The sequence below is a fragment of the Salarias fasciatus genome, chromosome 14 (assembly GCF_902148845.1).
Source record: "Salarias fasciatus chromosome 14, fSalaFa1.1, whole genome shotgun sequence".
NCBI classification, from domain to species: Eukaryota; Metazoa; Chordata; class Actinopteri; order Blenniiformes; family Blenniidae; genus Salarias; species Salarias fasciatus.
This window is the reverse complement of record NC_043758.1, coordinates 37,622,646-37,688,755: the sequence shown is the minus strand read 5'-3', so window position 1 is coordinate 37,688,755 and position 66,110 is coordinate 37,622,646. Positions and strand designations below refer to the sequence as shown.

The 66,110-nt window shown below is 45.4% G+C and overlaps 5 protein-coding genes and 1 long non-coding RNA gene across 6 annotated transcripts; 4 read left to right on the top strand and 2 right to left on the bottom strand.

The window, feature by feature from the left end:
* Positions 1–3,835: 3,835 nt before the first annotated feature.
* On the top strand, positions 3,836–9,559 carry LOC115400078 (poly(A) polymerase type 3-like). Its single transcript, XM_030107729.1, has 18 exons — positions 3,836–4,026; positions 4,138–4,204; positions 4,357–4,363; positions 4,457–4,566; positions 4,673–4,726; positions 4,815–4,926; positions 5,050–5,139; positions 5,304–5,442; positions 5,576–5,639; positions 5,769–5,889; positions 6,051–6,135; positions 6,556–6,653; positions 6,776–6,877; positions 6,965–7,122; positions 7,275–7,400; positions 7,491–7,576; positions 8,542–8,546; positions 9,375–9,559. Exons 1-18 carry the CDS (start codon positions 3,836–3,838, stop codon positions 9,557–9,559), a joined length of 1,800 nt encoding a protein of 599 aa, XP_029963589.1.
* A 1,272-nt stretch (positions 9,560–10,831) lies between these two features.
* Positions 10,832–11,526, bottom strand: LOC115400077 (interleukin-17D-like). The gene is made up of 2 exons (XM_030107728.1): positions 11,198–11,526; positions 10,832–11,153 (listed from the first exon to the last, which is right to left on the bottom strand). The coding sequence occupies exons 1-2, from the start codon at positions 11,524–11,526 to the stop codon at positions 10,832–10,834; spliced, it is 651 nt and encodes a 216-aa protein (XP_029963588.1).
* Positions 11,527–21,231: 9,705 nt separating this feature from the next.
* LOC115400076 (odorant receptor 131-2-like) lies at positions 21,232–22,155 on the top strand. Its single transcript, XM_030107727.1, has one exon. The coding sequence runs from the start codon at positions 21,232–21,234 to the stop codon at positions 22,153–22,155; it is 924 nt and encodes a 307-aa protein (XP_029963587.1).
* Positions 22,156–32,923: 10,768 nt separating this feature from the next.
* Positions 32,924–54,229, bottom strand: LOC115399995 (uncharacterized). Its single transcript, XR_003932761.1, has 3 exons — positions 54,147–54,229; positions 50,188–50,193; positions 32,924–32,933 (listed from the first exon to the last, which is right to left on the bottom strand). It is a non-coding gene; the product is annotated as an uncharacterized LOC115399995 (long non-coding RNA).
* On the top strand, positions 38,766–39,674 carry LOC115399964 (odorant receptor 131-2-like). Its single transcript, XM_030107630.1, has one exon. The coding sequence runs from the start codon at positions 38,766–38,768 to the stop codon at positions 39,672–39,674; it is 909 nt and encodes a 302-aa protein (XP_029963490.1).
* A 3,187-nt stretch (positions 54,230–57,416) lies between the features above and the next one.
* Positions 57,417–58,340, top strand: LOC115400075 (odorant receptor 131-2-like). The gene has a single exon (XM_030107726.1). The coding sequence runs from the start codon at positions 57,417–57,419 to the stop codon at positions 58,338–58,340; it is 924 nt and encodes a 307-aa protein (XP_029963586.1).
* The last annotated feature ends 7,770 nt before the right edge of the window (positions 58,341–66,110 follow it).

The following is a 66,110-nucleotide window of genomic DNA, read 5'->3' as shown; positions in this document are numbered from 1 at the left end:
GCCTCATTACAATCAGCTGTGCTGAAGCAGGGAAGAGCTGCAGTCCTCAGTTACTTCAACCTCCTCCTTTTGTTGCCTTGCAGCTCCTGCATCTGCTCTTCAGGCACAGCACACACTTTTCCAGGGTTTTTCATTTCAGTATGCTGATCCTGTGATTAATAAACAATAAGGCAGGGTGATTTTTATTATCTCTCTACCAAATATTCACTATATTCTTCGTCATTTATATTTAGGTGAAGAAAACATCCCCCTAGTTTCATGGGAGTTGATAATTTCATTTCTTCATCTATTTGTCAGCAGAATGGACTCTGCTGTGCAACCACAACACAAGGAAGGAGGATAAAGTGTCTTTCCATATTTTTCCCATGAACCCCGATTGTCGGAGAAAGTGGGCAAACGCCATGAAGAGAGTGGAACCGGACGGCTCGGAGTGAACACCAACCCATACAACATCCTTCGTGGTGAACACCTCCTCAGCGGTAAGAATCGTTTTTGAGCATGACAAAATCTGATATTTTGCTTCCAACATGTTTTTGACTTAGCACCAGCGCTTTGTTGTTGGTTTCTGGAGTTAGTACTTCTGTAACTCCGTCAAAGTTTGTTGGTTTAGAGAAATTCTATATCATCAACATTGATGTCGGGAATCCCCTTCATAAAGGGTAAACTAAAGAGCGAGTACGAGACGTATCACTCTTATCTTCAAATTCTCTGAAGATATTGACGCAAATGACTTCAAAACTGCGCACACAGTTTCACATAGTTTGCATAATCTACCGTACAGCTGCTGAAACATGCCAAGGTATGAATAACGCATTAGTCTGACTGTAGGAACCATGTATTATCATCTAGCCTCATTTATTCCATTGCTTTCTGTTTTCAGGGAGAGCCAGCAGGGATCCTACACATCCTGACTTCATTCCCTCCATCTTCAAACAAAATGACCCCAAGTCATCAGAGTCAGAACTCTGGAGATTTGCTGCTGCCAAAAAGAGAAAACATCTCATCCCAACACCAAGCCTGTCCAAACAGAGGGTACTCCAAGACGACCTTCATTCACCACCGACAGTTAACCTTCACACATGGACAGCAGTACCTCACCCCTCGTCACTTGAGCTCAGCAGAGTTGACAAAATAATGATTTCCTGTGCAGTTTTTGTCAACCTTGGTGACAGCATTGTGTACCGGGAGTAAAAGCATGTTGCTTTAACATTGTGCTGATAAAATTAACTCTGCTGATGAATTTAGGTCATTTATATGCTTATCCTTATGTCTGAATTCTTGCTTGTGTTGTGTGTCGCTTTGGACAAAAGCGTCTGCTAAATGAAATTGTAGAATTGTAGAATTATATTATTAGGGTAGACATTCTGCTCTGTTGAACATGTTTTTTTTTAATGTAATTGAAATAAAACAGAAAACTTGAAAACGTAGGTCGGCATACAAGGGCACTGGAAAGCTCCCATTGCTGACTATCTGACCATGCAGCGCTGTCTCACCAGATACACTAAAAGTCTCAGTTGTTCATGCACTGGAAGACCTTCATGCTCGTGATCTGAGAGCGTTGTGCATGACAATGGATGCATCAACATGAGCATGTGCAACCAACTCGAATGTCAGCTCAAGGGAAACCCCCACGAACCCCTGAAGACCTCTTTTGCACATCCAGAGACTGGAGAGAGAGTGTTTGTCATGATGGACGCCTGCCATATGCTGAAGCTGGCCCGTAGCATGTTACAGGTAAATGCTGATTGTCGCATTTTCCAATGACACATACCATTCATTGAGCACACACAACTAAGCTTTTGCTGCACACTACCAAGCATTTACAGCACATTGTAGTGCAATACTGAAAACACAAAGCCTTTCTCAACTCTTTTCTCCGGCAGTAGAGTCCGTACGTGCAGTATAAAGGCACCTTCCGAGCATGGTCTGCCCTCTGGTAGTGACACAAATATACTCGTACAACCGTCCAACAGTAGAAAGCAGCCGAAATCTCCAGAAAATGCATGTTAAAACCAAAAAACGGATTTGCACAATAATAATAATAATAATAATAATAATAATAATAATAATAATAAAACATGTCACAAACACATGAGCTTTTCATCAGCCCACCTGTCGGGTTCAAAAGAACTTTGATTGTGCAGAAACCCGCCCAATCTGGCAACACAGAGCCTCCGGTCATGGAGCTTTGTTTTATGCAAATTTGGCGTCGTTTGACTTTTCTACAGTGAGTAAGTACAACATCATTCATCCTTCTAATGCATATAATGTTGTTTGTTATATATTCTACCAGAAGAATAAGAAAAAAACAATGTTAAAGCAACACTAAGGAGCTTTCAGTTTTTGTTGATTTTGGCGGCGCCAGTGGACAAAAGTGATAGTGTTTTGCCTGAAGGAATACTACAGTTCCCATGAGGACTAGCGCGTGGAGTCGTAAATTGCTGCTCCCTGTGGCATGCTGTCAGACTGAACTCGCCAACATTTGTTTCCAGTGTCTGTGTGAGGGATGGATAACGACGAGGTAATGAATCTAATGGTGGCTAAACAATGTTATATCATGATGTGATGCACGCCGTAAAGCAGTCCACACATTTGGAGTTTTTTAGTGTGCAGGGTTCCTACCACCCTCCTCACAGTTACTTAGTCCAAGTGAAAGCAATACTGACGCCTTCAGCCCGTGACAGAGGGGTCATTCAACTAGTTGTAAGTTGATGTATCATCACAAAAGATATTGAAATGTTTTATTAAGGTTGAAAAGTTCCTTAGTATCGGTTTAAGGCAAAAACACGACACAGATTTTATTTTGATATCACTAATTTAGGAGCACGTATCTACTGTCCTTCTGCTACTCCACTTACTTCTGTTTAGGCTGACGCAGCAGGGCTCCGGAGTGAGGATCCTTGCTGAAAGTTTCCGGTCCGCGGCTGTGCAGCGGGGCCAGAGCGGACCGCAGCCGCGCCGTGGCTGCTGGAGCCCGGCGGCGCTCCGCGCATGGTACGCCATCACGCACGCAGCGGAGCCGATAAGCGGAACCGCCAAGACAAACTGTTCCTTGGAATCGAGTCACTGGGAACCGGTTCCAGCTCTAAAAACGAATCGATTCCGGAGTGGCGTCATCACATCTCATTGACGTCACAGAGGGCCCGTTTGAAATGAACGCGACACACTTTTTCCAGTCAAAACCAGTGAGAGACCAGCGAGAGACCAGTGAGAGACCAGTGAGAGACCAGCGAGAGACCAGTGAGAGACCAGTGAGAGACCAGCGCGCAGCAGTTCATCCAATCATATGATCCGTGATTTTTGCAATATTTCCAATTCTAGCTCAGTTATGCATCCTTGGTAAGCAGTTCTGTTTCATTTTTCACTTTTTTTGAAGATGGTGCAGGTAAAAACAGGAGAGATGTCCTGCTGTTAACCTGTGTAAGTTACATTACTCCTACTGCATAATTATTTGAATCTGCTAATGTGGTTTCTTTTACAAGGTTTATTTCAAAATGTGTGATTAAAATAAGACAGATTTAAGTAATGATTTATCAATTAATGACTCATTAGTCTGAGTTCACATTACTACAGCTTTTTAATGGTGATTAAAATAAAGAATAATGCATTTTGCTGTAAGACAGGAGACCAGGTAGAGTTTCTTTGTTCCCTAAAGTCAAACATTTGTACTTCATACTATCTCAAGCATTATAGCTGACAGAAGCTGTAGCTTGAGAGGAAAATCACAGTTAGAGGTTACATGACAATATCACATGATAATAGTGATATTAATTCTGAGTTCTGGTGAGAATGGGGGTCTCTGAAACTTGACTTAAACGTTCATATGGTTTTCAGGATGAGGAAGACTCAGCGGTTTGGTCCAAGACCACCTCCCAGGCCCCAGCCGCCAAACCGCGGGGTCTCCAGCACCATGGAGCCCAGCAGCAAGGCTCCACCCACAGAGAAAGACATCAGCCTGACCAAGAGTCTGGCGAGGTTCATGGCAGCTGCTGATGTCTATGAGGACCGCCTGACCACGATGACCAAGTAAGAAAAACACTTTTCAAGGGATTTTCTTTGATATATTGAAAAGCACAAAGTATTGACTGCATGGACCTTTGGTGAGCAAACGTTTGAAACGGTGTGTTTCATTTCCAGGAAGAAGGTGGCCGAGTCTCTGGGGTCCCTCTTCACTGAGTGGCTGGATGAGATGTGTGTCAAGATGGTAAGAAAATGTTGTTTGTGTTAAAATGAGCCCAGAAATGGAACAGAACTCTTGCTTCAGTGACAGCACTTTCTAATTGTAGTTTTTTTCAGAATGTGGAGGAATCCATCAGGCGCAGCGCTGGAGGCAAACTCATGCCCGTGGGCTCACAGCTTCTCGGTGCAGAGGTGAAAGGAATGGAGCTGATGCTTTTTCAACATTCAGCAGTGTTTCCTGAATCTGGCCTCATTTCAATGTGTGCTGTTTCCCCAGGCTCTGACATCGACGCCGTCTGCGTGGGACCCGGCTTCGTCCAGAGGCACCACTTCTTCTCCTCCTTCTGCCGCAAGCTGGCCGCAAATAAAGAGGTCACCGACATGCTGGTAAGTAGCGTCTTTCATGGCAGACGAGACATTCTGGACATGAAAAGCAGGTGTAAAAAGTGTTTTTTTTGTGAAAGAGTGACTAATTGAACCTTGTTGTGTTCAGGCCTTCGAAAAGGCGCATGTCCCGGTCATGAAGCTGACCTATAAAGGAGAGAAGGTAACTATCCAAACACCACCAGCACACTGTGGCAGTCACCTTTGTGTTTGTTCACACGTTCTCACTTCATTTGTTTTTGCTTCCGTAGATGGACTTAGTGTACGTCCAGTACCCGGAGGACAGCGTCCCGGAAACGGTGGACCTGATGGACGACGATCTGGTGAGGGGTCTGGATCCACGCTGTGTGCGGAGTTTGAACGGTGAGCATCAGAGTGCAGAGACAGAGCGCTCTCTGAAACACCCTGGACTGGTTCCCTGCTGGTCTCTGTTGACACCAGCTGGTTCTCAGTGTTATTAATGTCACTGTGTGTTTTTCCCTCCAGGCTACAGAGACAGCCAGCAGATCCTGAGGTGTGTTCCCAACAAGCACCTCTTCCGCACCACCTTGAGGGTCATCAAGGTCTGGGCCAAAAGTGAGTAAAGCCCACTCAGACCTCCCACAGCCAGCTGGGGACGGAGGAGACTGAACATCCTGAGCATCATGTCCTCCGTCCTCCTCACTGCCCGTCACATTCACACCCAGAATTCAATCTGACACCTTTGCTGCTGTTTAATCTTTGTTCTGCTTTTCCTCCAGAGCGTCAGATCTACTCCAACAGGCTGGGCTTCCTGGGCGGTATCTCATGGGCCATCTTGGTCGCCAGGGTTTGCCAGCTGTACCCCAACGCCACCGTGGCGGCTCTGGTGACCCACTTCTTCCGGCTCTACAGCACGTGGTGAGTTAATCCTCTGTTTCCTGTCACTGGAGGAAACCGCTGGAATGTGTAGAGATCGTAGCAGAGCTGAGTTTCCACTGCTTGCTGAAAGTAGCAGATGATAATCAGAGCCTCATTTGTTTGTGTGTTTCAGGGACTGGAACAACCCGGTGCGCCTGAGAAATGAGAACAGGGAGCTCCCTTCCTGGGATTCCCAGGTAAGAAACATGAGGTTTCTTTCTGTACAAACAGTCGATGCAAAAAGCAGCATCATGATCCAACAGGAAGAGGAATGCAACGCTTCTGTTGTTGAAACCATGATGATACATTCTACCCTGTGTTTTCAGGCTCCCTGGAGCGACCGCTTCCCCCTGATGCCCATAATGACCCCAGCGTTCCCCCAGCAGAACTCCACCTTTAACATGGCCAAGTCCAACATGGCCGTCATCACCCAGGAGTTTGTCCGAGGTATGAAGTCTCTTTTCTGCTCCGTGGTTGAATCGCATGTTGAATCAGATGATGAAGCTGATCAGACGCTGGTGACTCTGCTGCTACCAAACCTTCAGGGATGTGATTCTTGGAAGCCAGAGATGTCTTTTGTCCTAAAGCTGTTTCTCTCCCCTCCACAGGCTGGAGCATCACCGAGGATGTCTACAGCGGAAGAGCTGAGTGGGCCAGACTCTTCCAGATGGAGGACCTCGGGCAGAAGTACCAGTACGTATTGATGGCTGGAATGTCAGCCCAACACTCACATGTGCTCTTATTCTGAGTGGACAGCCCTTCAAGCTGTTCTTCTGGTTGGTGTCAGTGCCATGGACTAGAAGTGTCCACTTCTCTGAATAAGGCCAATGCTTTATGACTGTAGAATTCAAATATGACTCCTGTTGAGAAAACGTTTCTCTCTCTCTCCTTAAAAGCATTACGTTGAGTTGGACGCCTCGTACACGTCAGAGAGTCAGGCTCTCCGATGGTGAGTAAACCTAAAACAGTCTTCAAATCTTTGGCATGGCCAGGAACAGTAGAATCATGTTTCTGTGACTCGTCACTGGTTTTAATGTAGAAACAGAGCTGGATTCTGGTTTGCAGCTCCAGTGGTGTTGCGCTCTTTCTAAAGTTCTTGTCTCTTTTTGTCAGGGTGGGCTTGGTCGAGGCCAAAGTCCGGATTCTGGTGGGATATCTGGATAAGGACTGGCAGATCTCCCTGGTCCGTACCATCCCAGAGCCCTCTCCAGGTCCCCAGAATCTCCACAACAGGTAAGGATATGCCATTCTGAGGAAGACTCCATTCTTCTGTTGTGTTGTGTGTTGTTGTCTGGGCTCACAAGTGTTCTTGTCTTTTGTGTGTGGTTCACAGAGGAGAAGAGCACCAGGTGGAGGCTGGGACTGCTGCTCAACCAGGAAGTCCTGAGACGGCCGCTGGACATCACCGCTGTGCTGCACAGGTTCACTGAATATGGTCAGTATGTTTTGGATCAAGAAGAAATCAGTCTCTTTGACTTACTCTGAATGATTGTATTCACTTGTTGATGTGATGTTGTGGCAGTGTACATGTTCGCCAGGAAATGTGGCGACCTGGAAGACGGCATGACGCTCTCCGCCTCAGTGACCAGCAGGGGCCAGCAGGTGTGTCGTCCTGCAGCTCAGAAGAGAAGACTCAGCCAGGAATCTTGGAATGTGGCAAAGAAGGCCAAAGTGGACACGGTTTGTAGACCCATCTAGCATTTCCTGATGACTTGATATTTGAATGTTCTCATGTGGACATCCTGGATGTCTGGCTCTCCAGTCTGAACAGTAACAGTCTTGGTGCTGCTGTAACATGCCTGCTCCCTCACCTTGTCTCCTACAGCCTCCAGGCAGAGGCGCCAGAGCTGCTGTTCACCCCAGAGTCTGTCCTGGGGAGGGACCGTCTGGCTGTGTCTCCTCCACCAAGAGACCCCGGAGTCCTGAGCTTCAGGCACCGGCGGCCAAAATCCCCCGACGTGAGCCGGTAAGTTCAACTGGGACGGAAGGTGTGTTTGGCTCATATCGGAGATCTGACTGATTATTCTGTCTGGTATTTTTCTTTTCAGACACCTGATGTGGAGCGGCTGGACTCCAGGGAAAAGCCAGTCCAGCCCAGACGCATGAAGAGCGTCATCAAGCTGAGACGCCCCAGGTACCATACACACCCCTTCAGACCCTGATGCCACCATCATGCTACGTGGCAGATTTGTAAATCTTAAGTGTTGGCCTGAACACTGACTTCACTGTGTTTCTCTCATTGCAGTTTTAAGTGAGCGACTGAGCCTCCTGCTGGAGGGGGGGCGGCGGACTCCTCGGGGAGGAGGAGTCTGAGGAGCCTCTGCAGGTGAGGCCGAGGAGGAGACGGAGCCACGCTTCCTGTCTCAGTGAAGCTCCCAGGCTTCCTCCACTGCCAGTCAGGAAAGTGACCACAACCAGGGCCACAGATAGGATTTCTGAAATGGGGGACCAAGTGCTCAGCAAATTTTGGGCTTTAACAAATGCTGAAGCTGTTACTTTTGGCCTACGCGCCTATGGGAAAGAGGTTTTCACTAAAAAGCCCCTGGAGGGAATCGTATTTGAAATCAAGTAACCCTTTCCCACTGGCCAAAGAATAATAGGAAAAAGGCCGACCCAATGATTCAAACACACAAAACCTGCAATACAATAGAAAAGAAACAAAAATGAAGGGAGAAAGGAAAAAAAAAAAGAAAATGGACACAACAATAACAGAGATGTTAAACAATACAACCAAACAAAACAACAAACAATTACCACAGTGTAGATGTCAACAATAAACACACACAAAAAAACAAAAAAACAAAATTTGGCCTGGCAGCTTGACGTAGACCCGGGGTCACTCATCGGTCCAGTCCAGGAGAACAGCTGAGCCAAGCCGAAGCACGTAGAACCAGGATAAAATACTGGTGTGTAAAGTCAAGGCTAAAGAAAAAAACAAACAAAAAACAGCAGCTCTGGAAGGAGCAGCGGCCGGCGTTTATGGGCCGCACATCACGGCTCTAAGCCTGCAAATAACATTAAAATCAGTAATCTCCAGTGCAATATTGATGAGCATATACATATACATATTTGCGGAACCCTCCCTGTGTCCCTCCGCAGGAGCCGTACTTTGCTGCTACGTCATCAACATGCGACACTTCACGTGTTGGTCGCAAGTTGGTCGCTACTGAAGCTGCGTGAGTCCCGGGTTTGAGCTCAGGTAAATCGTGTGTTCTGCGGGATTTCTCTGGATTCCCTCCATCGGTGGAAGGTTCCGGTCCCTGAGCTCCTTCCGATCTCACTGATCTCGAACCGTCTGCGTTTGTTTCTGTGTTGAAATCCCACTTTGAAGTGACCGACCGTCTGAGTCCTCTGGTGGAAGGAAATCTGAGAGCCTGAACCAAACCGTCTGTTTTGTTTGAACTATTCAGTCTGGAGAGAGGACGCAGCGGGAGTCCTTCTCTTTAGTGTTTACACCTGACAGTTGTTTCGTGTTCGCAGCAGCGTTATTTTCTCCCTGTTAGAGAATCTTCACCTGCCTGCAGCTTGTTTCAGGAGAACATTGTTGAGTTGTCTGTGTTCTGATTCTCACAGACAAATCTTTCCAAATCCAAACTATTTCTCCTCTTACTTCTTATCCTGTCCATGATTTAAACACGTGCGTGTGTGTGTGTGTGTGTGTGTGTGTGTGTGTGTGTGTGTGCGTTCTCAGTGAATTTTTTTTTTTGTAAATTGCACATATCGAGATTATTCCAGGATTAGTAAGATATGCATAAATAAACCATTAATTGTTTTCTTGGTCAGTTTTCTTGATCAGTATTAGTTGGTTTTTGTGTTTCCTGTGACCAGAAATAAGCTACTCATTCAAAAGAGGACTAAATGAAGTCAGATCAGAGATGAAATAAAATAAATCGGATGTTATTGATGTGTTTCTGGATTCTGTCCTGCTCCAGCTCCAGCTCCAGACGCCATGAGCGACAGTGATGATGACGGCGTTCCCACCCTGTCTGCTCACACTCTGGCCGCCCTGCAGGAGTTTTACAGCGAGACCAGGACCGGTCTGGACCGCAGCGCCCAAACGTCAGACCAGTTCGCGGTGGGAGCGGTGGAGGAGGACTGGGTGAGTTCTCTGGATTGAAGGACATCGTTCTGGCGCTGGTGGAGACGAAGTGGACAGACACTGCAGCTGGAACCCACAGTAATGTTGATGAACTGGCCTGGGGTGGGTAGCCGCCCGTGTGGGCTGGTTCTCCCGGGTGGGTCATGGCCCTCCGCCTGTGTGGGGGGTTGGCTCCTGGGCTCTTGGGCCTCGGGCTCTCGGCCCCGCCCGCCCCGGGCGTCCGGCGCCCGGGGTGGACCGGCTCCTGCCGGTCGTGGCTCCGCGGGGCCCGGGCCCCGGGGCTGCCGGGGTCCCCGGCCGGGGCTTTCCTCTGCCCCGTTTCTGGACCGGAGCGGGGGCGTCTGCCTGGGGGGGAGGCTTGGATCCGGGCTCTGTGATGACCGCCGGCTGTCTGGGCTCTGAGGGCCTCTCTGGCCTGCTTCTGGCCTTCTCAGAGGTCAGAGGTCGTATATGCATGATCACTATCACCATCACTGTCACCATCATATTCACATGATCACGTTGATCTTTAATCACTCTTCACATACTGGGTTACCTTGTCTTCTTATGGTGGTTAGACTAATGGTGATTTGTAGCAGACCTCTCTTGATGCACGCCCCGAGTTTACTACTAGTTACGACTAGCTATATTCAAAAAAAAAAAAAAAAAAAAAAAAAAGGGTTTGTGGTGTCCTTGCATTTCCTTCCTCCCCTACACCTCCTTTTATTTTGTGGCCTGGTCTGTTCACTAATATGGTTCGGGGGAAAAAAAAAAAAAAAAAAAAAAAAATGTATGTATGGTTCTGTAATTTTCTTTGTTGGTTGTCGGCTCTGTTTTGGTGTTGTCTGGATTGGGGGTTTGGGATTGTTCTCGGTTGTGTGTGGTGCGTCGACAACACTGTTTTGTATTGTGACTTTGTACATAGGTTGTGCCCCCCCCCCCCCCCCCCCCCCCCCCCCCCCGTTCTCCCTCTCTTTATCTTTCTCTCTTTCTGTCCCTGCTCTCTGAGCGTTTCCGTCCCGGTCCTGTCCGGCAGCCATGCCGGATGCCAGCTTTAAATAAAGGCAACAGCAGGAGGAGACTCAGTCTCGTCCTGCTGCTAATATTAAAATCTGTTCAGACAGTAAAAGGCTACAATCATACAATATTGCATGCCCCAGCTGCCGAACAGGACAAGGGAAAAACCTCCAGTCTGTTTTTGGGCTGTGGAAGGAAACAAACAGGAACAACATGCCGATCCTCCAACCAGCATGTTGTATTCCAGTCCTTCACATCAGGAGAAGGCGGGCGGAGCGGCGCTGGAGCAGGGCTTCATACTTTCTTCCCCCCGGACAGAAGCCTCCCGGCCTTGAGCGGCGCCCGGTCCAGGCTCTGGTTGGCGGCCCGGCCGTCCCGGTCCTTCTCCAGCCGCAGCACGCAGGTGCACCCCACCGGGATGGAGACGTAGACCTCGGCGTAGGAGTGTCGGCCCCCGGCGCAGGAGCCGGTCCTCCTCAGGACGACGGAGGGAGCAAAGACCGGCGTGCTGCGGAGCCGCCGGCGGTCCTCACCGTGCGGCCCGGCCAGGCAGCCTTGGCACAGGCAGCAGGCCTCCGGGATGTAGCGAGGGTACCGGGCCGGGTCGTAGGAGATCCTGGAACCACACATTTATCCTCATCATAATCCTGAACTTCACACTTCTTCAGGCAGAGCGTCTGCAGACGAACCAGCCGGAGACTGGAGACCCATTTACGCGACGACGTTTCGTCTCGTGCGTCTCGTGTCGCCGTCGGGCAGGTCAGGTTGAGTTTGTCCCGCGGCTCCAGCTGCAGCGCGTGGTGAAAAGCGCTCATCACGCCCACCGAGAGGCGCCCAAACATCTGCTCCAGGATCTCCTCCGGCAGGTCCAGGCAGGACCAGGTCCTGGGGGCCTTCTTGCGGACGCGCACAGCTTCTGCCGGCAGGCTGTGCAGCATCAGAGCCACGTGCAGCAGCAGGAGGAGGAGGAGGGTGATCTGATGTGGCATTGCTGCGTCGCTGTGCCAAACTGCGCAATGTAGCGCACAGCGTTCAGTCTGTTCTCCTCTCAAAAGTCGCTGCAGAGAATAAAGTGTAACGGAGAATAATCCCGCTAGGTAGGGGAGAATGATGAGGGCCACCCTGAAAGGCTAAAGGAGCGCAAGATCTGGTCTTTACCCCTTAGTGCTAGAAACCCCTGTACCTACAACAGTAAGTATGTGGGTACCTCTTTGGGTTGGCCTCTGGTCTAGGAAAATTAATATCTAGGGCCTGACTAAAGCGGAGACCACTCTGTACCAAAGTTACACTGGCACGATACTCTTCTACCTTACTCCAAACCAGAAAAGGCGGGGCGCCCCCACTTCAGAGCGGCACAAGAATTCAAACAACTGAACGACTGGAACATTAACTAGGGATTTATTTAAGGACCCCAGTGAAATGATAAATTATCCTCACAGTTTGTCAGAATGCTCAGGAAGAGGGATAATATTATCAATAAAAAACCAACACAAGGTAAATAAAATGAATGAGAAGAGGGGTTTTAGAAACACCAAAGATCCCCAAGAAAAATATCTTCAAAAAATTACCGCCGGTAGTAGCTCATGAAACCCAGTATCTGTCTCACATCCTTCACAGTTTTAGGGGTTGGCCAGGTATCAAGAGCACCGACCTTCTCCCTGTCCACCTGGATTCCCTTGGCTGAAATCACATGGCCAAGAAACTTGACTTCTGGCCGCAAAAGGAAGCACTTTGAGGGCTTCAGCTTCAGTTCATGTTGCTGGAGCCGCTTGAACACTGCCTCCAGTCTTGCACAGTGGCTGTCAAAGTCCTGGGAGAAAACAATAATATCATCCAGGTAGACAAGAAGAGTGTCGAAACTCAGGTCTCCCAAGACCAACCCCATCAACTGCTGAAAACTGGCGGGGGCGTTGCACAACCCAAATGGCATCCTGGTCCACTCAAAAAGGCCAAATGGAGTTGTCACTGTGGTTTTCTCTTGGTCACTTTTCACTCATTGACACTTGGAAATAGCCTGCCGTCAAATCTAGTGTGGAGAAAAGTTGTGCACCGCCCAATGCATCCAGTGACTCTTCCACCCTTGGAAGTGGATATGCATCCTTGCATGTCACCTGGTTCAGCCTCCTGTAGTTGCAGCAGAAGCGTACCGTTCCGTCCTTCTTGATGACTATCACTGCAGGGGATGCCCAAGGACTGGAACTTTCTCTAAGTATTCCCTGACTGACCAGTTCATGCACATGTCTCTTGAATTCCTGAAAGACCTGTGGGGGAACCCTGCGGTGCCTCTGTTTAATGGGACCTGCGTCCCCGGTGGGGATACAATGGGAAACTGTGGTAGTGTATCCATAATCCCCCTCATGTTCAGAAAATACATCTCTGTGGACAGCCAGTAAATGGGAAAGTTGGCGGTACTGGGACTCAGTGAGGTCCTGGGTATTCGCTTGGACTGGGACGAGTAGCTCTCCTGGCCTATCCACTAACTGTTTAGCCTCAGGACAACTCAGCTGCTTGACAACAAGTCCCCCCTCCTTCTCTTCTACCTGGACCACTTCTTTTGGGAGCACCTCCTGTGGTCTACTCACAACCACTACCCTGGCCTGTGGCATTAGTTTTACAGCTGTCCCACTTGTATTCATGATCCTAACTGGAACCCTACTTCCTGAGGTCTTTGCAAGGGTGTTTGCTACCATGAGCCCTTTTGGGAAACCAGCCCTGGGTGCCGTCTCTACCAATACTTGGCATTCTACTTTGGGTGGGACCCCACAGCGGCCCTCTACCACTCTTTCACTCATAGGGGGAATGACAACTGGTTCTCTGCCTGCCACTTTAACAAACCCTATCTTGCCATTTGGACCTGTACACTGGGTTTCTTCCTTGATTTTTGCTATCAGCCTACGAATGTTGGCCTCTCCCTCATCTATGGTGTCCATCTGTATAGGGCTACCCTTGGCTGTAAAAAGGGCCTCAAGATCCTCAATGACATTCATCCCTACAATACCTGGGAGTCCATTGGACTTTTCTAGGTGAGGGTGAGCATCCGTCAATACAAAAATGCACTTTTTGCCAACTGGCCTCCTACACACTCTATCTAGGCTTTCCAGGGAGCCTAGTACCGGGATATCAAGCCCATTTGCCGCAGTGAGTTCAACCCAGTTGGCTGACATCATCTTTTGTGTCTCATAGGCTACGTTCACACTGCAGGGCTTAATGCTCAATTCGGATTTTTTTGTGAAATCCGATTTTTTTGCGAGTTCGTTCACATTTACAATAAAATGCGACTTGTATGTGATCTCCCGTCTGAACGGAATACCACCCAGAAGTGTCCCGCATGCGCAGAAGAGGAAATAATGACGTCACGCAGCAGCGCTTCAGTGTTTGCTGAACTCACAAACAACATATAGAATCTGTAGCTTTTCAAGCGTCAATGATTTATTTAAGAACTGGTCAAACACGCATTCCTACAATTAAACATTGAGCAACATTTGAGCGCAGCGCCTCTAATCAGCGCGCCGACCTCGTTCTGTCTGTGCGCGCGTGCGCGCGACAGAGAGAGAGAGAGAGAGCGAGAGAGAGAGAGCGCATGTTGATATTATTATTTTTTCTCTCCATTGTCCTGGCGCTGCAGAATTTAGCGAATGAGAAGGAAGAGAGCCAAGTTTTTGGCCATGACGTTTTGTGGGGCAGCGGCAGCAACAGAGAAACGCAGCCAGGAGAGGTGGGACAGTGATGTGAGAGGAGTTCAATAATTACTGAGTTCAATAATAATTTTCGGATGACAATAACCCCCTTAATGTAAGTCTGCGAGCGCCTTTTTTTTAACTCTCACGTAAGACACACGTCTTCGGCGCCCATATCGTGACGTGCAGGTCGGATAAATGCGACCTGGCCGTTCAGACTGAAGTCGCATGGCAAAAGATCCGATACGTATCGGATTTAGGACCACATATCCAAGTGGCCTGGGTCGCATTTGAAAAAATCGGATCTGTGTCGTTCAGACTGTCAGGAAAAGATCCGATACAGGTCGCATAGGGGCAAAAAAATCGGATTTGGGTCACTTCAGCCTGCAGTGTGAACGTAGCCAAAGTGTTTTCGAAAGTGGGACTCCGTGATGGCAGTGATGTTGGAGCCTGTCCCAAAGGCAAATGGTCTCAATCCCTCCAATCTTCAAATTTACTGTCCGGCACTTCCCAAAAGCACTTTTTTGAAGGCTATCATCCACTTCAGTTTCAACACACTCTGCCATTTGACTCCCTATTATTGGTGATTTAGGGCTTTTCCTGGTCCCATCAGGATTAATGGACCCTGTTGCCTGGTTTGAGGTTTCTTGAGTGGCAGCAGGGGCTGGCTTGTCTGCTTTTTTTGAGCAATAGCAGCTGGTGTGACCAGGCTCACCACAAGTATAGCAAAAGTACCTCCCCTCCTCATCCTTTAAGGGTGGTTTCTTAAAGGGCATGGTTCTCTGTCCCCTTCCTTTATCCTTGCTATGCAGCACTTGGCACAGCTCCTCCTGGCGTGCCGCTGTCTTTTTAATCTCCTCGTGAAGCATTTCCATTGTCAGCGATGGTGTTTTCTCCTCAGCTACAGCAGCATTTACAGCCCCCTTTACCCTGGATCTATTTTGAGCAGCCATCTCAGGCTGGCCCTCCTCTTCTTCGGACCAGGTGATTGCGGCTTGTAAGAGGTCAACAAATGCTAAATCTTTCTCGTCCTTAACCTGCCGCTTAATTTCCCTCCTCAGAGAACTGTCCTTCAGACCCAAGACCAACTGTTCTTTCAACACTGCTTTGGAATTTGAGACACGATCAGGTTCTCTCCTCATAATGTGCTCTAGCCTTTCCTGAAGGCCATAAGCATAAGACCTAATGGTCTCTCCTGGCAGCTGTTTTCTCTCATAGAATTCTTTGAGTCTTGTGCCAATTGGGACCTTATCCCCATAAGTTTGGAGGAGCACATCAAATATTTCTTCCACTGAATGCTTAGGCCCTGTTAGCATGAATTTAACTGTGGCCTTAGCTTCATCTTTTAAGTGCTGTTTGACAAGCTCTACTCTGTCTTCTTCGGGCACCTTCATGACCTGAAATGCAGATTTCATTGCAGAGACCCTCTCCTCTACAGATTCATCCCCACTCTTTGCTGGGTGACCACCAAAATCAGGGAGTTTGCGGTCTCGGTGAATGTAAACAGCGGCAGGGGCCTTTAAGGCTGCAGTCTGTTGATCAATAACTGCTTTGGCAAGCGAAAGAGCCTCTCTTTGCTCCTCCCTGGCCTGCTGTAGAGCACCTGCCTGTTCTGCGAGTCTTCTCTGCAACTCAGCAAAATCTTTTCTTAAATCTTCAAGCTCCGACATGTTGGACCCACCACCTGATAGTTTAGAGCAATGAAGTACTGTCCCCTTAAGCAGATATTGGGCTGTGTCCTGTTCGTGACGCCACTTTTGTAATGGAGAATAATCCGGCTAGGTAGGGGAGAACGATGAGGGCCACCCTGAAAGGCTAAAGGAGCGCAAGATCTGGTCTTTACCCCTTAGTGCTAGAAACCCCTGTACCTACAACAGTAAGTATGTGGATACCTCTTTGGTTTGGCCTCTGGTCTAGGAAAATTAATATCTAGGGCCTGACTAAAGCGGAGAATACTCTGGACCAAAGTTACACTGGCACGATACTCTTCTACCTTACTCCAAACCAGAAAAGGCGGGGCGCCCCCACTTCAGAGCAGCACAAGAATTCAGACAACTGAATGACTGGAACATTAACTAGGGATTTATTTAAGGACCCCAGTGAAATGATAAATTATCCTCACAGTTTGTCAGAATGCTCAGGAAGAGGGATAATATTATCAATAAAAAACCAACACAAGGTAAATAAAATGAATGAGAAGAGGGGGTTTAGAAACACCAAAGATCCCCAAGAAAAATATCTTCAAAAAATTACCTCAAAAACACCTTCAAAACAAAATACCCTCAAAAGAATACCTCGAGGTATTGACCATGTAATGCTTTAACGCCAAGTGGCTGAACTCCAGTAATTTTTACCCAGCTAGTGGGTTTTCCAGACAGAATCACACAATTGACAAATAAGATTTCACCAATCTCAAATACACAATAATAAATTCAACCCACTCAAAGGAGAAGATAAACAGTTAAGAATAAATGTTCACCACAAAACCTGTTAATTCAGATGTTTCAGTCACACAGTCCTCTTAACCAGAATAATTAATCTAAAGAAAGTCTCTTATAGATCCTTGGGGCTGATGAAAGAACAGCTGACTTTACTTGGTCCCGCTTGTTTTACAGTGCACTTGTTTTACAGTGCAATAGTTCCTCCGTCAGCTCCTGATATAGCGGTTCAAATAAGAAAGACAAAAATCTGGCGGATTCGTGCGCGCTTTACGCACACGTCTGAACATGAACCACACTGGCGCTCTGAGAGATCTGGTCCTGTCTTCATCCTCCCACCCGTCTCTTCATCCGCCCACCCCTCTCCTCATCCTCCCAGCTCCTGACGTGCGTGCGGGTCCACCCTGTTGGCACAGGCAGGGCTTGAAGACCTCCGGCACAGTGCCGGAAATCCAGCGTGGAGATATTTTGTTTTGTTTTGTTTTTTTCTTCGCTGTGACCAGTCATTAAGTGACAGTTCTAACTACCTGTGGTTCTCAATGTTCAGGAGTTTTAGCCAATCAGAGCGAGCTGGGTGGGTCTTAAGTGTTTCACACTTTGGACAAAGCATCTGATTGGTTTCTAGCAGTGCGCTCATCACTTCAGTGTCTTCTCTCGTATCGACGCAGCGCCTCCCTATCGAACTCAGTGGCGAGAGTAGAGCGGCCGCCGCGCTATGGTCCATACAAAGCGGGGAACATAGGACCTGGGTAACATAGGACCCGGGGAACATAGGCACGCTCCCGACAGTGTACATGTAAACATTATCCTTCAGAAAAAGGGAAAGATGCCTGTACCAGGTTGTAGCATACTTTTGATTTGTTTTGATTTATTTATTTCATTCATTGAAATAAAACAAAAGGTGTGTGCAACATACCTGCATCTACATACGTACTTCAGCACAGATATGATGAATGGAAAGGTACAGAAAGAAACAAAAGCTTATAATATCTGCCCCTTATCAATTCAGAATCCTTTACACTTCCCTTGTGTGCGCATACTGCTAATTTCCACCTGTAGCCCCTTTGGCAGGTTGATGTATTAAAATAATAAACAGTAAAAACAAATGAAATGAACAATGAGACATCAGTTTCTAACAGTAAAAAAGATAGTGACAGTGAGGCGGGTACATTTAAAATGGATAGCTTTAAGAGTAGACAGAGCAGAGTTGTCTGCAAACACAGGCGCACGCGCACATACACACACACACAAACTTGCACACAAAAGTGTGCAAACTTGACTTGATAGGATCAATTTCTTTACCAAACAGGAGAAGGACTTAAGGTTTGTGAGGCTGTTATTTCTGTTGGGAGGTTATTCCACTGATCTGTGGCTACACAAGAGAAAGATGATTTAGCAAATGTAGTTTTTCGTCATGGGATACAACATTCTCCCCTGACACTGATCTAGTGGTCTGTGTTGATGTCTCAGAGCGCAGAGAAATAAATTGTTTCAGTGGTGGAGGTGCGTTATTATGTATGATCTTAAAAAGCAGGCAGAGATTAGCATGCATGATTATATTCTCAAGACTCAACATTTTATATTTCTGAAGCACTGCGCAGTGGTGGTGTGAACACTTTTGCTTATCATGAATTTTTATGGCGTTTTTGTAAAATGAATTTAGTGGTTTTAGAACTGTATTACAAGCTTGTTGGGGAAGACTTTGTATTAGTACTGGAGTGGGTCTGGGGGTTGAATGGGAAGATGAAGACCTAGCAGCGCTGTCAACGGGATTTAAAGGGGCTCATGCTTTTTCAGCTAGTCCAAACTCTAGAAATGGCATTAACATGGTAATAGTTTATTTTTGGTGCTAAGGAAAAGTCATTTTGTGTGAAATAAAAGATTTTCTGGGGCTAATTCTGAAACCCGGAAGAGAAAACGCTCTGTTTCACTGAAAATCCCGCCTCTCCCCCTGTGGACTTTGACTGACAGCGTACTTCAGCCAATCAGCGCTTCAAAACAAATACGCTGGCTAGCTTTAGCTCTTTAGCTCTAGCTTCTCTGCACGCAAAGACACGCGAAAACGTCTTTTCCTGTTAGAAACTCACCAAGAGCAGACCCTTCAGACTCTTGCTCTTGCTTGGCTGCTGCTTTCAGACGATGGTTAAAGTTTATCTCCGTAATCGGAGTTACAAAAAGCAGCAACACTGATTTCCGAGGGCCTGCAGGAGGGGGGCTCAGGGGAGCCATCTTCACCGTGTGATGTCAATGTGGGAAACAGAGCGTTTTCACGGGTACAGGAGGGGCTGCCTCTCTGAGCAGCAGAAACGCGAGCAAAGCTCAAACGCACAGGCACGAAGGAAAAAAACGCTTTGGGGGTGTTTTTGGTGAGTACATAACTATATAACAAGGTTAAAACATACATAAGGTGAATTTTGCATGATACAGCCCATAAGGTGAATTTTGCATGATACAGCCCCTTTAAAGGATAAGTCAGTTTAAACAGTTTTCATGACCCCCCCCCCCGCTCGCAAAAAATGTTCAGGCATGCGATCTTTTCCTGCTTCAAGCCCCGTAATAAACCCGATTCTGATAGATATACTGTACATACACCCATCCATCCATTTTCTACCACTTATCCAGGACTGGGTCGCGGGGGCAGCAGTCTCAGCAGGGATGCCCAGACTTCCCTATTCCCAGACTCTTCCTCTAGCTCAGGGGTCCTCAAATACAAAGCTTGAAGGTCCACATTTGTTTTTTATATACAAGCAGGGTCCGGGCTGCAGCGCCCTGTGGGAGCGGGTGGGGCGGGGGGCAGCGATACCGAAGAATGCCCGGCAGTGCCGAGCAGTGCCGAGCAGTCAGTGCGACGACCGCAGAACGGTGCTCACACAGAACACGGAGCGTTTAAAGAAAGATTTTTTTTCTTTTTTTTTTTTTTAATACATTTGCCCTGGGTCCGCAGCGAGGTGTGACGCGGTCTGGTCGTGGACCATGGTCCGCTAATTGAGGAACCTGGCTCTACCTCCTCTGGGAGGATCCCAAGGCATTCCCAGGCCAGCCGCGAGACATAGTCTCTCCAGCGTGTCCTGGGTCTTCCCAATCCCCTGGGTCTCCTCTCGGTGGGACACAACTCCTCCCTTGGGAGGCGTCCAGGAGGCATCCTAAACAGATGCCCGAGCCACCTCAGCTGGCTCCTCTGGATAGGGAGGATTATCGGCTCTACTCCGAGCTCTTCCCTGGTGAATGAGGTCCTCACCCTATCCCTAAGGGAGTGCCAAGCCACCCTATGGAGGAAGCTCATTTCAGTCGCTTGTTTTCGGGATCTTGTGTTTTTGGTCCTGATCCAAAACTCATGACCATAAGTGAGGGTAGGAGAAAAGACTGACCGGTAAATTGAGAGCTTTGCTTTTCGGCTCAGCTCCCTCTTCACCACAACAGACCGATTCAATGACCACATCACTGCAGACGCTGCACCGATCCACCTGTCAATCTCACGTTCCATTCTTCCTCCACTTGTGAGCAAAACCCGAAAATACTTAAACTCCTCCATTTGGAGCAAGGTCTCTCTGCCGACCTGGAGATGGCAGACCACCTTCTTCCAGTCGAGGACCATGGCCTCAGATTTGGAGGTACTGATCCTCATCCTCGTCGCTTCACACTCAGCTGTAAACCACCCCAGTGCATGATGGTCCAGGTTCAATGAAGCCATCAGGACAACATCATCTGCAAAAAGCAAAGATGAAATCCTGTGGTCCCCAAACCAGACCTCCTCCGGCCACTGGCTGCACCTAGAATTCTGTCCATAAATTAAGAACAGAACCGGCACAAAGGGCAGCCCTGCCGGAGTCCAACATGCACCGGGAACAGGTCGGACTTACTGCCAGCCATGCCGACCACACTCCTACCTCGCTCAAGGCGGCCCTTTACCAGGTTCCCCAGACTCTGTACTCTGCAAAGGACACCACATGGGACGCAGTCTACTCGAAATCCTTTTTCAAATCATTTGTTAAAAACCTTGGCATTATGTTTGACAGCAAGCTTAGATTTGACAAACAGGTCTGCTCTGTTGTCAGGACAAGGTTTTACTGGAAACTGGAAAAATGTCTGTTGAATAACATCAAACAGGTCAAAATTCATACTCAGCTCTGCTTCTCATCTCAATAATGCAAGGTTCTTTCAAATGTGGCAAAATGCAATTTCAAAATTTTTTTTCCAAAGTTGCTAAAACTGGTGAAAAAAGTCAAACTTTTCTCATCAGTCAGGAACTTTCACAGCACACCGTATATGAAAGTTTGGACAAACAGCAGTCACTATACGTAGTCATGACAGCACTGTTGTTGACGACAGCGTCCTGATGACAGGATGTTGTTCCTACTTGGTCCAACATGCATGTTTAAAGTGTGAGTGGAGAGGGAGGGCAGCAGAAAGAGTTTGTCTCTGCTGTGACTCTTGGTGACTGATCAGTGCAGGGAGGGTTTGTTTTGGTGAATGAGTTTCACTCATCTAATCTGCAGCTGCTTTCTCTCCTCTGTATTCACTGTCTTGATGATTTCTGGATGTTGGTTTTGTCTCCACAGCCTCATAACATTAGACATTTATGGCCAATAACAGCTCATCTCCAGATGGTAGTACATCAAGACGGAGGACTGATGAGCGGGTGATTCTAGTTCAGGTTCTGGTGGTTGTTTTCCTTTCCATCAACATCATGCTGATTGTGACCTTTTTCATGAAGGATGTTTTCTACACAACCATGCGCTACATCTTATTTGCACATGCATTGATGTCTGATTGTGTCACTTTATTCACCACTAATCTGTTGCTGATTTTTAGTTTCATTGGCAATCCTGTTCACATCTTTTCATGTCTTGTCATGTTCATTTTGACATCTGTTTGTAATCATCTCACGCCTCTCACTCTCACAGCAATGACACTGGAGCGATATGTGGCCATCTGCATGCCGCTGCGTCACGCGGAGCTGTGCTCCACCCGCAGCACCCTGCAGGTCTTCCTCATCATTTACGGCCTCGGTGTCATTCCCTGCATTCTGATTATGCTGGTTTTCTTTGTGTCTGTTTCTTCCAACTTCAACAAGTACATTCGATTCTGTGCGGCAGAGATTTTCATTGTGCATGAATGGCAGGGTCACATGAGGTCAGCGGTGAACCAGTTTTACTTCCTGGTCATGTTTGTAATAATAGCTTTCTCTTATATTCATATCACAAAAGTGGCCAAAGCAGCATCAGGAGAGAACAGAACGTCGTCCAGGAAAGGTCTCAGGACTGTTCTTCTTCATGGTTTCCAGCTGCTGCTGTGTCTCATCCAGCTGTTCTGTCCAATGGTAGAAGCTGCTGTCCTTCAAACAAATATTAAGTTATATACCAATTTCAGATACTTTAACTACATAATGTTCATCCTTGCTCCTAGGTGTCTGAGTCCTCTCATTTATGGTGTGAGGGATGACAAGTTTTTCCTTGCTCTCAAATATTACATTCTCTGTGGCCTCTTAAAGAACAAATTGTGATTTCTAGTATTGGAAAATTTTAAATGTTTATACAGCCACCCAATATTTTTTGACAAATAATCGCCCCGGGCATGTCAAGCCGTAGTATTGATGGAAAGATGTTGAAGCCTATGAATTAAAAAAAAAAAAGAAAAAAAAAAAAGAAATTGTGACAGTGCTTGTGAACTGTCTGGTTGGTGTATATGTATTTATGTATTTGTGTAATAAACTTAAACCTACACCCTCCTCCATGTCCCATTATTGTAGTACTATTCTAAAACCAAAAGACTGCTGGGCCTTGTTAACCTGCTGAACAACTTACAACGTATGATGGGATCCTGAAATTAGGATGGAGGTGAAAGGTGATCATCGATCAATATCAAAATCAACAAATGACAGATTTGTCTGTCAATGTGCAATATTTCCATAGACAGCTTATTTAAAAAACAATAAATTTCACAGAAGCACAGAATATTTTTTCAAATGTATAACCTATACAAACTGAAGGGAGACATAAAGACACTTGATGGACTAAACGTAATGATCACAGCAGTAGGCCAGGATCCTGAAAAATACGACAGTGGAACAGACATGAGTTAAATCTTAAAATATATTAATGGCAGAATATGACTGATTGGTATTTCCACACTAAGTACTTGACTATATAACCTTTAAAAAGTAAAAGGGCACAGGCAGAGAACGGTGAGAAAGAATGAGACTTGATGGACTGACTCAGATGATCACGGCACTGGGATCTTCACTCACTCAGAAAGCATAACAGGCTTCCAAAAGGGAGTGACAGACACAGTGAGAGGTTAAGATTGTAAGCACTATGCACATTTCCTCATTCTCCTATTTCAAAGTCAAAGTCAGTTTATTTGTCAAATATGCCATACATAAACACATACAGCACAAATGATATTACAGTCCTCTCGGACCCACGGTGCAACAAAACAAATAAATAAAATAATTTACTAATAACACAGTAAAACACAGAAAAGTTCAGGCCTGAGGTCAGTGGCGGGGGGCAGAGACAGGGAGTGGGGGCAGAGCAGGGAGGGAGTTTAGCTTCCTGACTGCCTGGTGGAAAAAGCTGTCCTTGAGTCTGCTGGTTCTGGCCCGGAGGCTCCGCAGTCTCCTAGCTGACGGCAGCAGGCTGAAGAGGCTGTCGGCAGGGTGAGTGGGGTCACCTGCGATCCTGGTGGCTGTGCGGGTGAGGCGGGTGTGGTAAATAGAGGAGAGGGAGGGGAGAGAGACACCAATGATCTTCTCGGCTGCTCTCACAATGCGCTGCAGGGTCTTGCAGCAGGACACGGTGCAGGCGCTATACCACACCGTGATGCAGCTGGTCAGGATGCTCTCTACAGTGCCTCTGTAGAAGGTGGTCATGATGGGGGTCGGGGCTCTCGCTCTTCTCAGTCTGCGGAGGAAGTAGAGCCGCCGTTGAGCTGTTTTAGCCAGTGATGTGGTGTTGATGTTCCAGGAAAGATCCTCAGAGATGTGCACACCCAGAAACTTGGTGCTGCTCACTCTCTCCACAGCAGCACCGTTGATGGTTAGTGGAGCATGCTGGGAATGCTCTCTCCTGAAGTCCACAACAATCTCCTTCATCTTCTCCACGTTCAGGTGGAGATTGTTGTCCTGACACCACGTGGCCAGGTGGCTCACCTCACTCCGGTAGGTTGTCTCATCGTCATTGTTGATGAGACCCACCACGGTCGTGTCATCAGCAAACTTGATGAAGAGGTTTGAGCTGGATGAGGGTGTGCAGTCATGGGTCAGCAGAGTGAAGAGGAGGGGGCTCAGCACACATCCCTGGGGGGCCCCCGTGTTCAAAATGATGGTGCCGGAGGTGTTGCTGCCAACCCGAACTGCCTGTGGTCTCCCTGTCAGAAAGTCCAGCAACCAGTTGCACAAGGTGGTGCTGAGTCCCAGCCGGTCCAGCTTGTAGATGAGCTGCTGGGGGATGATTGTGTTGAATGCTGAGCTGAAGTCAATGAACAGCATTCTGACGTATGAGTTCTTGGTCTCCAGGTGGGTCAGGGCTGAGTGGAGAGCAGTGGCGATGGCGTCATCGGTCGAGCGGTTGGACCGATAAGCAAACTGGTAGGGATCCAGGGTGGATGGGAGGGCAGACTTGATGTGCTGCATGACGAGCCGCTCAAAGCACTTCATAAGGATGGGGGTGAGTGCGACCGGGCGATAGTCATTGTAGTGCAAGGGAGACGGCTTCTTAGGAACCGGGATGATGGTGGTGGCTTTGAGGCATGTGGGGACAACAGCCTGGCTCAACGAGATGTTAAAGATGTCAGTGAAAACATCAGTGAGCTCCTCAGCACAGTCTCTCAGGATATGACCAGGAATATTGTCAGGACCTGGGGCTTTCCGTACATTGGTCCCTTTGAGGAATCTCCTCACGCTGTCCGGGGACAGTATCAGCACCTGGTCGTCAGGAGGAGGTGGGGCTTTCTGTGCTGGGGTGTTGTTGTCGGCCTCAAAGCGAGCAAAGAAGTCCTTCAGTTGATTCAGCAGAGAGGTGGAGTTGTCACAGGTCTGTGGAGCGGGCTTATAATCCGTGATGGTCTGGATCCCTCGCCACAGGTTCCTGGTGTCTCTGCTGTCAGTGAAACGATCTGCGATCCTCCTGGAGTACTGTCTCTTGGCCACTCTGATACCTCGTAACAGGTTAGCCCTGGCTGTCCTTAGGCCTGCTTCATCCCCAGCTCTGAAGGCAGCATTCCGAGCCCTCAGGAGTCTGTGGGCTTCCCCTGTCAGCCATGGTTTCTGGTTGGCGTGAGTGGAGATGGTTCTGGAGACCGTGACGTCGTCCATGCATTTCCTCATGTAAGCAGTGACGGTCTCTGTGTACTCCTGGAGGTCTATGGTGTCATTGAAGGTGGCCGCCTGTCTGAACACACTCCAGTCAGTGGTGGAGAAGCAGTCCTGGAGTGCCGCTGACGACCCCTCTGGCCACACACGGATTGTCTTCTTCGCTGGTCTGGTGATTTTAACCAGTGGCCTGTATGCTGGCAGGAGCATAACAGTAGTGTGGTCTGAAGCCCCGAGGTGGGGGAGGGGGGTGGCTTTGTAGGCACCACTGTGTGTAGTGAAAACATTGTCCAGGAAATTAGCACCTCTTGTGGGAAAGTTAATATGTCCATGGAGTTGTGGAAACACGCTCTTTGGGTTAGCGTGGTTGAAATCCCCAGCAAGGATGAGGAAGGCGTCAGGATGGGCTGTCTGCTGCTCACTGATGTGCTGATAGTTCATTCAGTGCCCCACTCCTGTTGTTGGTGGAGCCAGGGGGGATGTATATTGCTGCCAGTAAAACAGCTGTAATTTCTCTTGGCAGGAAGAATGGGCGGCACTTGATGATCATAAACTCCACCAGTGGTGAGCAGTATTTACAGACTACAACGGCGTCACGGCACCAGGCGTCACTGATGTAAACACAGAGTCCCCCGCCACGAGTCTTCCCCCCCTCGACGAGCGCTCTGTCAGCCCGGTAGCATGTTAGCCGCTCTAGCTGGATAGCACAGTCCGGGACGCTGTCATTGAGCCATGTTTCCACGAAGACAAGGACACAGCACTCACTCACAGTCTTTACAGATGTCTGAAGAAGGCGGATGTAATCCAGTTTGTTATCCAGCGAGCGCACGTTAGCCAGGATGATGGTGGGGATAGCCGGATGATGAGGGCTAGCAGCTAGCCTAGCTCGGATACCTCCGCGCTTACCCCTCTTCTGCTTCCTCCTGTTCCGCTTGTGGCGCCTCCACTGTGGGCTCACCGCAGGGGCGGGGGTCGGGGTTGAGCGGGACTCCGGAGCAGACCGTAGGAGCGGAGCTTTTCCACGTCCGCTGAAATCTCTGGCGTGAATGTATTTCTGAATATGATTCTGCGGATGTCGAGCAGAAGCTTGCGGGAGTAAGTTCTCCTTGGGACGCACAAAAAACACGGAAACACCGTTTGGTCGGGACAGAGAGGAGCCGCTGCGTGTGCACGCGCCGCCATTCACCAAATGGGCAAGAAAAGAAATTGCTACAGGAGAAGATATGAGGTATTTCCCATCTCGTGCCTTATGTATTAAGACCTATTAAGATACAGCAATTCTGATTAATTGCATTTTGCAATGGTAATAAAGTTTGATCTAATCACATCTGACACATGATAAGGATTATTTTGATCTTTGATCTTATTTTATTTTGACCTCATTCAACTACAAAAGCACTTTATAAAAAAAACTACAGGCAATTGATGTCCATAAAAGTTTGCTGATAAGATCAAAACACTACTTATCTTGAATAAAAGATATTTCTGTGTAAAAGACACAAATGTGAAAGCATGTACTTTAAACCATCCAACACTTGTATTAATAAGCAGCATCACATCTTCTGGTGAACCCTAATTTGAATAACTTTAGTTGATTTCTGCATTTGTGGAGGCTTTATGATCAGTCCTGATCTAATCAATTCATTTTCTGTGGAGATTTTTGATCTGCTGAGCTTTAGCTGTTCCCGAGTTCACAAGAAAACAAAAAAAAGGAAGACTCCCTAAGTGAGTAGGTGTGTAACGAACAGGCTGTTCCTATACGGGAAACATGACACTGCATTTTACGCTGAGCACTTTCTTCCCACTCACAAAGCACATTAAAATGCTCACGGCACTTTTAAAGAAAGCTAATTCGCACATAAAAATGGATTTTCTCGATCGTCATTTTCAAATTATTTATTTATTGAAAACTGTTTGCCTGTGTGTAACCCCTGTCACCTGACAGCCCATGAATGCACCACACCACGTCATCCCACCTTTGGCACTGATTGGCCCAGGCCACTAGAGGGCACTAAACAAATATGGCCGAGTGGAGCCCACTTCCGGTTTCTCCGGCTGTGACTGTGGGTCCAGTCAGGGTGTGTCAACTGCAGTGATGGAAGGGGACCTGCAAGACAAACATAATAGGTCAAATTAGGGAATGAGCAATGGATGAGCCTGTTTTTAATTGACATTTCTTTCAGGTGTTGTTGTGCATGTAGTGAATGTAAGAAGGTGTTGGGTGTAAGAGTGTGGTGAAGTGTCTGGTTTTCACTCACCTTCTGCTCTTCTGTCCAGGAGTGGTATCCAGCCAAAAGATCCCGCGGGGCACCGGACGCCACAAAAGAAGATTCCAGGCTGGACTGAGAGTAGGACGGATGGGGGGGATGGTTTCACATATTTTAGATATGGTTTAGGACAGCGGTCGGCGATTGGCAGCCTGCCAGTTGCATACCGTGACCTGGCCCTTCAGATTTAGAAAATCTGAGGTAGCTGCTTCACAGAGACAGTAACATCGGCCATTAACCTCTCATTATCCAGCTGCTCCTGAACCGCCTTCATTAGGGCCAGTACACACTGCAGGAATTTTTCAAACTTCCCGGAATTCAGAGACCACACACTAGAAGACAACAAAAGACAGATTGCAGATTCTTCATTAGAGAAACGCCTCCTCACTCTTCCAAATCTCACGTAGTCAAACTCGACTTTGTACGGTTTCCGTTCATTCCTGTTTGCATTCATCTCCACTTTTAATGATAAGTGGAGAGCTCATTCTATCCCTCAGTTCATTTATTCACATCGGCATCGCTCCTTCAGCGAGTCAGTCACAATCCAGCTCTTTTCAGATCAGAGGTCCTGACAAACATATGTAAATACGCACAGTGGGCACTTCTATATTTCCGTTTCTAGGGAAAAGCAATCATTCACAACATTGACATGGTCCTAAATTGTAATTGTAATTCGCAAAACAGAATTATATTTATTTATTATAATGTACTTTCAATCAATCAATCAATCAATTTTATTTTTGTATAGCCCAGTATCACAACAACAGTTGACTTTCCACATTTCACGCACATTATTGTCTTAAAAGACAGTTTGTTTAACAAGTTGGTGACTGAAGACAGCACCCACAGTAACTCCAGGCTGCTATTGTCTGGTATTTCATAATTCAGCTTATTAATGTTTAATTTTTTATTTTTTGACTCAACAGCAGGGGTCAGCAACCTTTTTGTCATGGATTGCCAGTGTAAAATTTTCTCATCAATGTGTGTGCCATTATCAACTAAAATGCAAGTTAACACAAAACACAAAAAGATTTTCAACATCTTCATCTTCAACATCTGCTGTTATCAGCACGTATTTACACAGAATTTCGCTGTCACTAGTTAACATGGAAACAGTTAATCCATAACACTGGCGTTCCCTCGTATTCTGCTACGGAGCTCTTTGAACAACTTGCTGTTGCGCGATTTGCTTCCATCTCACCTTTTCAGAGTTTTTATTAAAAAAGTGTTTTTCAACCATCGTCGTGTTCTTCTGCTTGATTTTGACTGTCCTGCTTCCTGTTTACTGCGTACGTCACACATCACTACATACGAGGGAACGCATGCGCGGAACAAATAATTAAAATAAGTTTTTTTCCGATCCGCTGTCAGTCAGCATTTATATGAGGCACGAAGCGGATTATCAATCGGTGTACACAACCTCGTATAATCGGCTCCGAAATACAGTCTGCTCCAAGTGAAACAGATCCACTCGGGCGTTTACATGACACTTTTACAATCCACTCTGCCCTATAAGCCATTATATGGGGCGCATGTAAATGTGCCTAGTGTTAATGCCAGGGGTCCCACCCGTGGCATGTGTGCCAAGGGTTGCCGACCCCTGCTCTACAGAGTCAAGCAGTAGACAATGAAGTTTTTAGCAACAGTCTGTGACAAATACAAGTTACGTTTTTAAACCACAAAATTTCTGAAATTATTCTTTTAACATTCAAGATTGGACCGTTGTTTGGATTGAAATGAAAAACATTATCTTCTATGGGAGCGCCCAGTCACCCTATGAAGGAAGATAATTTCAGCCGCTTGTATTCAGGATCTTGTCCTTTAGGTCATGACCCAAAAGTTATGACCATAGGTGAGGGTAGGAGAGAAGACTGACCGGTAAATCTAGAGCTTCGCCTTTCAGCTCACCTCCTTCTTCACCACAGTGGACCGATACGACCACATCACAGCTGCATCTGCACTGATCCACCTGTTAATCACACGCTCCATTCTTCCTCCATTTATGAACCAAACCCAAAAATACTTAAACTCCTACACTTGGAGCCAGGTCTGTCCACTGACCTGGAGAAGGCAGAGCACCTTCTTCCAGTCGAGGACTATGGCCTCACATTTAGAGGCGCTGATCCTCATCCTTGTCGCATCCTCGATGGCGTTGTCCAAAAGGACGACATCATCTGCAAAAAGCAAAGATGAAATCCTGTGGTTCCCAAACCAAACGCGCTCTGGCCCTGGTCCCTGAACCAGACCCCCTCCGGCTCCTGGCTGCACCTACAAATTCTAAAAATTATGAACAGAACCGGTGACAAAGGGCAGCTCTGCTGGAGTCCAACGTGCACCGTTCTTTTCCAATACAGAGAACTGATTTAGTGATAAAACATTTCAGTTTATGTGGTGTAATGACTGCCACTAATCCAATAGAAGGCGCTTGAGTGCCTCTGTGGGTCATCCGAGAGCAGCCGTTGCATCAGAATAAAATGGCGCTGGTCTCATGAAGATGTGTTTTCCTTATCTGCTCTTCATTGATCCACAGGTATGTTAAAACTATCAAAAACTCTGTTAAACATTCACCTGTATCTATAAATGCGGACATTGTTAATGAAGTGTATTGTTGTTGTCTGGTTTTTTTTTTTATGATAAAGCTGTATCATCATGTAATGAATGGTTCCAGGTGATAGTCCGCTCCATGTCACAACGTATTGTATCACACAATGTGACCATTACTGACACTTCTGATTTAATGAAACATTTATTTATTTATTTTTTGTGGTTTGTGTCTATAAAACAGTTTATTGTGTACATGATGCACTGTAAGTTAGATTGTTCTGTTTACCAGAGTTCATGTATAACTTTGACATCAGTTTATATGTGATGGAGTGTTGTAATGTATTTTGCGTGATGTATTATAAAAAGCCAGATCTATTTTTGTTATTTTGGAGATTCATTGAATTCATTAACTGAGAAAGATGTGAATGTGTCAAGAATACAATGGCACTGGTCTCATGAAGATGTGTTTTCCTTATCTGCTCTTCATTGATCCCAGAGGCATCACTATTAGGGGGGCTTAGCCTCCAGGAGATGCACACGATGTGAGCGAATGTTGTGGGCGAGCATAAACGCTCACAAACAGCAAACAAAAACTGAGAAGTTGCTTTTCCACTGTACACATTTAACAGAGATACAATAGTATGTAAAAGTTTTAAGCATCCTTTAGATTTTTCATACAATATAACCAGGGGTCATCAACCTTTTTGACCCTGAGAGCTGCTTGAGGGTCAACGAGTGCTGCGAAGGGCCACTTGTTACAATGGTTTTTTTAAGAGCTGTGTAGTGTCCCTATGACCAAAATAAAAATAAATGTATGTGTAACCCGGATCTCACGTAACTGTGGGATGGGGCCTGAGTTCAGTATGAACCAGTAAAATTTGTTAAACCAAATAAGGGACACAACAACTGAACTTTTAAGACAATAATCCTCCAAACAGGGTTTATTTTGTATCAATGAAATAAAATAATGAAATTCTAAATGAAAATGCATTTTAACAAAATATAAAATACACACAGAGACAAAAATTTAATATCAGTCCTTATTCTGAATTATCTTTCAAACCCTTTTTCCTTATGAATTAACCCTTTTTTGATGAAAACCTCTTTTAGTACCTTTTTAGATATTACTTACAAAAAATCCCATAAATATATGTATATATATATATATATATATATATATATATATATATATATATATATATATATATATATATATATATGTACATACATATATATATATATGTGTGTGTATATCACAACAGCAAAACCAACATAAATCACATTTGTGGGCCCACACACACACTCCTCAAACATTCACTTGCAAATATCCATGTTGCAGGCCTGATTCGAAGCTGGGGAGCGGTGAGGCCAGAAACTGTGGGGCCGCTTCACTCAAAATTGAGCAACAGAAAATAAATTGTGCACTTTTAGAAAATAAATTGTGCACTTTTAGAAAATAAATTGTGCACTTTTAGAAATTCTGATGAGTACTCACGGATCCAAGGGGGTTAATAGGATGAATGGGGAAACGGGTGCTAACAGTCACAAGGGCACAGAGGAGTAGATGGTCTCTTGTGAAGATGATGATGATGATGAGATGAAACAAACTCAGATCACTGAAGAAACGAAGCTGAAGATATCATTGAAGAAACGAAGCTGAAGATAGCACTGAAGAAACAGCAAAAACTCAGCCGGGCCCCTGGTCAACGCTCCAACCAGCTCTCTCTCAGTCCACATCTCCTTAAAGCTGGTGTCCGGAGTTTCCGTTCGTTTCCAATGTATGTATCATTTTTCAACAGAGCTTAAATGTGTCATTCTGGTTCGATACTACAATATAATATTAGCATAAAGCAATATAAAAATTTATTTATGAGCCCCGCCTTCATCTCATAGACCCCCGTGTTATCCGAAAAAACGCCGGTCAGCTTCAGCCAATAGATTTCGAGCTTCCGCATTCTCGTGTTGTCAATCAAAGTGTGGAGCAGCCAGAGAGCACGGCCGCTCGCCCAGGCAGAGGTGAGTTAGCTCCGCAGCAGCCGCCGCGCTTACCTCAGATATATCCATAGTCTGCTGAACATCCACTGTAAACAGCTAAACATGGAGGATGCTGTAGGACTTGGAGGCTCTCATTTTCACCCGATGGATAATAGCATGCACAATTAAAGGGGCATGGCTTGGTCGCTCTTGAGAGCAGAGGGAGGGAGGAACCTGAGACGTTGGATTAAAAAAACCTCTCTCTTTCAAAACTCCGGACACGAGCTTTAAAGGATATTTCACTTAGTTCAACTCACACTTATTACAAGTATGTGCTCATACACGGCTTAAACTGAGCATATTGATGCTCATTCATATGCTAAAGCTAACAACTAGCCGCTATGTAGCACCAGACACATGATTTCTTTAACACTGCAACCACAAGTTCTAGCACAGAAATACACATATCTGTTACCTGATGCAGATCACAACAGTCACACTCTGGATCAACGGATAGTCAATCTCCCATATAACTTGAAGGTTCTCCACAAATCACGATGTTTCCTCGCTGGTCACGGCTGACATGAGAGAGATCTATTTTTCTTCCTGTCACAGCATTGTGCGCCACTTGTCCCGCCCCTTATGTATAAGAAGATCTCTGATTGGCTATTAAGTCACAACCAAACCAATGACAACAGAAAAACACCATGAGTGACAACTGAAACAAAATGAAGATAGTGTGCACATCTTTTAGGGAAACGATGGCTGTGTTCGAAACCGCATACTTACCTACTACTCATACTAACTTATTGAGTATGCAGTGTGTTTACACTGGCAGTATGCGATTTTGAGTATGCGAGAAGTTCCCAGATGCATACTGCATTCGCCAGAAATGTTGAGTAGACATCGTGTGTTCACTACTCATACTGAAATTGCCCAAGATGCAACACGACGGATATTTGAATAAACTTTATTCAGTTCACAATGACTGTTTCTTGATGATGTACATTTAGCAAGCTGAGTGTGGTTCTCGATTTAATCTTCCCTCCATTGTTTGTGCTCGTAGGTATGTCATATTATGAGATTTCTGATTAGATTGACAATGATTAAAAATAGTTAAAAAAAAAAACAAAAAAAAAAACACATATCTGAGAACAAGTCCATGCTGAAAGCGACCATGATGTACTGAAGACTGCGAGCCGATCTTTGTTGAATAGCTGAAAAAACTCTCCGTCGGTAAAGCATCATAATTGGCATAATAACTGGTCCGTTAACGGGACACCGGTCCAAACGGCGATGTTAAGCGAGATATATTGCTGAAAGATTGCCTTCTTGTTTTCAAAGTAAAAGCACAGATTTATCACTGAGGTTTTTTTGCATGAGAAAGGGAAAGGGGTGGTTTATTTTGGTGAAAATAACCGGAAGTGCGTTGCTCACTGTGGCTGGCTTGAATTTCGCCGAATTCGTCCGAACAAAATCATAAACGGCTGGTATTCGGACAAATAAACGACACACTCGGGCTCTAAACGACCACTTTGTCACCTATTTTTTAAAAAAATCTCAATGAAGTTATACATTTGACGAGTTTAGAGCTAAAGTGAAATCAGCTTTAGCAGATCGATTTCTGCTCATGGAAGAAGTGCAATGCATTGTGGGTTATTATGTAGTATGCTGTAGTGTAAACGCTTCGCATACTGTTTGATGGACTGAGTAAGCAGGATGCAGGATGGATAGTATGAGTATGGAAGGATGTAGTAGACAGTATGCGGTTTCGAACACAGCCAATGAAACCAAACTTATTTATCTCTTTCAATTTCACACATAAATGAACTTTATACATTTTACACTGTAAATACATTTTAACTGAATTCTATGTTTTTTAACTGAATGAACTTTGTGGCTCTTTTAACTTGTTTACATACAGAAATGATTCATTTTTTTAAAATATTTATACAGTCTGATTGTCTTTTTATACCTTTTAAATGTCTTTAAAGCATGTGTCTAACTAGACATGGCTACATATGTAAAAGAATTAGCCACTCAATAGGTGCAGGACTTACCCTTGTCAGAGAGAGGGAGATATATTTTAACATGTCACATGACTCACTTTGCTTTTGAAAGTCATTTAACATGAGATCATTTTGTGGCAACTTTGAATATACTCCATTCCAAATCACATCTGGTATATGTCTGTACAAAGTATTATTTCAGGAACATTTATTTAGAGAACAATATCCACACTTTAAGATTATTTTTTGTTTGTTTCTTCATTTCAATACTGTTACTTTTAAATCCACTCAAGGGAAAATAATTCAACAACAATTCCCCCCACCCTTGCAGGTGGTGAGCCCTGCTTTAGACTCACCTTTCCAGAAGAGGTCTCTCCCCTCTCAGTCTCTAAGCTGCTCTGTCGTCCTGACTCCTACAGGTCAATAGGGATGGTGAAGTGATTATTGTTAGTGTATTGTTATTATCCACTGCATAAAAGACTAACAAGTTAGCTCAGTAGCAGCGTTTTTTTTAGCTGCTACTTAGCTAGCTGAAACGTCTCTCTCTCATCAGGAGGGTGCCAGCCAGGTTTTTATTTTTTTATTAAATACATGGGGCTTTCTGCTGTTAGACAGGGGCTGGAGCTAACTGTTACTACCGGCAGTGATAAATACTTACTTTCTTGAAAAACCTTCGTTTTTCCATTTTTCCTGAATCTTCTCCTGATCTGCTCATTGAATTTTCTCCCTGCTCTTGAGGCTCTGAGCACTACGCCTATTTTAGGGGGGCTTAAGCAGGGCATGTGTATGAATTTGTATGTATGACAGCATACATACAAATTCACAATACAAAACAGTCTTACAGTCTTATCGACACACCACATGCAACAGAGAACAATCCCTGAACCACAATCTAAACAGCACCAAAACAGAGCTGATAACTAATACAGAGACCAAAAAACCAAAACTGATAGCCAACACAAAGACTGACACAACCAGAACCGATACCCCCCCCCCACCCCCCCACAAAAAAGTGAAAAAAACAAAAAGTCGATGAAACAAACAAGTGAACAGACAAGGGCACGACAACAACAAAAGGAGGTGTAGAGAATGAACAAAGTGCAAGGACACTTTTTTAGAGAATATAGCTAGTAGTAAACTGGGGGCGTGCAAACTGAGAGATCGAGTATGGAATTACACCGGAGTGTCAGGAAAGGTCTACTACAGATCACCATTAGTCTAACCCCACAAGAAGACAAGGTAACTGAGTCCACAGGCAAAATGTGAAGAGTGATTTAAGATCAGCATGATCATGCAAATGTGATAGTGATAGTGTTTCATGTATATATGACCTCTGACCCCTGAGAAGGCCAGAAGCAGGCAAGAGAGACCCTCAAAGCCAAGACAGAGCCCAGATCCGAGCCGCTCCCCCAGGAAGAGGCCCACGTGCCGGTACAGAAAAGGGGCGCAGGAAAGCCCCAGCCAGGAACACTGGTGGCCCCGGGGCCCGAGCCCTAGGGAGCCAGGACTGGCAGGAGCCGGCGAAGCCCGGGTACGCAACGCCCAGGGCAGGCAGAGCCGAAAGCCCAAGGCCCAAGAGCCCAAGAGCGGCCCCACCCCCAGTCAGGTGGAGGGCCAAGACCATACCCAGGAGAGCCAGCCCACATGGGTGGCTACCCAGCCCAGGCCAGGCCCGCCTCAGCGTACCAGCCACGTACCCCGAGATCCAGGGCATCACAACCCCCCCCCAAAGCCCACCCTCCTCCACCCCCCAGCCCACACCCCCCAGCCTAACCCCCTCCAGCGCCCCCCCCCCCCCCCCCCCCGCCTCACTCCCCCCCGGCCTCAACCCAACACACTCACACACACACGCACACACACACACACACACACACACACACCACACACACACACACACACACACACACACACACACACACACACACACACACACACACAGCCAATCAACACCAACCTAAACACACTCACATTCCTGGGTCATCTGTCCATCATGTCCTGTGGGAGACCCACCCGGAAGGCAAGGGAACACCGAACCCCACATCCAGCCCCCCACCCCCCCCATACCCCACTGCAGCAGACAGGTATGCACCCCCCGGAGCCAGCAGCTCCCCAAACCACAGCTGGTCCAGACCCCAGGCCCATGGGGAAACAACAGCCCCCCCACCCTCCACCGGGAGGGACCTGGAAATGGGGGCGCAGAAGACCCCATTGCCCTCTCCTCCCCTGCTCATGAGTATTGATGGAGTATATGTTGTTTGCGATTAACATTGAGGGCAGTAACCACACCGCGCTGTGAGCGAGGCCAAACGAGCAGTCCCATCTACCTGAGCAGCCCCACCCCCGACACATCGCGCCAAGGCCCCCAGATGTGTGTGTTGTATGTATTTGGTCGTGTTAGATGACTAAGTGCAGTTAAGACTGAGAGGCGAGCCACTGAAGGGTGCGGTGATTGAGGCCACTTAGATGGACCCCTCCACCACACCCAACCCGATAAGCCTGCTTCCCAAAGACCTACGTGTGTGTGCATGAGAGCAGAGAGAGAGAGAGGGGGGTCCGGGGATGCCGCAGCACCCCCCGTCACCCAGGAGCCCCCTGATGAAGGACAAAGCCAGGAGCGCCATCCCGCCCCCCGCTGCCTGATTTTCAATGTGAACACATTACCTCTATGCTGTTGTCACTCCATTGGCTTCTGGTTCATTTTAGAATCAATTTTAAAGTTCTGTTGTGTGTTTTTAGTGCTCTTAATGTCCTCGCTCCTGTGGTGTGTGAGTCTGAGTCACGTGGTGATGACGTCAGCAGGTGTCAGGTATTTGTAGGCACTGTTCTTACGGCCTGGGGGTTGATGGGAAATGTATTCCGGAATAAAGTGTTTCATTCACTGAAGCTATGCGGCTGTCTGGATCATCATTGTGGATGCAATAGCTCCCTCTTTCTTGTCAGAGATTTTAGCCATTTTAATCAGTCACGGCTCAAAATGGCCAGGCCGATTTCTTTGTCCCAGTCCAGCCCTGAAGAGAGGTGTGGTGGATTGTAAACTCACATCAGAGATCCTTGTGGGATTCTTCGTTTGAACTTCAAAGCCTTCATTGTTTGAGTTTGCACGTTCTCTCTGTCTGTGCTTTGGATTTCTGGACATAATCCAGCTTCCAACCACAATCCATATACCATCTGTTATTGGCTTGGTTGATTTTAAATTTTCTTTTCAGGACTCTGTGTTGGTCCTTACATGAATTGTTGAGTTGTCCAGTGTATATTAACTTGGATAAAAAGATAAAAGCATATAATCAGGGAATAGTTGGCTGGATTTGAGGAAACTGAGGACAGTGACTTGAGCAATTTTAGCAATATTTTGATGAAGGCAGTCTGTTATTGTGGGTCCACATGTTCATGGTGGGAGGCATGACGTGGTTCCCAAAACCCCCATGTTGGCTGATTCATGACACATATCTGGAAATTTTAAAACCATCCAACAGCAGTGTGTGAGCAGCCAGACCAACATGAGGAGGAGGTATCAGATTGTTGTGGCCTTTTGTGGTTCGTCCACATGTGACGAAGATCCTTGTTTCTAAAATGGATAAACTGGAAAAATGTCTGTTGAATAACATCAAACAGGTCAAAATTCATACTCAGCTCTGCTTCTCATCTCAATAATGCAAGGTTCTTTCAAATATGGCACAATTCAATTTCAATTTTTTTTTTCCCAAAGTTGCTAAAACTAGTGAAAGAAGCCAAACTTTTGTCATCAGTCCGGAACTTTCACAGCACACTGTAAGCAGCGTGGCGTGAGCGGCTCAGGAACAGTGAGCACGAAGGGATGAGCCAAGTTGAGTGGTCCACTTCCTTTTTTATTTTCTTGTGCAAAAATCAACCATAAAGTGCAAAGTGCAAAGTGCAAAGTGCCAAAAAGTGCAAAAAGGTGCATTGGAGGATCTCCCAGGAGCTTGGCTTCACCACAATCACAGTCTCTGTCTCACTGAATGTCTTCAGGCCCTTAAATACACTCAGCTTAACAGGGTAAAACCATTAAAACTCCAGGAGGTATAAAACATAATATTAGCTCTCTAAAACTATGTTAAAATCCTCCACTATAAACTCATAATACTAACCTAAACAAAACAAAACCCATACTTAAGAATAAACCAAACTAACGACCCAAATAACTACACGAAATCCTAAACCATATCTAAAATCCGTGAAACCACCCCCCACCCATTTCCACTCTTGGACCAGCCCAGAACTTTCTTTAGTGGTGTCCGTCCCCCGGGGAATCTTTTGGCCGGACACCACTCCTGAACACAAGAGCAGAAAGGTGAGTTAAAAATCACACACACACACACACTCCACCACATTCACACACCCAACACCTTCTCCACACTCACTGCATGCATGCCAACACCTAAAAGAAAAGCTAATTAAAAACAGGCACATATATTGCACATTAACCAATCTTGATTTGTCATTTGTTTGTCCTGCAGGTCCGCCGCCACGCCCGACCAGACCCACAGACAAACGGTCTCCAATAAATAAATAAATAATTTAAAAAGACAATCGTTGTGCAAAGTATTCTTTGTTATGTGCAAATTAGCTTCTTTAAAGTGCTGTGCATTAGTGCAATGTGAATGAGAGAAAGTGTCTGTGTGCAAAGTGCAGTGCTTTAACCAGTGACAAACGGCCTGTTCGTCACACACACCATATATGAAAGTTTGGACAAACAGCATTCACTGTATGTAGTCATGACAACACTGTTGTTGACGACAGCGTCCTGATGACAGGATGTTGTTCCTACTTGGTCCAACATGCATCTTTAAAGTGTGAGTGGAGAGGGAGGGCAGCAGAAAGAGTTTGTCTCTGCTGTGACTCTTGGTGACTGATCAGTGCAGGGAGGGTTTGTTTTGGTGATTGAGTTTCACTCATCTAATCTGCAGCTGCTTTCTCTCCTCTGTATTCACTGTCTTGATGATTTCTGGATGTTGGTTTTGTCTCCACAGCCTCATAACATTAGAAATTGATGGCCAATAACAGCTCATTCACAGATGGTAAAAAATCATCACGGAGGATTGATGAGTGGGTGATTCTAGTTCAGGTTCTGGTGGTTGTTTTCCTTTCAATTAACATCATGCTGATTGTGACCTTTTTCATGAAGGATGTTTTCTACACAACCATGCGCTACATCTTATTTGCACATGCATTGATGTCTGATTGTGTCACTTTATTCACCACTAATCTGTTGCTGATTTTTAGTTTCATTGGGAAACCTGTTCACCTGTGGTCATGCCTCACCATGTTTATAGTGACGTCTGTGAGTATTTTTCTCACGCCTCTCACTCTCACAGCAATGACACTGGAGCGATATGTGGCCATCTGCATGCCGCTGCGTCACGCGGAGCTGTGCTCCACCCGCAGCACCCTGCAGGTCTTCCTCATCATTTACGGCCTTGGTGTCATTCCCTGTATCATAATTGTCTTGATTTTCTTTGTGTCTGTGTCCTCTGACTTTAACAAACACATTAGTTTCTGTGCGGCCGATATTTTCATTGTGCATGAATGGCAGGGTCACCTGAGGTCAGCGGTGAACCAGTTCTACTTCCTGGTCATGTTTGTAATAATAGCTCTCTCTTATATTCATATCACAAAAGTGGCCAAAGCAGCATCAGGAGAGAACAGAACGTCGTCCAGGAAAGGTCTCAGGACTGTTCTTCTTCATGGTTTCCAGCTGCTGCTGTGTCTCATCCAGCTGTTCTGTCCAATGGTAGAAGCTGCTATTCTTCAAACAAATATTAAGTTGTATAAAAATTTCAGACACTTTAACTACGTAATGTTTATTGTTGCTCCAAGATGTCTCAGTCCTCTCATTTATGGTGTGAGGGATGAAAAGTTTTTCCTTGCTCTAAAATTTTACATTCTCTGTGGCCTCTGAAAGAATAAATTCTGATTTCTGGTATTAGAAAATTTTAAATGTTCCTACAGCCACCCATTTTTTTTTGTTTGTTTTTTTTTGACAAGAAATGATCCAGGGCATTTTGAGCCATGACTGGTCCACCAGGTACTCTCTGGTTGGTGTATTTATTTATTTGTGTAATAAAGTGAAACCTACACCCTCCTCCGTGTCCATTATTCTAGTACTATTCTAGAACCAAAAGACTGTTGGGACTGTTGGCACAACCTATGTACAAATTCACAATGCAAAACAGTGTTGTCTACGCACCACACGCAACCAAGAACAATCCCAAACCCCAATCTGGACAACACCAAAACAGAGCCGACAACCAACACAAGAACTGACAGAACCATACATACATACATATATCACATATATGACATATAACATACCATACATGTGTATATACACATATATATATATATATATATATATATATATATATATATATATATATATATACATATATATATATATATGTACATACACATATATAATTTATTTATTTTTTTCCCCCTAACGAACTACAGTAGTGAACAGACCAGGCCACAAAAGTAAAAGGAGGTGTAGGGAAGGAAGGAAATGGAAGGACACCACAAACCTTTTTTTTTTTTTTTTTTTTTTTGAGAATATAGCTAGTAGTAATTAGTAGTAAACTCGGGGCATGCATCAAGAGAGGGCTACTACAGATCACCATTATTCTAACCACCACAAGAAGACAACATAACCGAGTAGGTGAAGAGTGATTAAAGATCAGCGTGATCATGAAAATATGGTGATAGTGATGGTGATAGTGATCATGCATATATGACCTCTGACACCTGAGAAGGCCAGAAGCAGGCCAGAGAGGCCCTCAGAGCCCAGACAGCCGGCGGTCATCACAGAGCCTGGATCCAAGCCGCTCCCACAGGCAGACGCCCCCGCTCCGGTCCAGAAATGGGGCAGAGGAAAGCCCCGGCCGGGACCCCGGCGGTCCCAGAGCCCGGGCCCCGCGGAGCCATGACCGGCAGGAGTCGGGCCACCCCGGGCACCGGACGCCCAGGGCGGGCAGAGCCGAGAGCCCAAGGCCCAAGAGCCCAAGAGCCAACCCGACGGAGGGCCATGACCCACCCGGGAGAACCGGCCCACACGGGCGGCTACCCACCCCAGGGCATCACCGCCCCCCCCCGTCCACCCCTCTCACCCTGTCCTCTCCCACCTCACTCCCCCCCGCCCCAACCCAACACTCACACCCACACTGACACACACACACACACACACACACACACACACACACACACACACACAACCACTCATCCCTAAACCAAACACACTCACATTCTAACACACTCACACACACACGCGAGCAAGCACGTACACACACACACACACACACACACACACACACACACACACACACACACACACACACACACACACACACACACACACACACACACACAGAGTCAACCCTACCCCAAACACACTCACATTCCCACGTCATCCAACCGTCATGTCCTGTGGGAGAGCCCCCTGGAAGGCAAGGGAACACCGAACCCAACATCCAGGCCCCCCCGCCACCCACACCCGCCGCCCCCACCCCCAAACCCCACAGCTGCAGACAGGTATGCACCCCCCAGAGCCAGCAGCCCCCCAAACCACAGCCAGTCCAAACCCCAGACCTGTGGGGAAAACATCAGCCCCCCCGCCCCCCACCAGAAGGAATCCAGAAACGTGGGTGCAGAAGACCCCATTGCCCCCCCCGCCCCCCCCCCCCCCCCCCCCCTCCCGGCTCGTGAGTGTTGATGGAGTATATGTTGTTTGCAATTAAAATTGAGGGATCAGTAACCACACCGTGCTGCAAGTGAGGCCAAACGAGCAGTCCCATCTACCTGAACAGCCCCACCCCCGACACGGCGGGCCAAGACCCCCCGACGTGTGTGTTTGTATGTATTTGGTCATGTTAGATGACTAAGTGCAATTAAGACTGAGAGGCGAGCCACTGAAGGGTGCGGTGATTGAGGCCACTTAGATGGCCCCCTCCACCACACCCAACCTGATAAGCCCGTGCGGGTGTGCGATATGACAATATACGATCGTTAAGGATTGTAACGTCGGGACGATCTCATAAATCAGAAAGATCGTTAAACCGTCTATAGGGCACGTTCTCCTCGTTCTTTTCACCTATATATAATTTTTGGAGTGATGATGTTACCTGAAAGCTTCAGATAATATCAAATAAATATTCCCTCTAGTACAGTTCTCCACATACATAATAGATACTTGCGGAGCAACATTAACGATGATTAAAAAAAAAAAAAAACTCAGCCACAGCCAGTGCTGCGTTCGAGGACGCAAAGGCAGCTAACAACGAGCGGAGCGCTGTGGAGCTTTTCTGACTGGAGTTGCTGCTGGGTGGAGGCTGTGTCAGGCAAAGCTGGTTTACAACAGCAGTACGGGATCTACATGAGATCAGCCATCATAGAAACACCCCGAAAAGCTGGAGGGAGGGACGCTGAAGCTAGCACCAATGCTAACGCTAGCTAGCGATTTACCGCTAGCAGTTCACTAACTAGCGTGAGGGATTTTATATACAACAAATCACAGAAATGTGAAAAGACACTTAGTGAACATACCATCAATTTAACAGCTGAAATGACCCCTTTGTCTCATTACTAGTGGAATGTCTTTGGTTTAATGGGATTATGAGGGGCTGTATTTCAATGGAGACAGAGACCTCTAGTGGTCATATAGCGCACCTATTAAAACTATAGCCCATTAAAACTGTGCTAAAAAGCTATTTGATGTGTTTAGTTTTTGTGTTACAAAAGTGTACTTTATTGTTCATTATCTTTTACCTCATTTTTAAAAGGAGATAAAAGCTTAGATCTCTGAACACAAAATTGTTCTCAAGCAGCTGTATTATTCACTCAGGTTATAGATGTTAAAGTTAAATTGTTTTGTTCTAAACTGTTGCCCTTTAAATGGTAACCAGCTAAGTTTGCATTTTTATTGACCCTTTTTAATAATCTATTTGTGTGTTTAGTTTTTGTGTTACAAAAATGCACTCTATTGCTGTTCATTACTTTTTATGTTTGTGTTCATTGCACATTTTGATTAGAAAAAAACCTGTACTATTTAAATTAAAGCCAGTTTCTTTAGCTTAAATTGTCAGTTTTTTTCTTTTAGGGTTTTACATGTTTAAATACATTTTATACATCTTATATGTTTAACATTGGGGGGGAAAATGGTCAAACTTGCAAATTAGTCTAGAAAAAGCAATATAAAAAAGAATCGTGATAAAATCGTGATCGTGATATTTATTTAAAAAAATCGTGATATGACATTTTTGCCATATCGCCCACCCCTATAGCCCACCTCCCAAAGCCCTACGTGTGTGTGCATGAGAGCGGGGGGAGAGGGGGGTCCAGGGATGCCGCAGCACCCCCGTCACCCAGGAGCCCCCAGATGAAGGACAGGGCCTGGAGCCCCCCCCCCCCGCCCTCCCAGGACCAGGGCGGACAGCAACCATAGCCAGAGAGCCACCGACCCAAGAAGTACACACCCATCATGCATCAGAAGGAGTGGAGGTGAGGACAGACAGGGGGCAGCGGAAGGACCCAGACCCAGGGCCCACCACCCCCAGGCCCACCCCCCCCCCCCCCCCCCCCCCCCCCCCCCCACACACACACACACAGGGCACCACACTCTCTCCTCACATACATACCTCCAATCGCCCACACATATACACCCACACATACAGACATACATACATACTTACAGATACACACCCACACACACATACATACATGCTCACAGAAACATACCCACACATACATACACACTTACACATACACAGTCACACACATATATGTACATATCCAGATACAATCAATCAATCAATTTTATTTTTGTATAGCCCAGTATCACAACAACAGTTGCCTCAGAGGGCTTCAAGATGTTACATTAGATACACACCCACACACTCACATACACAGACATACATACCCAGTAATACAAAAACAAACATACATACTCACACATACACACATATACACATGCACATACATGCACACCCACCTTCCCCAACCCCCTAACCCCCACAGCCCACCACCACCATCCCCCTATCTACCCCCCCATCCATCCCACCCCCCGTCCGCCACCCCACCCCCCTGTCCCCCACCACCACAACCCCCCACCCCGATGCCCTGGATTCCGGGGCAGCAACCAGACCCCAGGGAATGCACCGACCCAGGCCGCAGCAGTACGCCCGAGCTGACCGGCCCCCCCAGCTAGGCCGACCCCCCCACTCTAATGGAAGGGGACAGCCCCCAGGCACCAGGGCCCAGGGCCCCCAGCCACACCCGCCCCAGGACACCCCGGCCACCCGGACATGAACCGGCACCCACCGACCCAGGCCCCCCGGAGCCCCCGCCCCACCGCCGCCAGACAGCCCCAACAGCTGGCGGCTCCCCTCACCCCCCAATCCAAACCAAACACGAAGACAGCCCCCAGGGAAGCAGCCCATATCCTGACCCCAAGACAGCGCCAAGCACCCGCAGCCATCAGCGACCCCCCCCCCCCCCCCCCCAACAACCGACCCTCAAAGAGGAGAGGCCCTCAACTTCCCCTTACATTAAGTGATGGAGCTGATCACAGGGGACCAGAGGGAACCAGATTCAGCTGATTGGTCCTTTGAACAGACAGACATTGTCTCCAAGCTAATATGATCTAATAAAAGACTCTTAAACTGCCTGTTACTCAGATTATTTCTGGATTTCCAATTTACAAGGATAGTTTTCTTTTGATGGACTTAACTCAATGATCACAGTAGTAGGCCAGGATCCTGAAAAACAGGACACAGGACATGTATGTATGTACATGTATATATATATATATATATATATATATATATATATATATATATATATATATATATATATATATATATACAGTGTATTAGGGCTGTCAAATGATTAAAATTTTTAATCAGATTAATCACAGTTTACAAATTAATCATGATTAATCACAAGTAATCACAATTTCCAACTATGTCTGAAATATACCCTTTTTTCCTGTATTGCATTAACAAAAAAAACAACAGGACATGATTATATATATTTAACACGTGATGTGTCTTATATTTAAAGGGGCTGTATCATGCAAAATTCACTTTTTGTATGTTTTAACCTTGTTATATAGTTATGCACTCACCAAAAACACCTCCAAAGCATTTTTTCCTTCGTGCCTGAGTGTTTGAGCTTTCCTCATGTTGTGCTGTTCAGAGAGTTAGCCCCTCCCTCACCCATGAAAACGCTCTGTTTCCCATGTTGACGTCACACGGAGAAGATGGCTCCCCTGAGCCCCCCTCCCGCAGGCCCTCGGCAATCAGCGTTGCTGCTTTTTTCTAACTCTGATTACGGAGATAAACTTTAACCATCATCTGAAAGCAACAATCAAGCAAGAGCAAGAGTCTGAAGGGTCTGCACTTGGTGAGTTTCTAACAGGAAAAGATGTTTTCGCGTGTCTTTGTGTGTAGAGAAGCTAAAGGGCTAAAGCTAGCCAGTGTATTTGTTTTGAAGCGCTGATTGGTTGAAGTACGCTGTCAGTCAAAGTCCACAGGGGGAGAGGCGGGATTTCAGTGAAACAGATCGTTTTCTCTTCCGGGTTTCAGAATTAGCCCCAGAAAATCTTTTATTTCACACAAAATGACTTTTCCTTAGTGCCAAAAATAAACTATTACCATGTTAATGCCATTTCTAGTGTTTGGACTAGCTAAAAAAGCATGATACAGCCCCTTTAAGGCTCCAAATAAAATAAATATTCAAAAAACTAACACATGCACACTATAACATAATGTCTGTGTGTGTCCAGTGCTCCCTCTGCAGTCCCTCTGAAGTTGCCTTTTAGCAGGAGTTACATTTTCAGGTCTGTAACAAATGTAGTACCACAAGAAAAGTAAAACTAAGAGATACCACACTTTTTTCTTGCACAATTAAACAGGTCATTCTCAGCCAGTGTTCCTTTTTGTGTGGAAAACAGAAAACTGCTTCAACATTTTTTTAATCAAACAAGTAGAATCCATGCTGCCAGCCAGCTTATCTCCCTCCATATTGCTTTCTTCTTCTGTTTTGATAAATGAATTGATGTCAGGCCTCCTTTGCCTCCTGTCTGCTGCCCGTCCATGCTTCACATGTTCGCGTGGGCGTGCGTTGTGCGTTGGTCAGAAAAGGAGGTGGGTCTGGTCCTTCACCAACATGCATGAACTTTGTCTTAGTCCAGCTCACATGGAGACCAAGCTTTTCTGCCTCTTCACTGTATACACTCAAAGAGTCCCTCAGCTGACTGTAGGAGGTGCTGAGCAGGATGGTGTCGTTGGCATACTCCAAATCAGTCAGTTGGTAGTTGCCAAAGGACACTCCGGGTACTCGCTCACAGACCCTGCGCATCAGGTGGTCGATGATGCAGTTAAACAGGTCTGGAGCAGCCACACAGCCCTGACGGACACCACTGGAGATGGAAAACCAGTCAGAGTCACAGCCGTTGACACGGACACAGCTCTGTGCGTTGCTGTAGAGCAGCTTGAAGAGAGTGGTGATCTTCAGAGGTGCGCTGAGGGTTTGTAGGATACTCCACAGTGATGAGTAGTGGACTGTGTCGAATGCAGCCTTGAGGTCTAGGAATCCGACGAAGAGATGGTGGTCTCTCCGGAATTCATAGACCTTCTCTGTCAGAAGACGGACAGCAGAGATGTGATCTGATGTGGAGCGGTTGGGCATAAAGCCAGCCTGCTGGGGGCGGCGGCTACTTCTGAGGGCTGGGAGAGCACGAGTCAGCAAGATCTTGGTGAAGAGCTTGCCGGGGATGGAGAGTAGTGTTATGCCTCTATGGTTCCCACAGACAGGCCTGTCACCTTTGCGCTTCCAGAAGGGCAGGATGACCCCTCTGGTCCAGTCGCAGGGGAGCCGCTCCGTTACCCACACCTTGTTAAAGATGTGGGTCAGCCACTCGACAGTGCCATCCCCGCCCGACTTTAACATCTCGGCGGTTATGGAGCAAATGCCGGGGGCTTTCCTGTTGTTCAGTTTTTTCAGGGCGGCTCTGACATCCGCGGATGTTATGGGGTCCATGTTACGGGCGCGGTTGGGGGCTGTGTCTGCGGCAACTGGGATGATGGAGGGAGCAAGGGTGGTGTTGCGGTACAGCAAGAGGCTGAAGTGCTCTTTCCAGCGTTGGAGGCAGTTTCTTTATGTTGTTATGATGTTACCATCAGAGTCTTTCACCAGGGCTGACTTGATGCGGGGGCCATTGCGAGCTTGGCGAAGTAAGTTGTATACGCGACTCATGTTGTTATTGTTGGCTGCGGACTCTAGATGTATGGCCTCGGCTTGCCAGAACCGCTCCCTGTCCTCAGCTATAGCCACATTTTGCACATAGTTCAGTCGGCGATACTCCGTCAGGTCGTCCCGGAGTCGTGCCTCACGCCGCTCTTCAATGATGTTGAGTGTCTTCTCCGAAATCCATGGCTTTTTGGGTGGTGGTCGTGAGCACCTAAGTACTTTCTGAGCTGACTGGAGAACACTTTCCTTAAAGGTCTGCCAGTCACTCTTCCGGTCCAAAGCCAGGGCATCGAAGGTTCAGTGGATGGAATTACTGAAGTCTGTGGCGATATTGGGGGCTCTGAGGAGTGAGGAATTGAGGCGGGGTTGAGTCTTGGGGGACTGGTTGGCTTGAAGCTTCAGCCTAAGCTGAGCCACCAGGAGACGGTGGTCTGTGTTGCCGAGCTCGGCTCCACGGTACACCCGGCAGTTGGTGACAAACGACTTCCAGCGTCGGGTGATCAGGATGTGGTCCAGCGCTTTCCTGGTTCTGCTGTCTGGGCTGTACCATGTTCACTGGTGGATTAGTTTCCGGGGAAACCAGGTATCGGCAACACAGAGGCTGTGATGGTGGCAGAACAAGAGAAGGCGGTTTCCATTGTCGTTTGTTGCTCTGTCGGCAAAGATGGTGCCAACAGTTGAGCCAGGCGACCGATCGCTGCCGGAAAGAGTGGCATTGGCATCCGTCAGCACGATGGTGACGCCAGTGTGTCGGTACACTGTGAGGTGGCAGCCCCACCAACCGACTATCCAGCGGAGGACTAACAACCCACCCAGGAGAAACCATTTTGTTATGACACTGACCACAAAAAGAAGCCGGACTGCCCAACACGGTAACAGACCCCAGCCTGCCCCTGACCAACGAGTATGGATCAACCTTCGTCTCAGGACCCGTATCGCCACCTGGAACGTCCAGACCCTCCTTTGCCCAGGAGCTACGACCCTGTTGTCCCAAGAGCTCTGCCGCTATAACATCACACTGGCAGGGCTCTGTGAAGTCAGATGTCAGTGAAGTGGTGAAATAACAGCTGGCGACCACTGTTACATCTACAGTGGCCCGGAGAAGCGGACGGGCCTCTATGGCGTGGCCCTTGCCTTCCCAAATGCCCTCCATAAATCTCTCATCAGCTGGACACCCGTGAGCGACAGATTGTTATCTGCTCGCTTCCTCCACTGACATGGCATGATGACGGTCATCGTCGCTTATGCCCCCACAGATGTCGCTGATGAGGATGAGAAGTATGTGTTCTACGACCAACTGTACCAGGTTGCCAACCAAGCACCACCCCACGACATCACCATTTCCACACAACTTTTTAAATCACTTTATGGATTCCTTGAGGAACAGATTTTAAATATCATGAATTGCTCTCTTCAGACGGGTGTCTTCCCCACTGCCTTGAAAACGGCGGTGGTGAAGCCCCTTCTGAAGAACAGCAATTTAGACGCCAATGTTCTTAATAACTACAGACCAGTATCCAACTTACCATTAAGTAAAGTTTAGAAACACTGGTTTTTAACCAAGTCAATCACTTTTTAATGATCAATAACATTTTAGAAAGACATCAGTCTGGTTTTAGAGTGAACCACAGTACCAAGACTTCCATTTTAAAGATTTTAAATGATATCAGGTGGAATTTAGATAATAAAAAACTCACAGTGTTGGTTTTACTGGACCTGAGTGCCGCCTTCAACACAGTAGACCACCACATTTTAATAAAAAGATTGAGTCACCTGGTGGGCCTCTCTGGTACTGTTCTTAACTGGTTCAGTTCTTATCTCACAGATCGAGGTTTTTATGTAAGTATGGATACTTGTTCCTCAGGAACCCATGAAATTAGGTGTGGGGTTCCCCAAGGTTCAATTTTAGGTCCCATACTTTTTAATCTCTACAAGCTTCCACTTGGGGACGTCATCAGGAGACACGGCATCAGTTTTCATAGTTACTCTGACGATACTCAGCTGTACATGGCCGTGTCTCCTGATGACTCAGGGCCAATAGAAACCCTATTTAACTGTATTTCAGACATCAAGTCATGAATGGCAGTGAAATTCCTACAGCTCAACCAGGACAAGACTGAGGTTTTAGTTATCAGTCCTGAAGGTCAGAGAGAGAAAATTTTACCAAAATTAGCAAATTTTAAACCAGCACTATCAGTTAAGAACCTGGGCGTGATTTTTGACTCTGAGCTAAATTTTATTCCACACATTAAAAACAAAACTAAGATTGGATTTTATCATCTCAAGAATATCGCCAAAGTCCGCCCGTTTCTCTCTCAGGCCAGTACAGACGATGCATGCTTTTATCTCCTGTAGATTAGATTCTTGTAATGCCTTGCTCTCTGGTCTTCCCAAAAAGAACATTTCTTAACTTACAACTGTTACAAAACTCAGCCGCACGCGTGCTGATGAGGACCAGGGGGCGGAGCCACATTACACCGGTTTTACAGTCGCTGCATTGGCTCCCTGTCCGCTTCAGGATCGATTTTAAAGTTCTTACTAGTTTTTAAATGTCTTAATGGCCTTGCACTTTCTTATTTAGCTGATCTGTTTTTACCCTATCGACCCTCGTGGGCCCTGAGGTCCTCTGGCAGTGCCTTACTGTGTGTTCCAAAAGCCAGAACAAAAACTCATGGTGATGTGGCTTTTAGCCGCCAGCCCCGCCTGTGGAACAGCCTGCCGGAGAACCTCAGGACCACAGAGACTGTTGATAGTTTTAAAGGGAGGTTAAAAACACACCTTTTTAATCTGGCTTTTAATTGACCTTTTATAGTTCTTATCTCTATCATTTTTATTTTTATTTTTTGTCATTTTAATTTTTAATATACTTATCCTATTGATTCGTTCTATTTTTATTATGTACTTTTAATTTATTTTACTCTTCTACTTTATAATCTCATCTTACTTATTTTTTATTAGCTTTGTATCATGTCTTTTAATGTTTTTAGCTGCTTAACTTCAGTGTTTCCTCAGGGGGGTCCTTCACACCAGGAGTTGGTTCCGGTCCTCTGCTGGGGTCACTGCGCTCAAGTCCTCTGGTCCTGGCTGGCCCGGGGGGCTACACACTTCGGTGTGCGGGGTTCCTTGGTCTGACGGGGTCGGGGGTCGAGCTCTGGGGCCCCAGTATGAATGACGTTTGCCTTCTCCTGGTGAGGACAGCCCCACTGGTAGTGTTTTCCCATGATGCTTAGTGCCATGCCATTTCTCCTCTGCCTTGCTGTGGGCAAAAATTGGGTGTATGTCTGTTTGTGTGTGGGTGTGCGTGTGTGTGTGTGGTGTATACTTAAAGGTGGAATACAACATTTTCTCGAAAAGACGAAGCCCCACGTCTGTTACTCACTTTTTGAACAACGCACATGCGCCAGACCATCCGCCCGGCTCTCCTGCTTCTCCCAGGAAACGCGGAAGTGTACGAGCGCGATCTCCTCTTCTCCGCCGTGCACGGCTCTGTTTACAGTTTCTGCGATCCGCCTCGCTCATAAATAAAGCTTTTTTTCCGAAACAGTTACAGTTTCATTATGTCAGACTCGCCATCGGTAAGTACGAGCTCAGAAGCTCACCGGCTACATAAACACTCTGAATGCGCATGCGCAAAAGGGAGAAGCTGATTGGGCGCAAGCACGTAGAACCGCCTTACGAAAGCAGCTCGTCAGAATGATTGACAAACGGACCCACCAATTATTTAGGTGATCCACCCGGAAATCAAAATGTTGTATTACACCTTTAATGATGGTGTGGTTTTTATTCCTTTGTTTTTATGACTGTTTTTCTTTTTTTACTGTTCATCACTTTGCGTTGTTTTTATTATCATGAGAAGTGCTATACAAATAAAGTTTGATTTTATTTGATTTGATTTGTGTGAGACACCCCCCCCCCCCCCCAAAAAAAAAAAAAAAAAAAAAAATCTGGAAATGCTAACATAAACACGTAAGTATAGCTGAAGGAAGACTATATACTGTTTTATACCCTTTTAGAAAATCATAAATAATAAAATGAAATCTCTCAAACACATCCAGGGCCAATCTCTGGGTCTCCTTACAGGCTGCCTGTCTGGCACACCACCAGAATTAAGCAATCACTTTTTATTTTTGAAGCAGTTTTCATAGATGCAGTATGAAAACATACAGTTGTGGGGAAAAGTTTACATCCACTTGTAAAGTACAGAATGCCATGGCTCTCTTGAGGTCCCAGTTATTTCTACAACTTTTGATTTTTCTCTAATAGAGTGGTTGGAACAGATACTTCTTGTCACAAAAAAACAGTCATGAAGTCTGGTTCTTCTGTGACTCTATTATGTGTTAACAGCAAATGTGACCAAATGCGCTGGGTCAAAAAATATACATACAGCAACATGAATTTTGGTGACTTAGAAAGTTGTGTCAATGAAATGAGCTTCATTGACACAACTTTTATTTTGCATTTACTTTTGCTTTCTTCATGTTTCCTTTTCTTAATCTTAAAGAAAATGTTTTGATTTCAACTGCCTGATTAAGCATGAATTAAAAATGTTCAAGGATAAAATAACTGGAAGCCAAAGGAATTTGTTTGCATCAGTGTCAATAAAATTTGCAGCCCCCTCTGCAGTAAGATAACATTTCTTGTGCCAGACAGAGACTGCAGTACTGAAACCGCTTGACAAAATCTGAATGGATTACTCAATAAAAAAAAGAAGATTGTCTCAAATCATTTTGATGAAACAGATAATTGTTGCAAACATTGCAAGAGTTGTTCTTCTGTTTTGTCACCCATGTCATGGTGAAAACTTCAAGGTGATTCCATTAATATTTCATGGACTGGTTTACCACTACTAATGAGTGTCAAAGGAATTCATCTGCCAGAGAGAAGTAGAGGGGATCGACTTGTTTGCCATAATGTTTTCTTTGGAGTCTAAGTCACAGTGAGAGAGGGAAACTGCAGTAACAAGGCAGGATGTTATTTGCAGTAATCTCCCACGTTGCATCTGTTTATTACCTTTTGAGTGAGAACAAAAAACATGAACAAATAAAAGTTTGACAGAACATGACCTTTCTTGACACAAACTTTAGGACCTGTAAAGAAATAATCAAAAATTCAAAGAGGTCAGATGAAATATGTTGAGTTTAACTTTAAATGTAGTTCCTCTGTGTACATCATCCCCAAATTCCACAGTGTCCGTCCACGCTCCGCTCAGCTCCGCTCCGTTTTATCACTGCGGAGAAAAGAAGATCCTGTCCCTGCAGCTGCTCTGTGTTGAAGAGCAGCAGAACAGGCGCTGCCGAGGGCCCCAAGCTGAAGGGAGCCCCGACGGACGGCTGACATCAGTCAGTTTCAATGACAAATTAAAGGCGCTACACTTGATGCTGCAACGACAGTGGGTCGAAAATCCCCCGCATGGGGCCCTTTTCCGGGTACTCGCCGGTGGCCACGACTGGCACGCATTCTCCCGCATCGTCCCGACGCGTTCACAAGGAATTCACGGACAGTTGGCTCATAGTTCACGGCCGGTTCGCGATATTTTGTCGTGACCAAAATTTTGAACATTTCAAAATTCTCGTCCCGACATGGCACGCAGTCCCGACGGGTTTACGCACACTTCACACCGCTTTACGAGTGGTTTGCGACCGTTTGCGACTCGATTCGTGGCAATGCGTGCCACAGAATCGTGCAAGTGTAAACCTGGCTTAAGAAACAGCCTGTTCTGACGAGGGTTCAGTAAAACAGCATCATATGTCCCCTGTAATGACAGCTGCTCTCAGCTCAATGACTGCACTACATGCCCATGTGGATGTAGGCCGCCGCCCCCCCCGGCCCGCGATTAAAGTGACCAAAATACAAAGTGTCCCAGTTTGATTGACAGCTGCTGTCAGCTCAATTTTCAAGTCTACTGAAAGAAAGATGGCATGAGCTCAAACAATATATTAAAACTATTAAACATTCCAAAAGGATTAATTTTACCACTTTGAGATTTCTGCAGACATATTGAAAAGACCGTTCAGTCCACATAGCAGAATTGGTTAATCTTACCTCATGACCTGCTCACAGTTTGACAGGTGAACATGCAGCTGTGAGGAGATCGCTCATGTAGGCAGACAGAGAATTGTTTGCCCAACAGATAATTCTGCTCACAAACAGTAATCTCCATCATGTGGCTACTGGTTACTACGCTTAACATGAACTGGAAGAGTGATTTTAAGTCAAATTTTACATCGAAATGGAAATTGCGGACTTAGGTCAGGGGTGTCAATAGGTGATTTTTAGATCTGGATGTGACAAACGCGTCAACATCAGTTTGATATCTCTATGACATCCCTACGGAACGCAAAGTCCATTTCAGTGTTTCTAAGGTGCAGAGTGTTTTGATTAAAATTTGATTTGACAGGAAATGGCGGACTTCCTGTTGGATTTAGGTCAGGGTTGTCAAATGGAGATTTTTAGATCTCTATGAGACGAACACATGAGCATTTGATCTCTCTACAACATTCCTACAGGCCGTAGTGACTATTTATTTTCAAAAATTTGACTTTTATTTTGAAGGGCTGATCAAATCCACACCGTGTGACTTTTGACAAGGTTGTGCACAACTTTTGTAGTGAAATTTCTCCTCTATCAGGCCACGTTTCTCTAACGTCTGTACGACAAACGTTCTCGGACGAGATACACTACCGGTCAAAAGTTTTAGAACACCCCAATTTTTCCAGTGTTTTTACTGAAAATTATGCTGTTTAATGTCTCCTTGCACTCAGATGTCAAAGCAAAGTACAAATGAGCAATTGGAGTCAAACAAGAAATTATGGAATCAATTTATAGACCGCAATGTATTCTAAACTGTTGACTTATCAAAGTAGCCACCTTTGGCAGATATAACAGCTGAACACACACGTGGCATTCTTTCTACAATAGAAATCAAATATTCTTCAGAAAGTTCTTCCCATGTCTGTTGCAGAAGTTCCCATAAATGTGTGGCACTGTGGGCTGCTTTGCTTTCACTCTTCTGTCCATTTCATCCCAAACCAGCTCAATGGGGTTTAAGTCTGGAGACTGTGCTGGCCACTCCACGTTTTCAAGTTTACCAGCTTGTTCTTTTTTCTCAAGATAGTTCTGGCATAGCTTGGACTTATGTTTTGGGTCATTATCTTGCTGTAAGATGAACCCCTGACCAACTAGATGCATACCAGAGGGTATTGCATGGTGCTGCAGGATGCTGTGGTAGCTGTTTTGGTTCAGGGTGCCTCTCACTCTGAACAAGTCACCAACCCTGGATCCAGCAAAACAACCCCAGACCATCACACTCCATGTTTGACAGTTGAAGCCACACACTGTGGAAGCATCCTTTCACCTGCTCTACGCTGTACAAACATCCTGCGTGATTTCAAATTTTGATTCATCAGTCCATAATACCTTTTTCCAGTCTTCAGTAGTCCAATGGCAGTGTTTCTTGGCCCAGGCAAGCCTCTTTGTCTTATTCCGATGTCTTAGCAATGGTTTTCTTGCTGCAACTCGTCCAGTCAAACCCGCAGCTCGAACTCTTCTCTTCACTGTTGAAACAGAGACTTGATTACTACGACCACTATTAAAGCTAGGGTTGGCGGTCTTGGAAAACTAGCATGTAGCACGAATGTAGCATCTCCCCAAGGCTCCGCCCAGCTCCCACCCCATTGGAGGAACTCCGTTGGGAGCGGAGATGCAGAGACGTTCCGCATGCGCGGTGCGCGCAGCACTTCCGCGTCCAGTGCGTTCCTGGCGTAACCTGTCCTCAGCGCTTCGTTTCTTCGTTTTTCTTTATTTGCACTATGCCAAGTATGGCGCACTCACCGGTAAGTAAAGCCCCAAACATTCTTCTCCGCCATTCTCCAACGACGCTCCGTCCTTCTACACGCGCACTGAACCAGGGTCAGTGCACGCCATTGACATGTACGCACAGGGGGCAGGTCGAACGGCAAAGGGATTTGATTGGTTTAAAAAAAGGTGTCCCGTCAAGAGGATTGGTTGCTGTTTTTCCCGTTTTACTCCTGCTGTAGATAGTGGATATTTTCCAAACTACTTTAAGAACACGCCATGAATTGTTTCCCATCGGGTCATAAAGATCATTTTAACCAGTATTTAAAAAAATGTATCTCATTCAAATCGCCAACCCAAGCTTTAAGCTGTGCTTGAAGCTGTTGTCCTGTGAGCCGCCTATCACGCAAACTGTTAACTCTCAGAAACTTGTCCTCTGATTCAGTTGTGGCTTTGGGTCTGCCAGACCTCTTCCTGTCAGTTTTCCTCAGTTTCTGACTTCCTTTTGATGGTGAAGGAAACTGTACTCACTGACCGGTATTGTTCTGAAATGTACTCTGTTTTTCAGTTTTGGGTAACCTTACTTTTTATTTTACCCTCTGGTAGTTCACCACTTACCGTTGCATCATTTCAAGCAACTGATTGAACTTGAGTGACTTGAATTGCAATAAATAACTGGAAAAATTGGGGTGTTCTAAAACTTTTGACGGGGAGTGTACATCCAATGGAGCATTGGTGTCATTTCTGGACTTGTATCCAACATGTCCAACTCCATGATGTTAAATCTGAAGATTGAGGTCTTCTGCCATGATTTATATCCATTTTCCATCTCAAAACACGTTAGCAACATCAACAGTTGCCATTTTGCTAACAACAGGAAGCAGTTTGGGTGCCATTTCCTGTGTCTTCTTACCAAAACAAAACACATAATGCATATGCATTTGGATTTGGGTATTTGGCTCGAGTGACTCTTTCAGTTAATATCTTTGAACATAGTTACCTGAGTGTGTGATAGACTTTATTATTTATTTATATTATTTATTATTATTTATGTTATTTATTATTCCCTACTCTGCTGGGGTTTTTTATGGGATAAATTCTGATTCAGTTTCTGATGTACTTTGTCTTGTTTCTTCAAGGTGGAATTTGCTATTTAAGCATTCATGTCACTTTCCTGCACCTGACAAATTGAGAGAGGCCAACTTGTTAGAGAGGCCAAACAAAGTCTCATACAAGATTCTGCATGACAGGGTTCAGGTTTTACATGGATTTATGCTCAAAAAGTCCAGACGCTCAAGAAAAGGGCAATCATGGCTTGGTCCTAGTTGTCAGAATTCAAACAACTTAGAGCAAGACCAAAACGTGTGTGTGGTTGCATAGAGTCTGCAGGCAACTGTTACATTTCTCATCAACTTTGTCTGGGTAGAGTCTTGAGAGTTTTTCTTTACTGTAGTGTAACCTGTCCAAGACTTTAAGTTATTTTAAAGACAGTCTTGTGCAGTTGGATGACGAGTTAATAGTTCTTATGGCCCCCGTCCATGCGGCCTCAGAGATATTCAGTCGGACTTTACTGCGATTGTCAGCGAAATCAGCTCACATTGTTTTCATACATTGTGTAATTGTAATGTAGAGGTATTTAAAGGGAGAAGTGGTTCAGAAAATGGATGGATGGATGGTATTTAAATCTTGTGTTGGCTCGTTTAAAAGAGACAGTCAATGGTGGTATGTCTATGGCTGACGGATGGATTGGGAAGTGTTTGTTTTAAGAGAAGTTTAGTTTGTATCCAGACAGGCGACCAAAAGAATTTAACAGTGTCAGGATACATGGGATGCTTGCCAAAAGAATCCTCACATAGAGAAGAGGGTCATCTACGTACAATGAAACACGATGTTCGATGCCGCATCTTTCAATTCCCATGAATTCTTCCACCCACTTTAGAGCACCTGACAGGGGCTCAATCGTAAGTGCAAATAATAATGGGGGCCCTGCCACATGCCCCCCCCAAAAAAGGGAATGGAGCAGAACGTTGACTATTTGTGCACACTGAGGCACAGAGAGAGGAGTTAAGTAGTTTGAGACCATGCAATGAAGTTGTTATTGAAACCAAACCGTTACAGAGAAAAGAGGAGAGAGATGTACTCCATCCTGTTGAAGACTTCCTCAGTGTCAAGAGGTCTTATGGCCTCTGGGGAACCAGAGGGAGATGAAACATGATTTTTATTCCACAGTTGCTAAAATTGATGAAAGAAGTCGAACTTTTGTCATCAGTCAGGAACTTTCACAGCACACGGTGTATGAAAGTGGGGACAAACAGCAGTCGCTGTACGTAGTCATGACAACACTGTTGTTGACGACAGCGTCCTGATGACAGGATGTTGTTCCTACTTGGCCCAACATGCATCTTTAAAGCGTGAGTGGAGAGGGAGGGCAGCAGAAAGAGTTTGTCTCTGCTGTGACTCTTGGTGATTGATCAGTGCAGGGAGGGTTTGTTTAGCTGAATGAGTTTCACTCATCTAATCTGCAGCTGCTTTCTCTCCTCTGTATTCACTGTCTTGATGATTTCTGGATGTTGGTTTTGTCTCCACAGCCTCATAACATTAGACATTTATGGCCAATAACAGCTCATTCACAGATGGTAGTACATCAAGACGGAGGATTGATGAGCGGGTGATTCTAGTTCAGGTTCTGGTGGTTGTTTTTCTTTCCATCAACATCATGCTGATTGTGACCTTTTTTATGAAGGATGTTTTCTACACAACCATGCGCTACATCTTGTTTGCACATGCATTGATGTCTGATTGTGTCACTTTATTCACCACTAATTTGTTGCTGATCTTTAGTTTTGCTGGCAAACCTGTTCACCTGTGGTCATGTGTCACCATGTTCATATTGACAACTGTGTGTAATTTTCTCACGCCTCTCACTCTCACAGCAATGACACTGGAGCGATATGTGGCCATCTGCATGCCGCTGCGTCACGCGGAGCTGTGCTCCACCCGCAGCACCCTGCAGGTCTTCCTCATCATTTACAGCCTTGGCCTCATTCCTTGCTTTATGAATTTGTTGATTTTTTTTGTGTCTGTCTCCTCTGACTTCAACAAACATATGGGGATGTGCCAGGGAGAGATGTTTGTTGTGCATGAATGGCAGGGTCACCTGAGGTCAGCGGTGAACCAGTTCTACTTCCTGGTCATGTTTGTAATAATAGCTTTCTCTTATATTCATATCACAAAAGTGGCCAAAGCAGCATCAGGAGAGAATAGAACGTCGTCCAGGAAAGGTCTCAGGACTGTTCTTCTTCATGGTTTCCAGCTGCTGCTGTGTCTCATCCAGCTGTTCTGTCCAATGGTAGAAGCTGCTATTCTTCAAACAAATATTATGTTGTATAAAAATTTCAGATACTTTAACTACATAATGTTTATTGTTGCTCCAAGATGTCTGAGTCCTCTCATTTATGGTGTGAGGGATGAAAAGTTTTTCCTTGCTCTAAAATACTCCATTCTCTGTGGCCTCTTAAAGAATAAATTGTGATTTCTTTTGTTGGAAAATTTAAAGTTTTCATACATTCACCCCAAAACATTTTTTTCAAGTTATTCAGTTGAAATGCGAAACATTTCCTGAGTCCACCGTTCAGTGTTTCACATTAAACTGAATATTTAATCTCTGATTATGATGATGATGATGATGATGATGATGATGTTCAGTGACACCCTTCACCTGTCATACAGTGTGAACAACCTAAAAGTTCAGCTCCAACCTGCTGTCCCTGCCGGGTAGGACCAAGCTCCGAACCTGGGGAGACAGAGCCTTCTCCATCGCCGCCCCCACCCTCTGGAACTCACTGCCTCAACCTCTCCGTGACTGCTCCGACCTCCCCACCTTCAAGAAAGAACTGAAAACCCACCTGTTCAAAATTGCTTTAAATGTTTAATGTTTTTTTTTACTGCTGTTGATTTTATGCTGCTGTTTTTGATTTATTTTGCTGTGTTGTGAAGCGTCTTTGAGTGTCCTGAAAAGCGCGATACAAATGAAATGTATTATTATTATTATTATTATTATTATTATTGTTATTATTATTATAAACAAACAAAAAACTGGATGGAATAATTCTAATGATCAGCTTTTATTTATTCAACTATTGAGATTTAAAGTGACTCAGTTGCTGACCTCCTCACCCCACCGCCATGAACCAGACACTGAACCTGGAGAGACCGAGCTTTTTCTGCTGCTGCTCCACCGTCTGGAACTCTTCCAGTGTCCATCCGACTCTGCTCCAAGCTTTGCACATTCAAATCTGCTTTGAAAATACATCTGTTCCAGATAGCTTTTAATGTTTAACTTCTCTGAACCTGCTTTTAAATCCGTTTGTTTCTTTTTAGTTTTCCTGGAAACTGATGTTGAACATCTTATAAAAGCGCTTTACAAAATAAATGTATGAATAAGGTTTGGTGTAAGATGACATTTCAGTCTTCTGACAGCTACCAAATGTGAGAATTTCCTCTATTCTGTTTCTCTTGTATCGTAACATCTGCACAGTATCCTGTGAACTTTCAGCTGATGTTTATTTCTTTGTCTGTTGAACCAATACAAATGTTCTTATCACTGATCAGTGGTCAAATTTTTTTTCAGCATACTCACTGTTGTACCAACATCTGCTGTTGTATTATTCATCACTGCTGTGATCATGAAGTTATAGTATGTATTAACTGTACAATGGAAAAATTAAAGAACAAAGGCAAAGCCAAATTGCTTTTTTTATTAGTTGCACCACAAGCAAAATGCTTGACAAAGCTTAAGGTTTTATAAAATAATGAATAATAAAATAAAATCTCTCCAACAAGTCCGGGGTCAACCCCTGCGTGTCCTTACAGGTCCTGACCTGTAATTGGACCTGACCTGACCTTCATGCACCTCTCGTTTTTGAGCTAGAGCGATCCGCCAGGTCCAGTAGACGGTCATACAATACCGAACCAAATCCTCTAACATGGTGTCTTAATTGTGAGTAAATCTTCCCATAACTGACAACGGGTTAGAGAGGGAAAAGCAGGGAAAGACTTAGAGAGAAGATACCTGACTTTGAAATACCTAAATGAATGATTTGTGGACAAATCATGTTGTGATGACTGGAAAAACTATTGACAATGCCATTTAAATACATATCAAGGAAACAATGCATACCTTTTTTACACTATACTGAGAAAGCAGAATCCATATTTGAGAGGGGAAAACAGGTGATTTCTATACAATGAGGAGACGCCACAAGAAAATTGAAATATTTTCTGAGGTGAAACCAAATCTTTAGAGTGTAAAGCACAACAGGACTTTTAACGTACATTGAGACCTTTACTGGAGAAGAAGAGCATATGAGGGCAGGCAGAGAAGATTTACAACAAGACTGATTCTCCGGTTTGCACCAAATGAAATAAACACAATCAATCCTGAAACTGAGTCTGAGCTGTAAACTGGCTTCAAAATTTGACAAAATACAAATTTATAAACTTTTAAACTATCTAAATTAGTTGTTTTGAGAAAGACTAAGCTTTTATGAGAAACCACATTAGGTTAATCGAGAAAAAAAAAGAACGCATCTGAGTTCACATGCACTGCTGAGCTGAGCTGTGAGAGACACTGCAGTCTCCTGCTGTGATCCAGCCAGCAGGTCAGGGGGTCAGATGGTTCCAGTTAGTGTAAAATCTTTTAATGAGTGGTGAATATCTAAAATGTTTATACATCATTTGGGGAATATATGGATTAATCTGTTCAAATAAATTCAAATGAGTATTTTGAAGGCAATGGTTGAAAATTATAAAATTAATGTGACTGTGTGTGGTTCTCTGTCCCGATGTGAAGGCCCTGTGAACTGTCCAGGGTGTACTCTGCCCTCTGATCTCTCTGATAACTCTGATATCACTGCTGATCTTGCAGATTTAGGCCCAATCCCATTTCTCTTTCTATCCCTACCCCTTTAAAACGGCGTGCTAAGGGGTAGGGCTGAAAGTAAACCCCTCCGAATTGGAACACGCCGTCGAAAATCGCGTACGTCATCAGTAGTCGCCGCTGCCGATGACGTATGTAGATGCGACAATTGTTTGCCAAAGAAGAATGTTTTTCTTACATTTTAAAACTTTATTCATTGAGAAAATGCTTACATTTATGAACTTCTTTCATTGTGCACGCCGCCATCTTGCCGATCTTGCAAGGCTTGCTGGGAAATCTGGCATACCCCTCCGTTTGGAGTGTGCCTCGGGAGAATCTCTTTTTGGAGGGGTGAATAGCCCTACCACTTCCCCCTACCCCTCCACATGAACACGCAAAACGGAGGGGGAGGGCCAAGGGGGAGGGCTCAGGGGTGAAATGGGATTCAGCCTTAGTTTGTGACACTGAGTTGGGGTTTAAAGGTGGCATGGATGATCTTCCTGGAATTTAGAGACCAACGACTGTCAGTGCTTGAATGATGCACATGCGCCAGACCATTCCACGCGCTCTTCCAGAGAAAACGCCTGTCAAATGCCTGGAGCGAGCATGTGCGATCTCGTAGTGCTTACCTTTGCGCGCACGTTGCTGTTGACCGCGCTCAGCATTCTCAAACTTTCTGATGCAGACATTCAAAAAGATGCGGTGGAATCAGCACAACGCTGGATGGTTGAAAGCGGAGCTCATGGGGTGATTCAATACTCGAACACGTGTGCAGCCAGCGGAGCTAGCCAGCTGCAGCATGCTGAACGCCTTCATGTCAGCAACTTCACCAGATTCATCGACATGGTGGTGAGCCAATAGTTGAGATGATGATAATGATAATAATACATTTAATTTCAAAGTGCCTTTCTGGGCACTCAGGGGCGCTTTACAATAGAGATAAAAACACTTTACAAATAAATACAACAACAGACAATATAACACAACAAAGTGAAAAGAACGAGAGAGGTCACAGATGATATGCAGATTGAAACAGATGAGTTTTGAGTCTGGATTTGAATTGAGGGAGAGAATCACCCGGAAAGCCACAGAAAGAAAAGTCGTTCTTCATACTCCCTTCAAGATCTTGAAGCAATGGATTTGAACTAAGCAATGTCCATGTCTGTGCAGTCACTTCTGCTAAGATAATCTGCGAAACAGAAACAATCAAGAGCCGTGAAGAGGGGGTGCAAGCTCGGACTTTACTGCTGTAATTTGAAAGGCCAGAAGAAATGTTCCTGTCAGAAATTCCTCAGAAATGAAAGTTGTTCTCAAAAAATCTTAATATTAAACTATTTTCCCCACTCAATCTTAGTTTTGGCCATCTTGTGTTTATTTCCTCATATTTCCTTTACTTCATCTTGAAGAAAATGTTTTGATGTAAACTGCCTGATTAAGCATGAATTAAAAAATGTGAAATAATAAAATGACTGGAAGCCAAAGGAATTTGTTTTGCATCAGTTTCAGACAGAGCCTGCAGTCCTGAAGCCGCTTCTTTACACCTGAATGGATAAATCATTAAAAAAAAGAAACTTGACTATAATAATATTGATAAAACAGATAATTGTTGCAAACACTGCAAGAGTTGTATTTCTGTTTTGTCACCCATGTCATGATGAAAACCTCGAGGGGATTTCATTAATATTTGATGGACTGGTTTAGCACTACTGGTAATGAGTGTCAAAGGAATTAATTTGCCAGAGAGAAGTAGAGGAGATCAACTTGTTTGCCATAATGTTTTCTTTGGAGTCTAAGTCACAGTGAGAAAAGGAAACTCTAGTAACAAAGCGGGATGTTATGTGCAATAATCTCCCATGTTGCATCTGTTTATTGCCTATGGAGTGAGAACAACAAATAAGATCATATTAGAAAAGTTTGATAGAACATGACTTTTCTTGGCACAAACTTTTGGACCTGAAAAGAAATACAAAAACATTCAAAGAGGTCAGCTGAAATATGTAGTTTATCCACATATATTAGGTTTGAGTCAGTGTGAAAGTTTAGTGAACCAAACTGATAAAGTTTGGTTCACTAAACTTTCACACTGACTCTCAGACGAAGTGGAACTTTTTGATTGAACATTCATAAATATGTGAAGCAATCCCATTTGTTGAGAATCACTAAATCAATGAAAGAGCTGGGTACAAAACATAAGTTATGAGTATGTTTATTTATTTATTTTCTTTAATAACAGACAAAGTGAATGACAAAGTAAGACAGTCACCGCTTAAGTACAGAAAAGTTTAACTCTTTGAGCAATGCTCATTTATTTGGAGTGTCTATCTTTAATTCCTCAGTGTTGCATTGAGCATATCCATTCAACAGCAAATAGTCTTCAATACCAAGCTGATCTCATGAATGAAACACTCTTGAAATAATCGCAATAATAATCTGTTCTTGATTTTATGACTGCCATGAATGCAGTAATAAATACTGACATCTGTAAGTCACAGAGTCAGTCTTCATGTCCCGACAGAGGATGCTCTCCACTTCCTATAGCAGTTCACCAACAGGATCTGAGGAGAAAGACTGGAGTACTTGAGCTCCCTGCCTTCTTCACTACGTGTTGATAGTCCAGAAGAAGTCCTTGGTAACTTGGAGTCCCAGAGATTTGACATTATTCACAACCTCCACCATCTCACTACCAAACTGTAATGTGTACTCCTGTGCCCATCTCAACAGGGGCATTATATACGGAATTAAACTCTGTCTGCATGATTTGAAAAGATGTATAACACAGATCATATAAACTTATTTTGAGTTGGCGTTCACACACTGACAGAGGAAAACAGGCCGCTCCCTCACCCCTCTTTTGTCTCATTGACCACATGTGGAACACATATTCCTCTGATCTGACATTTTGATTGTAGTGTTTGACTGTCAGCTATTAATTCCTCAAGATTTGAATTCCGCCCCCCCCTTCCCCCCTCCCCCCCTCACACACACACACACACACACACACACACACACACACACACACACACACACACACACACACACACACACACGTATTCTATATATAACTGGATAGAATTGTGTGTTTGGTTTTACTTTATTGTCAGTAAAAATAATGTTTGGAATCACTTGTGTTATTGTTTCATAGTTAAAGGGCAACTTCGGTTTTTTGACATCTGGACCTTATTTATAGGTGTGTGCATGCTCATATACTCACTCAGACAAACATCGTGCAGCTCGGAGTCCTCCAGAAGTTATTTAGGTCCAACCGATGTAGCCGCACTTAGCGGGGGCCACGGCAATGGAGCTTCAGCGCGGGACATAATCTCTGCAAAACCTCTCATTGATGTGTTCTGAATGGGCTTTTTGGTGTCTCTTTGTCTTTGATAATACATTAATACAAATCGTAATAACCCTTCTTGTCTGTATGATAATGGATATTTTTGTTATATATTATTTAAAAATTGTTAGGAGCAATGTACAGTATATTACAACCTGGCTTCACAAAAATGCAAATTACAACCTCGAAGATGAACATAAAATCAAACCTCTCTGACAGTAACAATTAGTTTATTAGAGCCATTTCATATGCTATAAAACACATTTCTTTTGGACTTTCTGCAAGTTTCAAAAAGTAATGCGTTTAATACATTTCCTTAATATGCAGATAATTAAATAGGAGTGCAAACACATCTGACCTTGCTCTGTTTGTGACTCCTCTGTACCCACCCAAACAAAAAGCCTGTTGCATATTTTTGGATCACAAATGTATTTTTCCTTTGAAATCACTGACACACGATAGCAAAAGAAAAGAGATTATACACAGAGATGTCAGTAAAATACAGAAAGGGTCATCTAAAGCATTAAATATGCAGATAAAATGAGAGTTACGAATGCAACTACAGTTCTATGAATCCCAGATGAGCGCCAGAAGGTGGTGCTGAAATCACTGAATGTTTCCTTCACGCATGCACAGTTCAAGTATGTATACTAATAGCGTCACTTGTGACCCCTGGGTGACCCAGGAACAACAACAAATTCTTGTGTCCAAGCCCAGGTTTGGCTCCTAGAGATGCTTCTCATGTGATCTCAAGGATTCTGTGTGACAGAGCACTCTGGCGGTCAGCTGGGATTCATGGAACTGTATACCAGTGTAGTCATGAGGAATCCCAGAGACTAATCTCACTGAGAAACCTCTGCAGAGCCACGGACCACACCCATTGGATGGGGAGTGATGGCGTTCATGCTGCACAACCCAGAAAAAGGTGCCAATGTCATCCAGGAGCATACATGACCTTCAGCGTTACTTCCCTCAGAGTGGCCCAAGGTGTGGACACCGCTCTGGTGGAGTGGCAGCACACACCTAATGGTAGAGGGCGGTTCGCCACCTGACAAAAATGGTGAATGATATCCATGATCCAGTGGGATGAGCGCTGCTTGGAGAGAGCAGAGCCTCTGTCAGGGCCTCCGTAACAGACCAAGGCTGTTCGGAGGTGTGAATTCCCATAGAAGCATCAATATAGCGTCCCAGGGCTCTTACTGGACACAGCAGTTCCTCTGTCTCAGGGAACGCTCAATGGAGAGCCATATCGTGCAAGCCTCATAGGCTGAACAGCCTGTAGACCCGACAGCACCTTTGGTAAAATGGCAGTAGTTGGACTTAGAGTGGCACCCCTAACATCCGGACGGCACCTCAGGAATAATATGCTGATAGACAAAGCGTGTACTCCACCCACATGTTTCGCCATGGCAATGACCAGTAGAATGTAGTCTTGTGTGGCACCCACTGCAGTTCCGCTGTTGCCAAGGGCTCCCAGGGAGGCTAGCATGAGCCCTCCAGCACCAAGTGTAGGTCTCTTGCTGGGGCCCATGGGGCTTTTTGGGTAAAGCCTCAGAAACCCTGGAGAAAGTCGACGTAAGGTCATGTCCAGGACCGAGAAAGCACCGGGTCTGTCTTGAATATGCTGCACTACTGAACAACTTTCACCAACAGTCGGACTGCAACCAGGCGGACGGCGCTCTGTCATTAAGGCTACAGGCTCCGTACAGCTGCTCAGCAGCAAAAGGGCCTTCCAATAGTCACACATGTAAGCGGAGCTGGTGAGGTTTGCACCTCCTGGGGTGTGTCAGATCAGAGGAAGTGGCTAAAAAGAATGTGAGAGTGCCTTCGGGCTCAGAGGCTGGTTGTTCTCCTCAGAGGAACACAAGCCAACAATAGGTCGGTTCCTCTGAAGCAACCCCAAATTATGTGCACCACCCCAAGGTGGAGGCACCACTCTCCTAGTGGAAGTTTCCAATAGCAGAGTGAGTTCGCTAGTGAGTTCAGGCCCTTGCCAACACAGGACCCGCAGGCCAGCTAGACAGGTCACAGCCCAACAACGCTGCAAGACC

What these genes read in the sequence shown, in the direction of transcription:
- LOC115399964 (XM_030107630.1), top strand. Translation starts at nt 38,766, where the DNA reads ATGGCCAATAACAGCTCATTCACAGATGGTAAAAAATCATCACGGAGG.
- LOC115400075 (XM_030107726.1), top strand. Translation starts at nt 57,417, where the DNA reads ATGGCCAATAACAGCTCATTCACAGATGGTAGTACATCAAGACGGAGG.
- LOC115400077 (XM_030107728.1), bottom strand. Translation starts at nt 11,526, where the DNA reads ATGCCACATCAGATCACCCTCCTCCTCCTCCTGCTGCTGCACGTGGCT. An exon ending in CAGACGCTCTGCCTGAAGAA is followed by an intron (nt 11,154 to 11,197) that starts GTGTGAAGTTCA and finishes GTGTGGTTCCAG; the next exon opens with GATCTCCTACGACCCGGCCC.
- LOC115400078 (XM_030107729.1), top strand. Translation starts at nt 3,836, where the DNA reads ATGAGGAAGACTCAGCGGTTTGGTCCAAGACCACCTCCCAGGCCCCAG. An exon ending in GCACAGGTTCACTGAATATG is followed by an intron (nt 6,878 to 6,964) that starts GTCAGTATGTTT and finishes ATGTTGTGGCAG; the next exon opens with TGTACATGTTCGCCAGGAAA. An exon ending in AGAAGGCCAAAGTGGACACG is followed by an intron (nt 7,123 to 7,274) that starts GTTTGTAGACCC and finishes TACAGCCTCCAG; the next exon opens with GCAGAGGCGCCAGAGCTGCT.
- LOC115400076 (XM_030107727.1), top strand. Translation starts at nt 21,232, where the DNA reads ATGGCCAATAACAGCTCATCTCCAGATGGTAGTACATCAAGACGGAGG.